The sequence below is a fragment of the Coptis chinensis genome, chromosome 9, assembly GCF_015680905.1.
Source record: "Coptis chinensis isolate HL-2020 chromosome 9, ASM1568090v1, whole genome shotgun sequence".
In the NCBI taxonomy this organism is placed as follows: Eukaryota; Viridiplantae; Streptophyta; class Magnoliopsida; order Ranunculales; family Ranunculaceae; genus Coptis; species Coptis chinensis.
In genome coordinates this window covers 75,433,216-75,505,304 of record NC_141464.1, presented here as the reverse complement: position 1 = coordinate 75,505,304, position 72,089 = coordinate 75,433,216, and the positions used below count along the sequence as shown (strand labels likewise).

Sequence of the window (72,089 nt, the reverse complement as noted above, 5' to 3'; positions counted from 1 at the left end):
CTGCAAGGGCGGTTGTCTTTGGAGGAAGTGGGTTGCAAGGTAAGGAATTGGCAGAAAAAGCACTTCGGCGCATTGGCGCTGCTGTTCTTACTACTGATGAAAGTCATCCAGTTCTTGGTAACCTCAAGCAGGCAATAAAGGCTCTTGTTCAACAAAGGTTAGAGTGGTTGAACCATGACAATCTTTGTGCAGTTTCTAAAATCTGATAAGAAAATGTGGAAGATGTTTCCATTGCATCCTTGGACTAAAAAGAAAAAGAATTGTGTAGATATTTGCAGAAGGACAAAGTTAATGGTCCAGAAGGAAATACATTTTTTTATGAGCTTGCTGAGAGAGCGCTGGATGAGTGCTTGAATAAGAGACTGAAAGAATACATATCACAGGTAAGCTTTGAGGCTATATGCTGCTTATTTATTGGCCATGTTCTGTGTTGGGCATCATGTCTTTATGGGAAATATGGTGCCTATTTTTTATCATTTACATAAATAGGACACATGTAGATGGAAGGTTAAAGCTAACAAACAGAAGCTTACAATTGAGACCCCCAAAACTTCAAATAACCAATGGAAATATTGTCACAATACGACTTCAAATTCGATTAAATTAGTAAACCTCAACATGCCATTGCTAATTCTTTTTGAGTTGTGCGATCTTATTTTCCCAGCTCTCACCTCTCTCCTCAGCCACCCTTTTCAGTGTATCTTGAATCCCAGGCATCATCCCCTTCAACCCACAAAAGTAAATGTGGGCACCTCCATCCAATAGCTTGAAGATCTCATCACTGTACTGTTGTATGCGGATAAAGAAAACAATAAAAGAGACAAGGACAGAATAAAAGGTAATAACCAAGGCGCGGATTAGGCTGTCCTTAAGGAAATATTTTGCCCCTTCCAATAGTGCAGAAAGGCAACAGTGGCGTCTTCCTCACAGGATTCAATGGTTAATAGTAGCCTGACTTTGCACTAGAACAGACTACCCTCTAGAACAGCAATATAACTCTCTCTGGCGGCTGATAGGAAGAAGAGAAGAAGAATAGGATGAGGTCGAGTTCTGGTTCTCTGATTTCGTGTGGGGTGAAGGTCTGTTTTTGATAATCACAAGTTCAGATGATGTGAAACATGTTTCTCTGCGTCTGGAAAGGATGCCTCTCTATGGACGCACAACAGTGTTTATATAGAGGAAGGCAGTCGGTTACCAGATAGGAGAAGGACTCTTAAAAATCGGTTTCACAAACTGATAAGGTAGCAGAAACCAACTTGAAATAGGACACCCACCGAAACTTGCTGCAAAAGCAAAACAAGTTTAGGCTTTTAGTTAGCCACTACCCACTAGACAATAAGCCCAAGCCCAATCCCGAACCTGACCCGACTCCGCTTGGTGCGGGTGTTGCTTTGGGTGAGTCCTCCCTCCTAACACAAAAGCATTTGTACCCTAAGGGCACGCCCTTATGGTAGAGGAATTTCTCATATACCTCACTTGTTAGTGGTGGTTAACCAATGCGGGACTAAACACAATGTACTAAAGTGGAGAGAACACACATAGTTCATCTCCTCTACTTTGCACACACTCACAAGTATTTCGAAATACACTTAGAGATTCCAACAATCGCCCACTATTTCAAAATACTAATAGTCCCCCACTATTTTGGAATAGGATATTACAAAAGAAATGGGTTAACGAAAAGCCAGAGAGAATCGAAAAAACAATGCATAAGATACTGGTGCTTTGCGGGCTTGAATCAGTCATAGGGTAACATGTCTTATAATACGTGAAAGTGGTGGATTAAAAAATCTTTGAACCAACATTCCCTTGTAGTAAAATAGATCACATGCACCCACATTGCTCTTTCATTATATGCCCGTTACAAGGGTGTTTATGCTTTTTTGGCCCTTTTGCTGTGTTCCATGAATGCTCTAGAGTACTTGCCTGAATACTCATAAGAACCAACCCACTTCTACATTCACGTAGGTGGATATCCATCAAGTGTACATTGCAGTTAAAATACACTATCTCATAAAAAAAATGAACTATGGATTCCAATAAGAGTAAAATAACTCATCCTTTTCTCATTGCAATTCAAGTTATACAAAGTATACAAAAAATGCTATCTAGTCATAGGGTGGGACGTCTCAAAGAAAGACAATAACATACCAGAGCGACGAGGTGACTTGTTTTTGCCTTTGAACCTACTTCATGGGATCTCCAATCATATAGGTGGGGTTGCCGTCAGTGTCTCCCTCTATCTAAGGCAAAAGTCCCATACCCCTCGACCTTTCAACCACTTGTCTCCTGTTAAGCGGTTTTGTTAGAGGATCGGCCAAATTTAACTCTGACCTCACATAATCTAGAGCCACAACTCTAGATTCCAAAGAATTGCTTTATAGATGTAGTCTCGGGGCGGATATGCCTTTTCCCATTATACAATTTGCTCTTTTTTTGCTTTGCTATCGCGGCCCGACAAATCCTGATGCATAGGTGCAAATTGAGGCAGTTTTGTACCAATAGGAAGATCGGCCAAGAGGTTTCTAAGCCACTCAGCCTCAGCACTTGCTTTATCTAAAGCAACAAGCTCGGACTCCATGGTTGAACGAGCTATCAAGGTCTGCTTAGAAGATTTCCAAGCGACTGCACCTCCACCAAGGGTGAAAATATAACTACTAGTGGACTTGATATCATGAGAATCAGATATCCAGTTTGCATCACAATAACCCTCTATCATAGGTGGAGTTCGTCTAAAACGTATGCCGTAATTCATTATTCCTCTCAAGTACTTGGCTAGTCTCTCTAACGCACTCCAATGTTCTTTGCTAGGACAATGAGTGTATCTGCTCAACCTGCTAACTGCATAAGCAATGTCAGGTCTAGTGCAATTCATCAAGTACATGAGACTACCAATAATTTGGACATATCTAGACTGAAGGACACTATGTTGATCATTTTTCTGAAGTTCACTAATTGCCTCATAAGGTGTCGACACAGGCTTACTATCATAAAAGTTAAACTTCTTCAAAAACTTCTCAACATAATGTTCTTGTGAAAGCGTATAGCCATCACTATTTCTGATAATTTTGATTCCAAGAATCACATCAGCTTCTCCCAAATCATTCATTTCAAATTGGGAGGATAAGAACATCTTGGTGTTTCTCACAACATCAAGGCTAGGACTCATGATTAACATGTCATCCACATATAGACAGATAATCACATATGTATTCACATCAAAAGATTTAAAGTAAATACATTTATCAGCATCATTTATGTGATATCCATTAGACATTATGACACTGTCAAACTTTTCATGCCATTGTTTTGGCGCTTGTTTCAACCCATATAAAGACTTAACCAATTTGCATACTTTTTACTCATTCCCTGGTACTATAGTACCCTCAAGCTGCATCATATATATTTCTTCATCAAGATCACCATTCAAAAATGCAGTTTTTATATCCATTTGATGAATAAATAAATTATGAATAGCAGCTAGAGCCATTAGAACTCTTATAGAAAAAATCCTAGTTACAGGAGCATAAGTATCAAAATAGTCAATACCTTTTTTCTGGGAGAATCCCTTGACTACTAGTCTAGCCTTGTATTTCTCAATGGAACCATCTAGCTTCAGTTTCCTTTTGAAGATCCACTTGTAACGTATTAGGTTTAGCCCCAGGAGGTAGATCAACTATCTCCCATGTGTGATTAGCTATAATCGAATCTAGTTCTGAGTTTATAGCATCCTTCCAGAAAGGTGCATCTCGAGAACTAATTGCCTCATTATACGTTACAGGATCATCATCAAGGAGAAACGTGTAAAAGTCATCACCAAAATTGGTGGATTTTCTATCTCTTTTACTCTTCTGAATTTCTTGTTCAGAAAATTCAGGATCTGTTGATTGTTGTTCACTAGGACCAACCAACCTCTCAATGCCAATTTTCAAAAGAAACAAATTCTCAAAAAAATAAGCATTTTTACTCTCTATAATAGTGTTAGCATCGTCAAGGTTATTATCAGATTTTACTACTAAAAATCTATATGCAGCACTATTATGAGCATAACCAATGAACATACAATCAACAGTTATAGGTCCCAATTTTCTCTTTTTAGGTTCGTTCACAAGAACCTTAGCAAGATACCCCCACATTTTGAATTATTTCAGGTTAGGTACATGACCTTTCCATAATTCATATGGTGTCTTATTCCCTGTTTTCTTGTTGGGTATCCTATTATGTATATGGCAAGCAGATAGGATTGCTTCTCCCCACAAGTTCAGGGAAGCTCTAGAACTTACAAGCATAGCATTCATCATCTCTTTTAATGTTCTGTTTTTCCGTTCGGCTACTCCATTTGACTCAGGAGAGTATGGTGGAGTAGTCTCATGAATAATGCCATTCTTGTCACAAAAGTCCTGGAAGGGGTTAGACTCATATTCTCCACCCCTATCAGACCAAAGTATTTTAATCTTCTGATTAAGCCGGGTTTTCAACTTCACTTTGTACTTGAAACATCTCACCTGCCTCATGCTTGTTTCTAAGTAAATATACCATGGTGTACCCTAGAGAAGTCATCTATGAATGTAATATAATAAAACTTCCCCCCTCTAGACATGGTACTTCCTAATTCATCCAAATCCATTATGAATAAGAGTTAGCAATCCAGTTTTATCTCTAGAAACAAGTTACGCAAGGTTTCTTTGTGGCTTTAGTCTCAGCCGCATATCTCACATTTATCATTAGAAAAATTAGAAATATCAGACAATAAACCACATGCTTTCATTTTTTTCATATACTGAATATTCACATATCCTAGTCTACCATGCCATATATTAAAAGAGTCAAGCAAGTAAGCAGAAGCAGATTCATCTTTATTAATAATAATGTTGTCAAGTACATTCAACATGAAAAGACCACTGTTATTACAATAACATTTCCCAACAAAACCCTCATTCTTCGTCAGAACGAACTTGTCACTCTCAAAAGTCACCTTGGCCTTGACTTTTCCCAATAAAGAACCACGAAATCAGATTCGGACGAATCTCAGGAACATGCAGTACATTACTAAGTGAAAGGGTTTTCCCTGAAGTTAACTTCAGAAGAATCTTGCATGTTCCCTCAACAGGAACAGACCTTGAGTCACCCATATAGACCTTTTCATCTTTCACTAGTATGTAGTCTGAGAAGGCTTCAACATCACCACGACGCGTGGTGGCACCACGAATCTAGTACCCAGTTCTTCCCCGGTGACCATGAACACTTGTGACACCACAGCAGCAATAATATCATCTCCCTCAACCATATTAGCATTGGGAGGATTATCAGTGTCTTTCTTGTGCCTGCACTGAAAAGCCCTATGTCCAGGTTTACCACAAACATAACAATTTCCATTGCCAGTACCACACCTTTTAAAAGAAGTTCCTTTGACCTTGAAATTCTTATTTTTGTTGTACTTCTGCTTTTTAGAGGTTTTGTTAGATTTGCTGGGATTACCTTCAATGATATTGGCTTTAGAATGGAATTCCTTAGACAACACATCATCCCGAGTCTTGTTATTTTCCTCTATGTGAATGTGAATGATCACATCCTCAAAAGTCATCTGCTTGCGCTTATGCTTCATACTATTTTTATAGTGTTTCCAAGACTCGAGGAGTTTCTCAATCAAACATCCAGCAACAAAAGTTTTGGGTAAATTAATACCCTCAGTTTTCAAATCATTAATCAGCACATGAAAATCATGGATTTGAGACGTAACATCTCTAGCCTCTCTCATCTGGAACTTTAGAAAAGTCCCAATAGCATATTTCTAAGTACCAGCATCCTCTATTATGTATTTTTTGTTCAAACTCTCCCATATATCATGTGCATTCTTATTTGAATAATAAATATCAAAAATTTCATTGGACAAGGTACTCAAAATAGCATGACGACATACCTTATTCCCATTGAGCCAAGCAGTTTGATTTCTTTTGAAATCATTGGAACCCTTCACGGGTGCTGTATCAGTGAGATACTTTGCATAGTTGAGTACATCTAGGGCTGTGAATACCCTTTCTCTCCATCGTTTGAAGTGTGAACCATTGAAGGATTCAATCTTTGACACATTGGGTAAGTTGCGAGCATTCAATAGAGGTGCAACATCTCTCATAGTCGAAGTAACTTCCATGACTCCAGAATTGGTTTCTTTGATCGGCGTGGTGTCAACAGGTGTAGACATCTTGATCTTTCCTTAAGATTGTTGTATGCGGATAAAGAAAACAATAAAAGAGACAAGGACAGAATAAAAGGTAATAACCAAGGCGCAGATTAGGCTGTCCTTAAGGAAAGATTTCGCCCCTTCCAATGGTGTAGAAAGGCAATAGTGGCGTCTTCCTCATATGGTTAACAACAGCCTGACTTTGCACTAGAACAGACTATCCTCTAGAACAACAATATAACTCTCTCTGGCGGCTAACAGGAAGAAGAGAAGAAGAATAGGACAAGGTCGAGTTTTGGTTCTCTGATTTCGTGTGGGGTGAAGGTCTGTTTCTGGTAATCATGAGTTCAGATGATGTGAAACGTGTTTCTCTGCGTCTGGAAAGGATGCCTCTCTATGGACGCACAACAGTGTTTATATAGAGGAAGGCAGTCGGTTACCAGATGGGAGAAGGACTCCTAAAAATCGGTTTCACAAACTAATAAGGTAGTAGAAACCAACTTGAAATAGGACACCCACCGAAACTTGCTGCAAAAGAAAAACAAGTTTAGGCTTTTAGTTAGCCACTACCCACTAGACAATAAGCCCAATCCCAAGCCCGAACCCGACCCGACTCCGCTTGGTGCGGGTGTGGCTTTAAGTGAGTCCTCCCTCCTAACACAAAAACATTTGTACCATAACGGCAAGGGCACACCCTTATGGTAGAGGAATTCCTCATATACCTCACTTGCTAGTGGTGGTTAACCAATGTGGGACTAAACACAATGCACTAAAGTGGAGAGAACACACATAGTTCATCTCCTCCACTTTGCACACACTCACAAATATTTCAAAATACACTTAGAGATTCCAACATGTACTCTTCAATCTTGACTTGAACATACATCTTGCCCCCATTCCTGTTCTGTTGTTCCCTGGTTAGAACTTGGTCGAACTGAAAGTTGTCTGGGTAGTCCTGGAGATACTTGCTGAACTCATCGTCATAGAGGATGCTATCAGAGTTTACCACCCTGAGGAACAGCCATGCAAGACCACCAAACTTGAAATTCGAGACAGAACATGTGGCGGAAATAACCTCTATAGGGCGCCACCACTGTCCCAGTAGCAATCATACAAATGAATGATTTTTGAATTGTTTTAATACGAATGAATATACGATGTAGTTATGGAATTAGTTAGATGATCGTCCTGAACCATAGTATGTTGATTGTTGGGAGGATGTGGATGTAGAATCCTGAACCTTAGTTTGTTGATAGGTAATTGTATAGATGATTAATGAATGGTCTCGTTACATACCTTGCATGCATGGAATAATGTTGTAATCAACCTTGTAGGTTGATTGAGGCCTATAACTGTGAAATGTCCAGTCCTCTGAGAGTCATCTCATTGTTGCTCAGACTTGATTAATATAAAATGAAGTTAGTCCATCACATTCTCTTTCCCCAAGTGTTCTCCAATAACCTTATATATAGCTGCGAATTATGACCTTCGCCCAGAATGTGAGCAAATATATCATGTCGATTGCTCATTCCAGGTCCTTCTAGTCCCAAAATTCCTTCTCTATTATCTTATATATATATATATTTTATTTACATGTATTTATTAGACTTGGTTGTCCCGGATCCCCTAACTATCGAGAGAAAATTTACGGCATGGACACTTGTAGGATGAATATGGTGGAGACAATCACACAACTTAAGTCCTCGGGGAAGTGGTAAAAAGGTAAAGGGTGCCTTAGAAGTTAGAACTCATAGTTGCTGCCAGAGTAGGAAATTAAATTTTCTAGTGTAAGACATGAAACAAGAAGAAAAGGCTACAAATTCCTAGTAGCTTTGTGTTTCGAGAAATCATCTTTGTGTTTGAGCCCAACCGAAGTTCAGAGTTTTCCCTTCAATTCTCTAGAACTGCATCAGAAGTCAAAACAAATAGAACATTAGGATTGCGAGTTAATTCACTTTAAGTTTCCTCTTATGTAGTTCCTAAAAAATAGGCAAGCTTACCATTAGTCTAAGTATGTCTTCAGTTGCCTTTCTAAGCTCAGAAAGCCGAGAAACGGGATTATTAATTGCAAGTTCAAGCACTTTCAGTTTCTCCTCAGAGTGAATCCAAAATGGGAGAAGAGACGAATCATAAGCCAAAAGTGACTTGAAATCAGAGAGCCTGATTTCAATTCTGATGGAATTAAAGGAAAAGAGATTCATCATTCATTTCCTATGACGTTTTTCCAAGTACATAGACAAAGTTTGCCCAATTTTTTTTGTCCACATATTATGTCTAATAGCAAATTGGAGAAAGTAAGGTTCTACCACGTGTTGTTAAAGTCCATTCAACTTCATTTTCCACTAGGCATTTAAAAGTAAAAACGTGGCTCTCCAAATGCAGCATCCAGGGCATAAAGTACCTTTTGGAGAATGTTACGTAAACGAATGCGGAAGCGTGGCAATTGGACAAAGAAGATTGAATGTGGTGATAGAAATCGACAAAAAACAAATCAATTAAAACACTTACCAATGCAAAGCGAATAACCAATAGAAGTGGAGACGAGATTTACGTGGTTTGGCGTTAGCCTAATCTACCAAGCAAAAGAGGAGAATCTTACTAATCAAGAAATAAACAAATAGAGTACAATCACTCACAAACGAATCCCGAAGAATTCACAAACTCTCTCTCACAAATTGAACCTTACAAATCCCACTAACTGGTCTCGTATTTATAGAGGTGGGTATCAAATTAGAATCCTATTTAGAATAGGAAACCAAAACCTTAACTGTGTAGTTTATCCAAATCTGAGTCGTATACCAACAATTCTCCACCTCGGTGAAGATTTATCCAAATCTGAGTCGTATACCAACAATTCTCCACCTCGGTGAAGATTTATCCAAATCTGAGCCGATAAACCGAATAGCAAATCCCCTCTTCAAAGCACAAATGTCCGAAGGACCAAACAATAAAAAATGTCCCGAAGGACCAAACACAACTGTACCACATAGTGGCTGCCTACATACCCTTATTAAAAGATCAAGCCGACCGTAGTTCACCAATGCCCTGAAGAGCCAAATCATCTCAAATGAAGGATATGAATCAAATTGAAACAATGTTGAAACTTGATTCCAGAAACCACTTTGGTTAACATATCAGCTGGGTTCTCCTTGGTGTCTATCTTAGTGAGTAAGATATCACCCTCCTCTAAAATTTCTCTGAGAAAGTGAAAACGCACATCAATGTGCTTTGTACGGGCATGATGAACTTGGTTCTTGGCCAAATATATAGCACTCATGCTATCACAGTGAATCTCGAGCTGACCCTGCACAATACCCAAGTCATCTAACAAACCCTGCAACCAAATAACCTCTTTCATAGCCTCAGTCACCGCCATATATTCTGCCTCTGTAAAATAGACAATGCAACCAGACGCAAAATAGACCTCCAACTTACCGGAGCACCAGCTAAAGTAAATACATACCCATTAGTGGACCGGCGCTTATCCAAATCACCTGCATAGTCAGAGTCCACATAACCTACACAAAGCTTACTAGTATCCCTCTCAAACATCAAACCAACATCTACAGCACCAAGAATGTATCGTAGAATCCATTTCACAGCTTGCCAGTGTTTCTTCCCAGGGTTATGCATATATCTACTAACAACACTAACAACTTGTGAAATGTCTTGCCTAGTACACACCATCACATACATCAAACTACCAACAACACTTGCATATGGAACATGAGTCATGTACTCACGCTCCTCATTGGAACTCGGAGACATAGTAGCACTAAGTTTAAAATAAGGGGCAAAAGGTGTACTCACGCACTTAGTGTTCCCATCAATACCAAACTTCAGTACCCTTCTTCAAATATGTCTTTTGAGACAAACAAACTATGCCTTTTGCTCTATCTCTCTGAATCTCCATGCCAAGAATCTTCTTAGCTTTACCCAAGTCCTTCATCTCAAATTCTGAGGACAAAAGCTGTTTAAGCTTATCAATCTCAAATTGGTATCGGAGCCAAGGTTCTACCTAGGGCTTCTTTTGTTGGTTTATTGATTGTTTTGTGGTATATGAAAGTTTGAGAAAGTATGGCTTACGGATCCTCCATCGGTACTACTTCTATGACGTCTAAGGAGAAATCACCTCCTACGACTTTGAATATTAACCATGCAAGGATTGATGTGGAGAAATTCGATGGATCTAACAATTTTAGTATGTGGCGTTGTGAAGTTATAGATGCACTATGCCAACAAGACTTGGATGATGTGTTAGACGAAAAACCATCGGATATAGAGGAGAGTGTTTGGGTTAAGAAAAATAGGCGAGCTTGTGGTATCATAAGATCGTGTTTGGCTAGGGATGTGAAGTACCTTGTTCTCAATGAGACTTCAGCCAAAGAAATCTGGAGAATCCTTGAAGAGAAGTACTTAGATAAAGCAATAGAAGGTCGTGTCTTTATTAAATCAAAGTTGTATGATATGAGAAAGAAAGAAGGTATTTCATTGTCCCAGCATATGAACGAGTTTAACAAGTTACTTACCGACTTGTTGAACATTGAAGAAGAAACGAAGGATGAAGACAAAGCTTTCCATTTGTTGAGATCTCTTCCCAAGGAGGAGTATGGGCATATAAAACCACCATTATGTTCGAAGAAAGCTTTGAACTATTCCCGAGGTGCGCCTGCATTGACAAGTTGGGATATGATGAACAACAATGAAAAGGAGTCAAGAGAGTCGACGAGCACTGCTTTTGTGGTAAGAGGGAGGTCTAATGACCGTCCAAACTCTGGTGGTGGAAGAAGTAAATCTCATTCCAAGTCGAGAAGGCGAAATCTAGCCCGTGATGAGTGTGCTTTTTGTCATGAGGTTGGACATTAGAAGAAGGATTGCAAGAAGTTGAAACACAAGCAGAAAGATACTGAGCAGAAACAGTCTAATGTCAACATTGCTCAAGGAGGTAATGATTCTGATAGTTCACATTTCTCTTTTCCTGTTACATCGAGTATTTGTTTCATTGATTCCAGTCATTGGATTTTGGATACGGGTGCTACCTATCATGTTTGTCCCATAAGGGAGTGGTTTACAAGTTTCAAGGAACTTGAAAGTGGTGATGTGTTGATGGGGAATGATCAACCCTGTCGCATTATGGGGATGGCTAATATTCATCTCAAGATGTATGATGAAACAGTTAAGGAAATAAAAGATGTTCGATATGTTCCCTCTTTGAAGAAGAATCTTATCTCTGTTGGTACTTTAGAAGCTAAGGGCTACAAGGTAGTCATTGACAGTGGTGTTCTAAAGATAGTTTCTAGAGCAATGGTTATCATGAAAGGCATATCGTCGAATAATTGTACTATTTGAAGGGTAGTACGCTTAGTGGAGAAGTAGTCTTCGAGTATTCGTGAGGCAGCTAAGGAGGCCACCGAGACATGGCATATCGTCTTGCACATGCAGTGAGAAGTCCATCTGGGGCGTTAATAAAGCAAGGATTGTTGAAAGGTGCTAAGACACGTAAGTTGGATTTTTGTGAGCATTGTGTTCGGGCAAGCGACAAGGGTAAAGTTTGGTAATTGCTATCCACCGCTGCGTGGAACCCGATTATGTTCATTCGGATGTTTGGGGTCCTTCTAGGAATGCATCTCTTGGAGGGAACAAACATTATTATGTGACCTTTGTTGATGATTACTCTAGGCGTTTGTGGGTATATACCATGAGAAACAAGGATGAAGTCCTAGATATTTTTGTGAAGTGGAAGAAGTTGATTGAAACTCGGTGATCGAGAAAAGATCAAAAGACTCGAACCGATAATGGTGGTGAATATACGAGTGATCCGTTCTTGCAAGTATGTTAGAATGAGGGAATAGAGAGGCACTTCATAGTAAAAGGTACGCCACAACAGAATGGGGTAGCTGAGCGTATGAACCGTACTCTTGGGTGTATGTTGTCCAATGCTGGATTGGGCAAAGTGTTTTGTGCTGAGGCTGTGAGTTATGCATGCTACCTTGTTAACAGGTTGCCTTCTACGCTGCAATTGGAGGTAAAACTCCTATGGAGGTTTGGTCCGTAAACCCCGCTTTCGAGGGATTATGATTCCCTTCGTGTGTTTGGGTGTCCTGCTTATTTTCATGTCAAAATGGTAAGTTGGATCCTAGAGCAAAGAAAGCTATCTTTGTGGGTCTGAAAAGTGGAGTTAAAGGTTATAAGCTATAGGATTCGAAAGATAAGAAATTCATTTTGAGCAGAGATGTGACATTTGATGAGGCTTCTATGTTGAAGTCTGCTGACTCTCAGTAGGTAGAGAGTATGGCCAAAGAGGTATTGCAGCAGGTGGAGATTGATGCGTCTTCACCTAGTCCAGATGGTTCTGTATCTAGTAGATTGGCAACCATGGATAGTCAGTTAGTTAATGTTCTAGTTGAAGACACAGAAATAGTGATTACAGGTGATGGTACAAATGATGATGCAGAGGATATGTCTCCATTAGAGGAGCAGATGAATGTTGGTCCTTTGGCTCCGGTTCATGAGCCTATTGCAACTGGTAAATCTAAGAGAAATGTTCCCCCATTGTATTGGCTAAACGATTACGTTACCTATGCACTTCCTGTTATTGAAAGTCTTGATGAAGATGTTCCTTCCTCATATTATGGAGCAATCCAGTGCTCCAAGTCAGAAAGGTGGAAGACAGCTATGGATGATGAGATGCAATCTCTTCATAAGAATGATACCTGGGTGCTTGTAAAGTTACCTACGGGTAAGAAGCCAATTGGCGGGAAATGGGTGTTTGCATTGAAAGAAGGATCTCTAAGTAATGAGTTACGTTACAAGGCAAGATGGGTAGCTAAAGGCTACGCTCAGAGGGAGGGGATTGACTATAATGAGGTGTTTTCTCCGGTTGTGAAGCACTCCTCCATACGCATCCTTTTGGCCTTGGTAGCTCAGTATGATTTGGAGCTAGCCCAGCTCGATGTAAAAACTGCTTTTTTACATGGTGATTTAGAAGAGGAGATCTATATGACTCAGCCAAGTGGCTTTAAAGTTGCAAGCAAAGAGGATTTGGTGTGTAAACTGAAAAAATCGCTATATGGTTTGAAACAGTCTCCCAGGCAGTGGTACAAACGGTTTGATCGGTTTATGCTAGGGCTCAAGTACACAAGAAGTCACTACGATCATTGTGTCTATTTTCGCAAACTACATGATGGTTCTTTCATCTACTTGCTCTTGTATGTTGATGATATGCTTATAGCCTCAAGAAGCAAGACTGAGATTTACGTGGTTTGGCGTTAGCCTAATCCACCAAGCAAAAGAGGAGAATCTTACTAATCAAGAAATAAACAAATAGAGTACAATCACTCACAAACGAATCCCAAATAATTCACAAACTCTCTCTCACAAATTGAACCTTACAAATCCCACCAACTGGTCTCATATTTATAGAGGTGGGTATCAAATTAGAATCCTATTTAGAATAGGAAACCAAAACCTTAACTGTGTAGTTTATCCAAATCTGAGTCATATACCAACAGAGAACTCATGCAACCTGGAAACACATATCGTTGAAATAACTAAGGTAATTAAGAAATTTGCATTGTGCACTTAAGTTTTGTTTGTGTGAGTTGTGAGTCAGTTTTGAAATTCAATTAGGTCTACGTGATTCTATTATTATTAGCAATTAGTCTTGTTTATTTACGAACTAAGGTGGTAAAGAAATATGCATATTACTGTACTTTGTAACTTCGTTAGTCGTGGTTGAATAGTTCTATTAAATTGCCATTTCTGAAATCCCATTAAGTATTATCCATAATCATTGCTCAGAACATTCAAATAGGATCAACAACATCCACTTAATTTTTCATTTATTGCAACTGCTTCTCTTTCTTTTCATACATTTTACCTTATTACCGTGCTGAAATCACTGGCCACTCTGCTTGTGCTCTTGCAAATGGGCTGTCAAAAAAAGATGAGAAAAAGAATGTTGTTGTTTATAACCGTTATTACCATGTCTTCATGGAGGGAGAGCTTGAAAGGTAAATAACTAAATACATCTTGGGTGATGCATCATTTTCTCTATGGATTATAATTAGAATAAGAAGAAATGAAAGTACCTAGATATATTAACTACTTACCGACGCCTTGTGGGCATGTTCAACATAGCTTAGAGTTGGTTGAATTTGTTGAGCTACTCACACTTATCCAATGTGTCCGGAAAATACCTACGTCCATATTGCACAAATTAGTGCAATTGGAGTTTCTCGTTTAAGCCTAGCTTATCAAACAAAAGTGAGATAGAGTAAAATCCCAGCAGACTTTTATTAAGTTATTAAGTTATTAAGTAGTTAGTATCCTTTGTAATCATTCCCTGGTATTCTGGTATTCTTGCTATAGTAAGTGAGTCAAACTTGAAGGAAATGGTCATAGACTTAGATAGTCTCAAACGATGCAAGTTAATTGATATTCCTCTTAACAGGGGTTTATTTCGTTAACCATGCTAAAGAATGCAGTTGTTTTGGAAAGTTGACCGTACTCACCTCTAGAAAGCATTCATCTGACAGCTAAGATACTACTATTTTCCAATCCCTTCAGTCCAAATCAGCTAGTAGAAAAGGATACTATAGTAGAAGCATGATTGTATAAACTGTGATTACAACCTATAATATTACTAGTCACAAGTTCTTGCTCTCTTCTCTCTCTCTTTTTTCCTCCCTTTCTCCTCTCTCTCTCTCTCTCTTTTATATCTCCTCTCACTCCTTCCACGTACCGCAGCGGTTATCTTACGGTTCTGGTTCCTCTCTCCACGTCTCGCAGCAGTTCCAGAGCGGTTGGGATACCGCGGATCTGATCCTGTGCAACCTGTCTTCCCACACTATACCGCATCCGGTCCCGTTGTCACCACTAACCTCCTAAGTCATGTGTACGTCCTATACAGATGCCCTCTCTCGGCCCTATTGATGGTCCGCGACTGGCAATGGTGCCGAGAACTACCCCTTCTCTTTCCATACACACTCTGCTGAATACTTCTTGTCTGACCCTCCCACTCTGTCCCCCTATCTCTTTCTCCGGCCGTGTTCCGCGGCTTCCTCTCAGATCGCCCACGGAAATACTAGTGAAATCACCGGCGACGCGCCTCATTATCTTGCAAAAATCGAGATTACACGCGTCCCTATTTCTTTGGTTCTCTGTTGGTCAGTTACCATTTTGTCCCTGCCCTCTCAAATCCCGCTCAAATCTCTCTCTTCTCTCACAACCCTCAAAACCCTCAAAACAGTAAACCCTCACCATTTTTCTTTTCAACTTCCCCTTCTTCAACCTCTTCCCCCGTTTTCCTTTCGTCAATTTCTTCGCGCAACCTCCGGCACGTTTTGGTTCTACGCCCTCCATTGCTTTGGCCCTCTCTTGCTACAGGTTTGTCTTAAATTGTTTTCCTTTCCTCTCGTTATTTGTGCATTCATTGTTTATTTTGGGGGTTGCTTCCTCATTATCTTCTTTTCTTAGATTGCACATCTATCTTTTTCTGAACTTCCCTCTTTGCACTGTTTCCATTATGCCTTCATCGGAATGTGAGGTCATCTCCTCCACCCAATCCTCCGCCACCACATCAGGTAAATCTGGATCCTCTACCCCTAGATCTAGTCAGCAATCCGCGGACAGATCTGAATCCCCGGCTTCAAACTCTACCGATCCCACCGCTGTTCCATCTACTTCGGGTAGGAAACCTTCTCTGCCATCACCGCCGTCCTACTACCGCAGACCCAATCTAGATGCCGTTAAAGCCGCTTACGGCATTCCTAGTGACATTATTCTCAAACATGTGTCTGGCGTCACCCACTTTCCTCACTTAGTATCACCGCGCCCTGGTTATCTCGTAGCTACTGTAGGACAGATAGCGACCGGTTTACGTTTCCCTTTGACTCCCCTTGACGTCGAGGTCTGTAACCATTTCAACATTCCTCCGTGCCAGGGCATAGGTAACTTCTGGCGTGTTATGTATGCCGCCAACCACTACAATGAGACCCACTCCCCCAAAATACAACTCCGTGATATCCTTGCCCACTTCTATATAAAAAAAAGCACTAAACTGGGGAGTGTGGGATATCAATCCTTCTGCACTCGTCCTCAAAAGAAGTCTTTCCTTCTTCACATCACCACTTCTGACAAGGTGTGGCATCAGTACCCGTTGTATGTGTCCGGTAATTTTTTATCCGCGGACCTCCCTCCGGAAGTTTCTCTGAGGCATCTCCATTTCCTAACAAGTGGTAAGTAAGCCGTTTTGAGTCGCGGTATTTATCTCTCACCTGTCTTTAATTTGTCTTTGTTCTTGGTGATGTAGGTTGGAGACCCGATTCGCGATCCCAGATATACAACGGTGTTTACTTAGAAATTTTCCAATCCCTCCGCGAACTCGGGAGTTCACAGTGTGAAGTCCTTGGCATTGATCCGGAAAAAGCCACTCCTCTGTTACTTGACCCTTCTCTAAAAGACATTGGCAAATACCAAGGCCCCCTCTATCGTCTGCCCCCCAAAGAAAGAAAGCCCAAACCATCCCCACCTCAAAAAAGAAAACGCCCGTCTTACAAGTCTTTCAACTATACCACCAAAATCTCCCATTCACGAGTTGTTGCTCAACGTGCCGCTGCTGCTAAAAATAAGACTACTACCGCGGACACCCTTCCTCATTCCTACTCTCGTGTGGCTGAGTGGGAAGACGATTTTGCTCCTACTACCGCTCCCCCTTCTGCCACCGCAATGGATGTGAACAAGTACAAGCTTTGGGACAGCGACTCTGATGGGGATGCTCTTGTTGACGTGTCAAACAAAAGCCCTCCCACCAAAAGGGCTAAAACTTCTTCCGCTGTTCCTCCACCAACTGGCATGAATGAACCTCGATGGTGCGTGATATCTTCACGCCACCCTAGACAGGATTCTTCTTCAGCTGGTCCTTTAACCTCTGGGCCTGTCGAGGTGTGGCAACCCAAGTTCAAGGCTAGGAACCGCGAAGTGACTACACGAGACTCAGCTTTGGAAAATCCAACCATTGCCGCCTCCTTATTTTTCAGCTCTCACCTCCCTCGGGATCAAGCTTATGGAGATGCTGGTACCGTTGCTTCCCACAGGGCCTCCATTTACACTGGATGGGAAAAGGTATGCGTTATTGACTATAATATCTCTCCATCCTTTGTGCTACTCTTATACCCAATATGTCTCTGCAGCTGAGTCTAGACATCGGCTATGTGCTATGGCGTGGCAACCGACCGTGGAGAACTGGGACTTGGCCAAGGAGATACGACCGATGGGCTGGAAAGCAAAGGTACGCCAAGCTGGAGAAGGATAGGGGCGAGGTGCGGATCAAAGGCGATCCAAGCTCCATAAGGAGCTCGGTAGATGAGGGCGGAACCGCAGCGACTACGTAGCGGGTGTCAATTCAAAATGGAAAGCCTCGAGAGAGGCGGAGGCTTGCCACTCAAAAGCCGCCGTGGATAAAGGTTTGTCAAGAGGCCGCGGATCGATTCGGGGCCTTGCTACGAAAAAAGATCGCGACTTGAACTCGCAACAACAACTTGATCAGCTTAAGCGGCTGGCCGACTGCTTCCACCGCCTCCTCTTGTTGTAGAGACATCGTCCCTGGTAGAACCAATTGTGCAGTCGGAAGCTGTTGAGACGCCTACCACTGGTGTTACGACTCCCATCACCCAGTAGCGGTCCCTTCTCCAGTGGAAGCGAATGAAGATGCCAAAGATCCCACTCGGTGAAGATGAAAATACTTCTCTGCAGAACCGACTACTGATCCTCAGTAGTAACACATGTCGGCTTACTTTCTTTGCAGATGGCCTTGGATTTGTAATAGTTGAACAATTATCGTTGTGTTTATGAGGAACAACGTCTTTTGTAGCTAGTACTTTTATATTCTTTGTGCTCTTTTTGCATTGTAATTTACTATCCGTCGTGTTTCGACATTTAATGTATTTTAACTTTCGTTATGCGTGGAGCCATTGATCTATATGTTACTTTGACTTAATCCCTTTTCATTTGCATCTCCAAACTCCGTTAAATTTGGACAACGGCTATGATTGTCCCTTGTTATTTGGGACTTTGTTGGCGAAGGGCTCTCTTCCCCTGCATTTACTATTTGTATAGTTTTAAACAAGTTAGGGTTGCCCCGATTCGATTTTTGACAAACAGTCCGAGAATGGCTCTTTCCCCCAGCTCTCTCTTTGGTAGCTGTGAAGCTAGTTAGGGTTGCCCCGATGTGATTCGGACACCACAGTCCACGAAGGGCTCTTCCCCCTGGTTTTGTATAGGCATAAAGCTAGCTAGGGTTGCCCCCGGTTTGATTCGGACTTCACGGTCCGCGAAGGGTTTCGTCCCCCAAGGCTCGCTTTGTATAGTTTGTGAAGCTAGTCGGGGGTTGCCCCGGTTTGATTCGGACTTTACAATCCGCGAAGGGGCTCGTCCCCAGCGCTCTCTTTGTATAGCTGTGAAGCTAGTCGGGGTTGCCCTCTCAGTTTGATTCGGACTTACAGTCCGCTGAAGGGCTCGTCCCAGCTCGCTTTGTATAGGCTGGAAGCTAGTCGGGGTTGCCCCGGTTTGATTCGGACTTTACGGTCCGCGAAGGGCTTCGTCCCCTTCGCTTTGTATAGCTGTGTGAAGCTAGTCGGGGTTGCCCCCGGTTTGATTCGGACTTACGGTCCAGCGAAGGGCTTCGTCTTCCCGCTTGCTTTGCAATTTTGTGAAGCTAGTCGGTTGTTACCCCATCTTGACTCGGATAACATACTCGCCCCTCGTTTGGTTTCTATTATGCGTTGCTAATCTTGTTGGAAGGAATGCATGTTTATTTCATAGTCATAATAATAAACCATACAAAGAGTCGCGTTATCAAATATGAAAAGATCGAACAAAGATCTTAGACATAGAACTTTTTCAACATTACGATGTTCCACGGCTTATCTATTTTATCTCCGATGTAGTAGTCTCTAATGCATAAGTTCGAGGTACCCTTCTTCCGATGACATATGGGCCTTCGGTTTGGCCCCTGACTTCCGTCGTTATCTTTCTTGGTGGCCGGAGTAACTTCGTCGCAAAGACATAGTTCCCCACCTGAAAACTCCGTTGGCTTCACTTTCGTTTATCATATTGTCTGCCGCAGAGTTTGATGGTATTCTCCAACCGAATTCGGGCTATCTCTCTTCTCTCCTCAACAAGATTCAAGTCCGCGGCCAATATTTTCTCATTCAGTCCATGTTCCACGGCTTGCGCGTTCGGTCGTGGATTCTATCATTTCCCTTTGGGATGACGGCCTACTGCCGTGCGCCATTCGCGAGCGGCGATTCATTAGTGGAAGTTCTTGGTGGTGTGATCGATCGCCCATAGCACATGACTTAATTCGATGCGCCCATGCACCCTTTCTCTCTTCCAACTTTCGCTTTAGATTGTCCATTATTATTTTGTTAGATGCCTCTTTCGTCCATTTCAGCCGAGGGGTTGTATGGGGCAGAAAACCCTTGTTTGACTCTAAATGCTTGAAGAAATTCTCGCACTTTTTTCCCTGTAAATTGAGTTCCGTTGTCTGCGATGACAGTATGCGGCAGCCCAAACCTGCATATTATATTCTCCCACAAAAACTTTTTCACATTCTCTTCTTTAACTTGTTGCAAAGCTACTCCTTCCACCCATTTGGTAAAATAGTCAGTAGCGGCTAACATAAATCTCCTTTTTCCACTTGCCAGTGGTAGAGGTCCTACAATATCCAGTCCCCACATAGCGAAGGGCCATGGGCTGAACACATTGTGCAGTGGCTTAGCTGGTGAATGTATGAATGAAGCAAATCGTTGGCATTTCCCACATTTCTTGGCGTACTCGGTGGCGTCTCTTTTCATATGGGGCCAAAAATACCCTTGCCCTATCAATCTATGAGTTGTAGTTCGCCCCACGGAATGACTGCCGCGAACCTATACATTTTAGCAACGGCCCATTGAAGTTTCTCCGGTACAGGTCATCATCCAGTAATGTGTATCGCTGACTCAACTGTTCCATTCTTCGCCTGTCTTGTTTACTCTCCACCTCTACCCCTCTAAAAAAAACCTTGATTGGTTCCATCCAACTCTGATCCCCTTCGGTAGCGAGGCAAATATCATTTTCATCTGATGTACTCGGCTTGCTTAACACCCTTACATCAATAGACCGACCCTCTGATCCAGGTAAAATTGCAGCCACATAAGCCAAAGCATCAGCGTGTCTATTCTCTCCGTGGCCCAGATGTGCAAACTGTATTTTGTCAAACTTACTTGCCCTTCGCTGTAGGACCTCAAGGTATCTTGCCATCCGGGGACAGCGAGCTGCAAACCCTCCATTCACTTGACTCACTACCAAGTTGGAATCTGAGAAAACAGACAACTCCTTCACCCTTAGATCTCTCGCTAAGTCTAACCCAGCTATCACGACTTCATATTCAGACTCATTATTTGAGGCTGCGAACCCCAATTTCATGGATAACTCAAGGCGATTGTTCTCAGGAGTAACTAACACGACCCCTATGCCATTTCCCGTGTCCGTAGCAGAGCCATCCGTGAAAACTCTCCACCCGTTAAGCACATCCCACGGATCTAACAGATCGCAGCTGACCTCCGCTTCAAATTCCATTACCATTTCATCTCCCCAAGTGGGATCCTCTGCCGGAAATTCGGCCAGAAACTCCGCCACGGCTTGTGCTTTTTCTGCTGTTCGACTTGGTAAGTAATCTCATAAGAACGGTAGTAAAGACCACTTAAGCATCCTACCGACTTCTCGGCCTTCAACGCTTGTCGGAGGCAAATTTGTTACCACAACCACGTAATGAGATTCGGCACGGTTTCAATTTAAGTCTTTGAAAATATCAACGCCAAAGCATACTTCTCAATCCTGCTATATCGGGTCTCTGCCTGCAGTAAGGTTTTGCTTTGAAAGTACACTGGCTTTTCTATCCTGTTGACCACCCTCACAAGAACTGAACTTATTGCGTACTCACTAACCCCCAGATACAAATGCAATTTCTCTCCCTGTTCAGGCCGCGACAGCAAGGGTGCCTGCCCAAGGTATCTTTTCAACTCTTGAAAGGCTGTTTCGCACTCCGCAGTCCAATGGAAATCAGGCGATTTTCGCAGCAATCGGTATAATGGCCGGCACTTGTCCGACGATTTGGAGATGAATCTGTTAAGTGTGGCGACTCTCCCAGCCAGTCTTTGTACTTCCTTCACATTCTCATGAGGAGATGGCATCTCAATCGATGACGGATCTCGATGCGGATTTGCTTCAATTCCGCGATGAGTGACTATGTAGCCCAGAAACTTTCTTGAAGTTACCCCGAATGAGCATTTCTTGGGATTTAGTTTTAGCTTATGCTTCCGAAGTATGTCAAAAGTTTCCTGGAGGCCTTCCAAGTGCTCTCTTTCCGACATGCTCTCTTCCACCATATCGTCGATGTATATTTCTATCCCCTTTCGAATCTTGCCTTCGAACATCTTTTCTCCCAACCGCTAAAAAGTAGCACCCGCTTTTTAAATAAAAGGCATTCGGTGTAACAATAAGTACCACCTTCCACCACAAAGGTGGTTTTCACCTAATCGGCTCGAACATCGGCGACTGATTGTATCCCATCATCAATAGCGTCCATGAAGGGAAAACACTTTGTAACCTTGCCGTTCTATCAACTAGCTCATCCACCGGCATCGGGTAGCAAATCCTTCCGGGCATTCTTTATTAACGCCCGTGCGGAAGTCGACACACATTCGAACTTTGCCGTTCTTTTTTGCATACCGCGACTACATTAGATAACCATTCCAGAACTCCACTTCCCTTATTATTCTGCCCCCTTTTAACCGTGTGTAACCTCTTCGCGGATCCTTCTTAGCGTATTTTTGCCTTATACTTCTCATCTTTTGTCACACTGGCTTAGCACCTTCATTCATATGCAAGTGATGACAAGCATACTCCGGATCCAAACCTATGATATCCTCAATTACCCATGCAAATATATCGGTGTTGTCTGCAAGAAAATGTACCAACTTACATTTCCATTCATCCGGCAAGTCCGCTCCCACCGATGTAAACTTTTCCTCCTCTCCCACCCCGAGGTTCACTACCTCCAACTCATCCAGCGTTTTCGGTCCCAGTGGAGGCCCACACCCCTCTATTCCCGCTTCCTTCTATAATTGCTATGCAGGTCCAGGATCGTGCGATGCCTCCTCGCCCTTGGTACCGCGGACCATACTTTTACTGATCCTTGATGGATACTCATACCGCTACTTGGTCACCCTTTATTTCATATGTTCCCCCATTAGTGGGGAAGCGGATCACCTGGTATAATGTCGATGGGACGGCTTTCATTTTGTGGATCCATTTCCTCCCGAGGATGGCATTATACTGGGAACTTGCATCCACCACCATAAATCTGGTGAATACCGTGGTCGGGCCGGTTGTAACCGGTAGCATCAATTCACCCAAGGGCTCTGTCATGCTGCCGTTGAACCCATAAAGATTAGTTTGGGGGGCTTGTAACTGGTCTTTTCCAATATTCATCTCCTCCCGCCGCCCCTTAACAAGTCAACCGAACCGCCCGCATCTATTAGCACCCTCTTTACCAGATAATTGCCCATCGCTATAGTAATCACCAGAGCATCCTCATGCGGGGAAATTACTGACTCTAAGTCTTTCGGGGTGAACCTTATGCTTTCATCGCCCATTACGACTCCTCGAACTAGTCGCGGTATGCTCACCACTTCATTCACTTGTTGTAAACTGGCTATCTTTCTCATCTTTTCTCGGTGTGCATTTCTTCCCAGGGTTTCCCCGCTGAAGATGACATTGATGGTACCTAAAATCCTTGCCGGAACTGGCCCTCTATCGGCTTGGCGAACCTCTGCGACAAACTCCCTGAGCATCCCTTTTTCAATCATTCTCTCCACCAACCACTTCAAGGCGTAGCATTCATTGGTAGCGTGATTCCTAATTTTATGGTAGGTACGCGAATGGCTTCCCCATCTATCTCCACCGGGCGTACTCGTGGACCCTCAAATCTTGTAATCCCTTAATCGGCGGCAAGATTTCCTCAAGCGGCCGATTGAAGCGGGTCTCCGCTTTCGATTTCCCATGCGGCTTCCTCTCTCGGATATCCTTCGGCCGCGATCTCCGGCCCTATCCGGACCCACGGCTTTCTCCAAATGCGTTCCTTTCCCTCTTTCCTCTTCTCTTCCTTTTCCCTTGCAAATCATCAGCGGTCAACGGCTGCAGACCGCCTTCCTGCTCTCTTATGTTCCTTTGCATTTCTCTGCATTATGTCCTCGATCGTGATATATTTTTCTACCTTGGGATCTGAGCGTGCAAAGAAGTGATTTGATTTTGGAAACCGACTCATGAACTCTAGTTCAGCCCTCAAGCGTCTTTGAAGGCTATGACCGCTGCATGTTCCTCAAATTTTCCACCCTCAATGTCTCCTCTTGAATCTATCTACAGAAACTCTCTCAAGGACTCCGCTGACCTTTGTTTTATGTTGAATAGTGCCGCGATGTCAACCACCCTTCTTTTCTGGTGTATGAAGTGATCAACAAACGCGCGCTCCAATTCTTCAAACCTTTGGATACTCCGCGAAGCCAACCTGTAATACCAATCCGAGGCTCCCCCTTTCAGACTAGCGGGGAACATCATACACCGAAGCCCATCATATTTACTCTCCTGCCATAACGGCATCTGTTGCCTGAAATGGTGCAAATGATCCGTCGGGTCCCCCCTTCCATCATACCTCTCAAATCTTGGCTGGGAGAATCGTTTCGGCACTTCTGAATTCCATACCGAATCTGCCAGTGGATTTTTGTTGAGGCTTGCAACCTCCTTCTGCGCAGCGCTCTGGTTCGCTTTTTCTGCAGTGCGATTCATCTCTCTCTCCTTCTCAATCATTGCCTTCACTACCTCCAAGGTGATACCCACCGTTTGCTCAATGTCCTGTGGCGGATACTCCTCGTTCTCCCCCTCTACTTCGCTGCTCCGATGATCATCCCGACCCGTTGCGCCCTGCGTAACCTCTCTTCCCTTCCTTAACTCATCATTTTCCATTCGTAGCCTAACAATCTCCTCCTGAAGAAGTCTGGTAGCATCCGCTGCCGCGTTTGATACCTCTTCTTCTCCTATTCCCTCTTCCTCTCCTACCCTTTCTTCTCCAGTGATCTCTCTTTCTTCGATATTTTCTCTCACCGTTGCTTTCTTAGGTCTCCCTACTCCTCTTTTCACTACCGTAGCCATTTTCTCTCGGTCCCCACAGACGGCGCCAAATGTATAAACTGTGATTACAACCTATAATATTACTAGTCACAAGTTCTTGCTCTCTTCTCTCTCTCTTTTTTCCTCCCTTTCTCCTCTCTCTCTCTCTCTCTCTCTCTCTCTCTCTCTCTCTCTCTCTCTCTCTCTCTCTCTCTCTCTCTCTCTCTCTCTCTCTCTCTTTTATATCTCCTCTCACTCCTTCCGCGTATAGCTTGGCGGTTATCTTCACGGTTGGTTCCTCTCCCCGCCTCAAGCAGCTAGTTCAGGCGGTTGGGATGCCGCTGGATCTGATCTTAATGCAACCCTGTCTTCCCACGCTATACCGCATCCGGTCCCGTTGTCACCACTAACCTCCTAGGTCATGTGTACGTCCTATACAATGATGTTATTCTGCAAATCTTGTAATTATTCTAAAGTTTACTCTAGTGCTATACTATTTGAATTAATCTTCGTGGTTTTTTTTTTAATCTTTGTGCTTTCGTTCAGATTTTCAGGATTTGGCGCATAGAGCTCCTTCAGGTTGATCTATCAGCTGGTGACGCCTTGTTGAAAAAACTATGGCGCCATTCTAATGCAATCATGTGATGTTCCCTGCAGACAAATGTAATTAGCTCTCTCTTCCAACTTTTATGCTCTCTTGGTCCTCAGTTTATTGTGATTTTTAGTTGTAGAACCTGATTACTTGAGTTTCATTTTGTTTAATGAATATACATCAAAAAGAATTTGTAACTATTTAAGGCAGGAGTTCTATTTATTCTTTTGGTTTAGGTTGGTAATCGACCGTCTACCTTAGCATCTAGGTTTGGTTTATATGATTATATAGGATGTTGGTGTTGCGATTGTTAAAGCGACGAATCATGTGGAGTGTCCACCAAAAGATAGACATTTCAGAAGTAAATATTTTTTGTCAGTTTTTATTTCATTTGATTTACTCTGCAGTTGTTTTTTACTGAAGAAAATGTATTGAAATGAATTGTAGAAATTTTTGCTTCAACTTTGGCGATGCGGCCCAGAGCGGATGTGGTGTATTGTATACATGCACTATCTAGGAGATTGATCAAGACACATAATTGGACGGTCTGTGTTTTTTGTACTTTAATTAATTGAGTTATATTCTATTTGATTTGGATCTTTTTTATGACCCGTGTTGTTGTAATGTTCGTAGTGCAATTGAGAATCTGGGTTGATTGTGCTTACATTTTAGTGCATTTGGGATTTTGGGTTTTGATTATAGTGAGAATGCAGTTTACGATGTGATGTTAGAAAATTTTGATCTGCATAATTACTGAAAGTGCATTTTGTGGGAATCAATATTATGCTATAGCCAGAGTTAAGAAACAATTAGAAGTTGCTAGTGTTTATTACTACATAATTGATGAGGCTTTGGAGTTATAGAGTCGATGCTATCTTAATTCAAAATCGAGTTGGGAAGTGTTTGTTGGGGATTATACCAATACCAATCGATTCCCCACTACACAGATAACTTGTATTTGAACACAATTCAACTCCGGACAAAATCTAAATATCAACTAACATGCCCAACAAAAGGCCCAACTCACTAAACAACTATTAACAACAGATAATAATGTAAAGTAGTAAAAGCAAACCACAACACAAAGATTTACCGTGGTTCGGCCAATGATGCCTACTTCCACAAGAGCTAGTCCTTTATAAAGTGGGAAGGAAGATTACAATCTCTCCTTTCAGTCTCTCACCTTACTAGATCACTCTTATCTCTTTACAGGGTTGTATCTCTGTAAAGGTTATCTCTCAATCTTGATAGCTTTCAAGATTGGGTTTCTCTCTCTTTTGTTTTAGTCTGGATTCCAATCCTTCTGACTTGGTTAGGTTAGCTTTTTCAAAACCTTGATTTTGGTTTTTATCTCCAAAAACCAAATTTCGCGAATCTTGTGAAATGGAGGCCCACGAAATTAGACACGGGCGCTGGTCAGCGCCTTTGGCTGGCTGGTCGCTTCAACGTCTTGGAGTCCGAGCGCTGGTCGCGCTAACATCTTGGAACTGGCGGCGCTGGTGCGCTATATCCGAGCAGGCGTGCTCTGAACTCTGGGTTGATCCAAAGGCATGAGCGCAGGTGCCCCTCCTCAGAGCGCAGCTGCGCTCGACATTTCCAACGCCGAATCAGCTCCGTTTCTCTCCTCATGTGAGGGATAACTCCAACAATCTCCCCCTCCCGATCAGTGAGGGGGGATACCTCCATGTAATTGCCAAATCAACAGGAGGAGTCTGCTACCATTCTCGCGGTAGCACAGCAAATATCAAACTTACCTTTCGGTAAGACTTTGGTCATCATATCCGACCCGTTCTTGTCGGTATGGATCTTCTCGATACACAAATGCTTGTCTTCGAGTACTTCTCTAATCCAATGATAACGCACGTGTATGTGCTTGGATCTAGAATGAAAACTTCGGATTCTTGCTCAAGTGGATGGCGCCCGGTATCACATAGAACTACAAACTATTTCGCTTTAGCCCTAGTTAGATCAAAGAACCTCTTCATCCATGGCATCTCTTTTCAACACTTTCGGTGGTTGCAATATACTCGGCCACGTAGTGGAGAGGGCAACACACTTTTGCAACTTAGATTGCCAAGAAACCGCTCCCCGCAAAAGTAACCGGATAACCGGAGGTGGACTTCATCGAGTCAACATCACCGCCATATGCGCATCGGTGTAGCCTTCAAGTAAGGGCTTACTTCCACCAAAGCACAAACATGATTTGGAAGTGCCCGCTGAGATATCTCTCAATATCCACTCAACACCTTCCCAATGTTCTTTACCGGATTTGTGAAATCGCTTTTACAACCCCAACGGGCAAAGCAATATCCGGTCTAGTACACACCATGGCATACATCAAAGCGCCCGCTGCGGATGCATAAGGAATCTTTTCCATCGACTCTGCTCATGCTCACCCTTAGGACACATCTCTTTGGTCATGCGGAACCGCCACCAAGCCGGACAACCGATCGGCTTCGCATTTTGATCCATGTTGAATCTCTTCAACACCTTCTCAATGTAGCTTTTTGAGAAAGCCACAACTTCCCACTCTTTACATCACGAAGTGATCCGCGATCCCAAGTATCTGCTTTGCTTGACCCAAATCCTTCATCTCAAAGGACTTACTCAAGTCTTTCTTCGATTTTGGATATCTTGTTGATGTTTGGGCTAACTATCAACATATCATCCACATCAGCAATAATAGCACTATGAAATCCCCTATCCGGAAATCTCGAACAAAGCGACAATGATCGGAAGCAGACTTCTTGTATCCTTGCTTCGCCATAAAGGAGTCAAACTTTATCGATCAAAAGGCATGAGCGCAGGTGCGCCTCCTCAGAGCGCAGGCGCGCTCTGACATTTCCAATGCCGAATCAGCTCCGTTTCTCTCCTCATGTGAGGGATAACTCCAACAGTGTTTACACAGTTGTATTTAGAAAGATGGGTTAGCACTCAAATCAGTCAAAAGTGATATTGCCAATAGTTTTTGTTATTTTTTTACCATGCGATATGTTTTAATACGAATGAATATACGATGTAGTTATGGAATTAGTTAGATGATCGTCCTGAACCATAGTATGTTGATTGTTGGGAGGATGTGGATGTAGAATCCTGAACCGTAGTTTGTTGATAGGTAATTGTATAGATGAGACTGGATAAGAGTTACATTGTCAAAGCAGCAGTTGTTCAATAATCGAACTGTTTTTCTAAAAAAGATTAATGGGGGAAATGAAATAAACTGTTAGAAAATGGTGATCTGGCTTTCATGTATTTGTGTCATTGTGTGTGTGTTTGACTATTTTTTCTCTTTTTTTTATCATTTATTAATTATCCTCATAGTTTTAATTTTAATTTTATATCTCCGTTTTCACACAGGTGGCTTTGAAAGTACTCATAGTTATCCATAGAAACCTGAGAGAGGGTGATCCAACCTTCCGGGAAGAACCTATCACTTTTTCACAAAGAGGGCGCCCGCATTCTTCAACTGTCTAATTTCAAGGATGATTCAAGCCCTATTGGGCTATTGGTAATTTTTTGGCTAACCATTTTCCTTTAATAATATCTCCTTTACTTATGCATGGGTTTTGTGTGTGTTGCCTGTGCACGCATGTAACCAAAAAAATGAACATTATTGAGTGTGTACTTATACACGCAACAAAAAAAATGAAAATATTTTAGAACCACTATTTTATCCATGTGACACAAATCTCTATAAGTTTGTTAATATTGTTTGGCATGTGGGTTATGCTAAATTTTTAATGGTGCGCCACTTTCTTGCATAAAGGAGTGTTCTTGTGATGTGGTCTTGCATGAACTGATATTATAGGCTATTTTTCTATGACACAGGGACAGTGTGCTCTTATTTTTTTTCTTCTTCTTAAAGCAACTAAGTGTTTTTTTTTTAATTCAGCTTGGGATTGCTCGTACCTATGCACTATTTTTGGTAGAGAGACTGGAGTGTTTGGACTCATTCCAGAAGAAAGAAATGAGAAGAAAGAGATTGTGACTCATTCCAAAATCAAAGAGAAGCTCCATCACTGGTACGTACACTTAACTACTCAAAATCTATATATATATATATAAAATCAACGAACTACATTACGACAAAGTTAACAACAGATCTATTTCTATATCTAATTTTTCTATTATTAGTCTAGCATATATAGTGTAGAAATTCTCCAATCTCTTAAATTGAATTCATATAAAAAATAAAAAATATGCTCATTATATTGTATATAAAATTGTTCTTATTGAAAATGCTCCAATAGGTCCGTATTGTTTTCCTCACCTGCAAATATGAGAAAATTAAACAAAATAATTTTTTATAAGTAATAATATTATAAGAATAGTACAATGTAGTTTGAAAAGACCTTTTCAAATATCTGTATTATGTGAAACCGTATTCGCTTCATCAATAGATCTATTGTTCCCACTGTTTCTTGATGTACCTGTTTGAATCATTGTAGGAATTACAGAGAGTTGATTTGATTTTGAATACTAAATAATATGCTTGTACTTTCTAAAGGTCGCAAGTAAATTGTATTACCTGTAAGCAAGTTGTTGAAAACTTCCTAAAAGACGATGTTCTGTGTGTAGCCATAGGGTTCACCGTCTTTACGCGTTACCAATATTTTCAGTCCTTCCCGTGAGTTTGTGTAATGAGTAAAGAACGCATACAATTGTCCATGGCTAAAAACAGGTTTTGGAAGGTAGAGTCCGACATGTTTCAAGGTCTGGCCTTGGCTTTTGTTAATAGTCATTGCAAAGCAAATTTTTATCAGGAATTGTCGTCGTTTTAAAACGAATGGCCATTTCGTTTGATTGGACGACGTGACAATACGGTGTATTGAGACTTCTTGTCCTATGTTTCTCCCAGTTAAAATCTCTGCCCTGATAATTCTGTCGCCAAATTCTGTCACTATTAGTCTTGTCCCATTGCAAAGACCCAATCCAGGATTGATGTTTCGTAGGAGCATAATCGGAACGCCTTTTTTTAACTCGAGGGCATGGTTTGGCATCCCAGACAATTGCAGTGTGTTAAGGTATTCCGTGGGGAACAAAATGTCTTGGTTTCTTATTTTCCCATTGACTGGGCAAATTGAGTCCGCACTTAGATATTTCTTTGACTCTCCTGGTAGAGTTGAAAGAATGAACACATTCACTTCTTCTACGCAATCATTTGTTGGTGCCAAAATACACACTGCTTTTTAGGTACTTTTGTTCATTTGTAGTTTTGCAAGATATCGGGATAAGTGCTTGTCACAATTTGCTTTATTGGATCATCCCTTCGGTATTAGGAACTCATATGGAATTTTTATCCGGTTTGCCTCTTCCCATTCATTGATTGCTATGACCCGGCAATTTGCCTTCTCCCACATCTAGAACCCATTGGCTGAACTGTGATATCGACTTCGGCCTTTGTTGGATCAAAGTCTTTCTTTTGAGGCGATATTTGTTGTCGACACAAATACCGGACAATAATCCCACGGATAAGATTTGTTTAGTGAAGCTGACCACCACTGTCCCCTTGTTGATCTCTCAATGATGGGGAATGTTTGTCTAAAATCCCCTCCTAAGAGCATGGTCTTCCCACCAAATAATTTCTCCTTTGGAATTCTGAATAGTGAATTGCATCGAGATCTCTTAATGTCTTATCTTTTGCGAAAATGTTTTATTATTCATTGGTGCCTCGTCCACACAACCAAATCTGTTTCTTTCATTAGCTTGGCCAAATGTGTTCCTTGGCCGATGTCGCAGCATGAGTTCTCATCTGTGTTAATTGGAATTTTGAACCGTGAATGCGTAGTTCTCCCTCCAGGCAACAAAAGAGATGCTATTCCAGAAGATGCAACACCTAAGACAATTTTCTCTTGAGATCTCAACCTTGCTAGAATTTTTTTCCAAAGAAATGTTTTTCCGGTTCCTCCATAGCCGTATACAAAAAATAGCTCCCCATACTTGTTTTCTACCGCCTCAATGACTGCATCAAAAATGAGTTTCTGCCATCTGTTTAGGTCCTTGTGAAGTTCAAAGAATTCCTTCTCAAGTGCGACCCTATTGTAGCTCAACTCCTCATGTATCAACCTGTTTTCAACGCCTTTGTTTAGTGAGATGTCAGGATATGGGAAGCCTGAGTTTTGGAACTCCTTGAGTGATCTGTTGTTCCTATTCATTATCTTTTCTATGTCGCAGAGAGCATCGTTTTGTAGTTCACCATCAGTGAACGTTAGTTCATTGTTGTTCATCCTTTGTCTTTTGTAGAATAGAATGCCTTCAGATAGCAACTTCTAGTGTATGGCCCATAACTCTAATGGATTGGTGACTTCACAGAACAGTAGAATTGTGACGAATGTTTCTCTTAGTGAGGGAGGTAATGCCCAGCGTGATGCCTCTACAATTGCATCGTGCCACTCTCCATCGTCCTGAAGTAATCCTAGCGCCATGCAAGCTGATTTGAAGCTTGGATGTACAATATGCCATCTACGGTCTTTATTTCATCGTAGTTTCGTGGTCCCTTTACAATGTTCAAAAGCAAACGTAGATAGAACCGTTCCCCTGTTGTTGGGTGGCAATAGTAAATTCTTCCGATTGTCCTCCCTGATTGTCTCCTTGTCCATGTTTTAAACTTCTTGTTCCAGACCCATTTTGTTAAAAAGTCAACATATGTGAGTTGTCTTGCATCTTTGTTCTCTGCATTAATTCTCATCCATTCAGTGAATTTTGTCTTTTGCACGCCATCTGCATTGACTACCACAATAGGATTGTCTTTGTCATTGTATATTATGGGCTGCTCATTTTCAAGATGAAAAGAAGAGCGTTCTACTGCTGGGAATCTATATTGAATTGGAAATTCATAATTCTCCAACATGCTTCGGGAGCTGAAATGTATCGACAATCCAAGTATCTTTTTATCTCATCGACTTCGGGAGCAGCTTGTTCTCCATTTGACTCTCCATTCTGATTTTTCTCCTCAATAACAAATGTTCCCCTGCTCTCCCTTTGTTTATGTACTTGAACAAATACTTCACGGACCTCATTTTGTTTGCAGTACTTTCGGCGTTGATGTGAGCTTGGTATTTTACAAACCAAATTCGACATTATGAGGAACTACCCATTTGTTATCAACTTTAAACTGTTTTTGACGCTTTTATCTTTATGGCCACCCTTTTGTCATCTCTTCTTCTATACACGACATATCCGTTGATGTCAAATGTGGTTTGGCTACAAAGTTTCTTCGGATAGAAGCTTTTGCACTTGTTGTTTACCATGCAAGGACATTTCTTATCTAGATGTCCACACGGACCATGTATCATAAATTGTAAAACTGCTTCGTAAGCAATTGGGTCGCTTTTATCGGGCAACTCTGCTGATATGATTTTATTAATATATGCTGCAGTCTTCGGTTTGTTTTCAAGGAACAACAAAATGTGAGCATGTGGTAGTCCCCTTTTTTGAAACTCAATCGTGTAGACAGCTGCAAATTAACAAGAAATGAAATGAGGTTTTAGTATTTGACAAAACACTTGGACTGTAGTAGAGTTACATGAATAGGAATATGAATTCAAATAGTGTACATACATAGAGTGTTATGCTTTGTTAATTTGTACTTTTTTGGTCTTTGCTTATCATCTCTTTATCGTTGCTCAATTTTTTTTTTACATGTAGGTCTGTGGAGGCGTGATGAAGCTGCTTTGCTATTAACAGGGGGATTTTATGATAATGCACAATTTCTCTTCCTTATAATATTTTAGACGATGGTACGGTATGGTAAGTGTTCCATTGTTATGTGAACTTCAACTAAACGTTTGAAGGTAAGTGTTATATTGTTGTATCTCAATTTGATATTGTCTAAGTGTTATGTGAACTTCAACTAAACGTTTGAAGCTAAGTGCTATATTATTGTATCTCAATTTAATATTGTCTAAGTATGTTTTCTTGTGTCATCTAAGGTAATGAAACAACTCTATTTACCTCCTGAAATTTCACTTCAAGATGGAAAAGGGAATTGACCGAGGGGCAAGAAAGATCTTTGGGATACTCTACCTAAGGGCCACAAAATAGGGACACCATAGCCTTTGTTCAAGTAACTGGTACATCCATTTTCTGCTCTTGATTATTTATGTTGCCTAATTATAGAACATTATTTTGTCTGTGTTGTTCTTGTTATCCTTGCAGTCACTATATAGTTTACTGTTACGTATTCTTTTGATGCTAACAGAATTTATAAATCGATTTTTATGTAGCGAAAAGAAAAACACAAAATCATGTTATCAGTAGTCCTAAATCAGCTAAATTAGATTTAGTAAAACATAAATTTAAACGTAATATTACATGGCCAGACTTTTTCAAAGTGTTTTCTTTTGCACAAATCATCCATTAGTTCATCCAATTTGATTTTGAAAGCCCGAGCTACTATTTCGTCTCTATTTTTTGCTGTTTGCCTAGTTTTCTTTGTGAACTCTTCAATTTCTGGCCATTTCTGGTTGCATATAAAAGTGATGAAGAGGTCAAGAGATCCTGTAAATCTACAGATGGTGAGCGCATCTTGATAATTTTGTACCATATATTGTGGTCCTCCTGTGAATGTTGACGGTAAAACTACCCTCTTTCCTACAGATGTTGGTGTTGTGTCTCTGGCAATAGCGACATCTTTTAGGTTTTGGTACAACTCGGATCTTATTTTGTTTTGGTTTGATCTTATATAGGAAAACATGTCCTCTTCTGTGCATGCGTATAAGTTAACCAAATATTGTTTGAAGAGACGGTCACTTAGAATCACAGTATGGCCTTCATTTTCTCTTTGTTAAATTTTGAATGCATAGAATTCTCGCATGCTGATTCTCTTTCTTTTTGACGTCTTTGTTCCTAGCACTTGATTGCGTTCAATGGCCACTGAGTATCCGTCTTCGCCGTGTGGAAAGAGTAATGGATATTGCAAAGCCATGAAACTTGGTTGTAGCTGATGTATTCTCCGTAATCCTTGTCCGACTCTATCCACAATGACATCTCTTCCTCGATTATGCTCAAATCCGTCGTCTACAATTAGGGCAGCTACTTCAGATCCCGTTGGTAGATTATATTGTCTTGTATCTCTATTACGCGTTCCGATCAATATTATACGCACAGGAACAAATTCAGATTCCTTAAATCTATCTCTTGCCATTCTAAAAACTTTTGTCAGATCATTCTCTTTGATCAGTCCCTCAATTACTTCTCTATCTAAAGTTTTCCTTTTCTCGGCTTCGCTCAAGGCATTTATTCTGTTATCCACTTCATTTTGTGTATCATAGATGTACAACTGTGCAAATTTCGGTTTGGTTCCAGGTATTGGTAACAAAGATCCAATTTTATGGTGATTTTGGCCACCGAGTTTGAAAACGTAAGGTCCACCACCATTATTGATTTTTCTATCAGTTTTGCCACCCATTGATGTAAACGCAAACATCATATTATATGCCCTGATATTTTCTCTAAACTTTGCTAACCTAGGTCCTCCATTGTAGTCTAACAACTGTTTTAAAAATCTTGGAGTTTCTTTCAGCAATGACAATTTAACTTTCCCATCCTGACAACACAGAGAAAATTTTGGATTAAGCGGTCGGTTACCTCTTATGGTTCTTTCTTCGTACCACATTATAGCTCCACAGTGTCTGCACACGCAAGTTGGTCCACCAAAATTCCAAGGTTCAAAAAACTTTCCTGAAAAAAGATATATTATGTTAGACAAAATGCTTCATTGTAATTAATCAGTGTTATTTGTGAATGTGTTATATAGAAATCCCTACTTACTTGTGATAGTATCTTCACCATTATCTCCATCGCCATTCATTTCTTCGCCTTGTGAACCTACATTTTCCTCATCTGTTACATAATAATTTTAATTAATATGTATATAACGACAGTAAAAAAAAATTATAATAAATTGATAATTTTATTTACACCACTTGAAATTTGATCATCGTAGTCTGCGTACTCATTTTCGATGTCCATAGCATCAACGACAATTTCATGTTGATTTGTTTTTGTGGTAGTTTGCAAAGGCATTGTAAAAGATTGGTATGGGAATTGATTTGCCGGATAATTTCCATAAGTAGTCCAATTCATCCATTGTGTATGTGTCCCACCTGTAGAAAATATAATATATAAACCACGATATATAGAAATTCACCTTTTATATAGTTTTTTTCATTATACATGTTTTTATTTCTCTAATAACAGATTTGAAGCCAAGAACAACACACATAAGTAAGATACATTTGCATGTCCATTCGACTGAAGACTTCATCCCAATACTTGGAATACCTCTCCTACTAAGGGTTATCTTCAGTCCAAATTTCATGTCCAGGCCAATGATAACTTGGGTGCTACAGGATGATCCTTTACAACCCTCACTCGATAACAATAATAGATTTTGGAAGATGATAAAGTGAATTAGAAACTATTTTAGTGTTCATACTTTTTCCTTTCTTGGATTATTTGTATAAGATGATATGTTTAGAACAAGTGTGCTTGCTGATTTGAGTGTGATTTAGAAAGTAAAATTGTCAAAGAAGTAGCCATGAAGTACTGAGTGCTGCTGTCGAGGTAATGTAGTGTATATTTGGGTACTGACGTACTGTAGTACCTGGCTATTGAGATCGTAACTGTTTGTCATAGATGTTAAGTTGGTCAAGCAATTTTGTCACTTGGTAGTCTGCTACCATATTAAGTGTCCCAGGGTGTATAATGTTTTTGTTTATTAGGGACAAATATAGTCTTTGTTTTTCTTTTGATTGCTGACTAATTATTGATATACCGCTTGTATATATATATATATATGGGGATGGTTATATGAACTCCATTTAAAATGACTCCAAAGTTACTCCACTCATAATAGTGGACTTACAAGATGAATTGAGATCTAATTTTTTGTGAGGATATACATCACATGATGGAGAACACTCCCACAAAAAATCAGCTCAATCGAATACGTTTAACATTGTCAAAAGTTGTACCAAAATTAAAATAATATGGGCCGTTGGATAACTTCATAACATTATAAACGATTTTTGACGAGATTGTACATCTTCAAATGAATTGATTTTTTGTGAGGATGATCTATATTGTGTGGAGAACATCTACACAAAAAATTAGCTTCTAATTCAATATATTTAGTGGTGGAGTTTTTTTGGAGTCATTTTAAATGGAGTTCATATAACCATCTCCTATATATATATATATATTATAGTTTTCTCTTATAAATAATTTTTTTGCTTTATACTTGCAGATTAAAAGATGTGGAGAGATGGCACGGAAACTACGTTATTTCAAGGACCAAATGACAAAGGCTGGTTTTTCACCTTCAGCAAGGTCAATGATAGAAGTTGACATTGATCTTGATGACTTGGAGGTACAGATTGTTTATTGTATTGTAAGAAAAGTTAAAGTCACAATGTCACACTTCCAGTAAGTTTTTCATTTTAATAGGACCATATAACCTAAAGATTTGTAGTCATTTACTTGTTATACCATCAACTTTATATTCAACAAGAAAAATAGTTGCCTAGCTGCAAAATAATTGCCTAGCTTCAAGAGTCTCTTTCCTTATGGTATAATTGTCTTATACTCTGTTATTATCTAACAAAGAACTTAATTGAAAAAAAAAATCTGTTTTTTGTCCTTCAATTTGGTGATTTTTTATGCAGTCTTAAGTTAATGAAACATAGTAAGATGAGGAGGCAATCTACGAAATCACAGCTAATTAGTTGTGCCTTATTGCCATATTATAAGAAATACTTATGATGCTGATCATTATTCATGAAGTATTTAGAAACTTAGTCTTCTCACAACTTCTTATTATACTTTTTATTTTTTCTTTAGTTCGATCTACCTGGATTTTTAGGTCAAGTAGTGTCGAGGTAAGCTTAACTTTTCTCATTAGATCAACTAGTGTCGAGATAAACTAAAATTAGGAATATTGTTTTATATGGTAAACTTATCAAATGGTTGTGTGACAATATTTTGACATATGGAGTGAGAAGGCGTTGCAAAACATTGGTTTGGAAATTGAAACGCAGGGTAATGTCCATGCTTATTCCAATCCAACAACTGAGTATGTGTTCCGCCTGTAGATGCATGAGAAGGTGTTGCAAATTGATACGTAGGATTATGTCCATAGGGAGTCCAATTCAGCAATTGAGTATCTGTAGAAAATATATATATTGACATATATATGATTCCAATTCTTTTATCTACTATCTATATAAATAACATAAAACTTGATATGTAGAACTTACCAATTTTTTGTGTTATTGTGTTTCCTCGTATCATTGTAGAAAAGATTCTTTTGTTTTGTAGACACTGAATTCTCTTTCTTCGTGATTCTTTTGAACTTTGCTTACTTGGAGAAAGAGTTGGAGCTACATTAGAATTTTTTCGTCGTCGTTTTCGTCTTGTGGAGATTTCTTTATCGGAGTTGTCCATATTACCAGAGTTGTCCATATTGTTGAGTCTAAAATAGAAATATGTTTCTTCATTAGATTGGATTGTTATTAGTTAATAATGTAGTCTAATTGAATTATCATAGTCTAATTGAATTGTCTTACCTTTTACAGGATTTAAATTATCACAGTCTAATTGAATTGTCTTGCCTTTTCCAGGATCAATGAGAAGAAGAGAAGAACAAAATAACTTGATCGTTGTTGAGAATTGGGAGAAGCAAGATCTGAAACTATATATAGGAATTTTTTTAGCAAAAGTTGATTTTAGACTCACTATTGTATTAAGATTTGATTCGCAATTTGGACTGTTAAAATACACTAAGACTTGTACCGTAATTGGTATGCTAGCATTCATAGTAGGTTCCAAATTCAAATTGGATTTGTAGAGGTAATTGTCTATCATGATTTGCTCGGTTTTGGGATCATCACAATGCTCCAACTCTCTGGCATTGAAGGAATATTTTATTATAATGCAAGAATCATTAACTGCTTATAAGTAAAGCTAGATAGCAACATTCCGAAAGTCTGAAACAAATTATATCTAAACCTGTATCACGTGATGACCGTATAGATGGGGAGATAATGTCACAACTTGATCATAAAACGATGAGACAATAAACTCAATAGCATCTTGTGGAATGCACTCGATGCACTTCTGGATGACATGGTTCCCGTTCTGATCACATACACTACACATGATATTACCAAGTGGGCTCATCAGACTTTACGAACTACGAAGCTTCAGACTTTATTTTTGTTTTTATAAGTAGATTTTATTAAAAAGGAAGTGCAATGCACTGTTGATAGGGAAGTGTTTCAATTATAGTAGGAATGGTTTCAATTAGAGATCCACGTGGAGTGCCACCTAGTTTAAAGGAGGATTTTCTCTCTCCTATGTGGCACTCTAATATGAGAGTTAGCCTTTTCTCTATCCTATGTGGCAATCTAATATAAAATATAGTATTTTCTAATAGCCTACAATCCCACATACATGGAAACTCTTTGAAGAGTTTGATTGTATTTCTAATTCTTATATTTGGAGAGTTTAAGTGTATTTCTAATTCTTATATATTTGATCAAATAAAAAAAAATGCTAAAAAATAGATGATTTGTAGAAGGTAATTTCCTATTACGAATCAAACACTTTTAGTGTTCCAATTCTTATTTATTTGATCAAATAAAAAAATTTATTAAAAAATAGGTGATTTGTAAAAACTAATTCTCTATTATAAATCATACAATTTTAGTGTCTATAATAAAGCACAAACTTATTTCAAATATATCCTTAACATGGCTTCAAAACATAGTTAAAAACAATTATACAAAAAATAGCATCACAAAATATATAATAGAAAATGAAAAAAATAAAATAACGGCAAAGCAATAATGACAAATATTTTAATATATGTATAATATTGAATGAAACTAATATAAAAAAACAGTTAATGGGGAACCGAAAACTGGATGTAAATGTATCGAACTAACCTCAAATAATATTTAACGGAAAATCGGAAACTGGATGCAAATGCAAGCCTTAAACTAATCTTAAAAAGTAATTAATAGAAAATCAGAATATGGATACAACTGCATTAAACTAACCTCAAAGAGTAATTAACGGAAAATCAAAACATATATGCAAATACATCAAACTAACATCAAAAAATAATTGTCGGAAAATCGGAAACTGGATACAACTACATTGTACTAACATCAAATAAAAATTAATTATAAATTAGAAACATAATGCAAATGCGTGGAACTACTCTTAAAAAATAATTAGCGGGAAATCGGACACCGGATGCAACTACACTGAACTAATCTCAAAAAATAAACTAGATACAAAACCTCAACAAATAATTAACGGGAAATCGGAAACTAGATGCAAATACAACTTTATCAAATAATAAACAATAAATCGGAAACTAGATGCAAATGCATTAAACTAATATCACATAATAATTAACGGGAAATCAGAAACTAGATGCAAATGCATTGAAGTCACCTCAAAGAACAATTAATAGGAAATTGGAAATTGAATCCAAATGTATTGAACTAACCGAAAAAAATAATTAATGAGAAATCAGAAACTAGATGCAACTGTATTGAACTGATCTCAAAAAATAAATAACGAGAATTGGGAATTGGATGCAACTGCATTGAATTAACCTCAAAATATCAAAAACGGAAAATCAGAAACTGGATGCAAATGCATTGAACTAACCTCAAAATATAGTTGGGTTATATGTTGTGGGAATGTCTCGATAAGTATAGTTTTGCATTTAAAATGGTGTTTATCTTATCTCTTTCCGTATGATTGAGAACTCCTTGCTGTTCAAGTAGCTTCAATATATATGAACTTCGCCTTATTAGGCAATCTCACAAAACTTCAATCAAACTTCTATTATTAAACAACAAAATGAAGTTGAAGGGTTTTATCAAAGGTGAGTTAATTTTTTTTAATGGAAAGTGAGGTTTATAAGAAATTTGGTTAAGTGATCAATATAATATTAATATATAATAGTTCTGCATATTTGTAAATATTTTTCAGAATAATTAATATAACAACACCCGTTTGTAGATAATCTTTGAATATTCCACATAGTGAGTCATGCATAATTTAAAGAATAATTAACGGGAAATTGGGAACTGGATAATCTTCGATGATCCCACATAGTAAATTAAGCATAATTTACTTTTTATGTCATGTTTGCAAGGATACTACAGATGGATCAGTAGAAATTGATATTACACATCACATTAGATAATTATAAAGAAATCAAAAACTAGATTCAAATATATAACTGAGCTCAAAGAGAAATTAACAGGAAATCAGAAACTTTATGCAAATTGCATTAAACTAACGACAGAGAATAACTAACGAAATATTAGAAATTGGATGCAAATCTTTGAAAAATATTTAACGGAAAATCGGAAACGGCATGCAAATACATCAAACAAACCTCAAATAATAATTAATAGGAAATCGAAAACTGGATGCAAATGTATTGAACTTAACTCAAAAAATAATTAACAAAAAATAAAAAACCGAATGCAACTGCATTGAACTAAACTCATAGAATAATTGGTGGGAAATCGGATACTAAATACAAATGCATTGAAATAACCTCAAAGAATAGTTATCGGGAAATTAGAAATTGAATATAATTGTATCGAACTAATCTCAAAGCATAAATAATCAAAAAACTAGATGCATATGTATTGAACTAACCTTAAAGAGTTATTAACGGGAAATCAAAAATTGGATCCAAATGCAATAAACTAATCTCAAAGACTAATTAACAAAATATTGAAAAATGGATGAAACTGCACTAAACTAACATAAATGAATAATTAACGGGAAATTATAAATTTGATGTAACTGCATTGAACTAACTTCAAAAAATAATTAACGGGAAATCAGAAACTTAATGCAAATGCATTGAACTAACCTCAAAGAACAATTAACATAAAATCAGAAATTGGATGCAACTGCACTGAACTAACCTCAAAGAATAATTAACGAAAAACCAAAAACTGGATGCAACTGTATTCAACTAAAATCAGATATTAACTAACGGGAAATCAGAAATTGGATGCAAATGCATTAAAATAACCCTAAAAAATAATTAACTAGAAATCGAAAGTCAGATGTAACTGCATCGCACTGACCTCAAAGCATAAATGTCCACTTTTTTAGCCTTCTCACATGAGCAATTACGAGTAATTAGGAACCCAAAACGAAAATGAATTTATAAAACCAGACTCTTACATGTATGCAAACTGTATAGAAATTGTAAACTATCGAACTAACCTAGAAAAACAATTAACGGGATACCAGAAACTGGATGCACGGTGATGTATTGAACTAACCTCAAAGAGTAATTATCGGGAGATTGGAACCTGGATGCAAATGCAATGAACTAATCTCAAAGACTAATTAATGAAACATTGAAAACTGGATGCAACTGTACTGAATTAACCTTAATGAATAACTAACGGGAAATCATAAAGTGGATGTAATTGCACTGAACTAACCTCAAAAAATAATTAACAGGAAATCGGAAACTTGATGCATGCATTGAACTAACCTCAAAGAATAATTAATGGAAAATCAAAAATTTGATGCAATTGCATTGAACTGATAACCCTAAAACATATTTGTATTATATGTAGGGGGAATAAATGTCTCGACAAATATAGTTTTGCATTTTAAATAGTGTTTATTATAATTCTTTTATTGTGATTAGGAATGCTTTGCTATTTAAGTGGCTTCAATATTATCTTCGCCACATTGGGCATTCTCACAAAACTTCAATCAAATTTCTATTATTAAACCTAACAATAAAAAGAAGTCGATGAGTTTTATCAAGGTTTGGTGCTTCCTTTTTATAGAGAGTGGTGTAAGAAATTTAAATGAATAATTAATATAATTTTCATATCTCATAGCTAGCTATGCATAGTTGATAATATTTTTTAGAATAATTTAATATAATAGCACCCGTTCGATGGACACGTTCATGTAATAAATCTTTTCAAGTGGGAGTAGTGTATTCTTTGAGGATATGGAAACAATCAATCTGTTTTAGTGATTTGTACACATTAGTACTTAAGCGAATGGTGATGATTTACAGTTAAATCACCATAAATCTAATAAAATTATTATACAAGCTAGATCAAGTTTAAGATAATTCTATTTGAAAATATTCTAAACCACAAAGTGAGTAGGCTATTTCAATTTGATCCCTTAGTTTCCAAGTACTTATGCACCATAATCGCTGCTCATTAACGTATTTCGGTTTATTTTCATTAAAAATATATTTGTAGTGGCATGATACCGTCCTGGGATATCATAGGGAGTGGGGCCGGACGTAACATAACCCATGAGGCCGTATTTGCACTGCAGCGTGATGCCAAGACGTGGTGCGATGCACGAAACCCTACACATGGATGGGAGTGGACCGCAAGATAAAGGGACAGGTGGAGGGTTGAGATGAGAAGGGGGGGATATAAAAGTGAAGAGAGGGGAAAAAGAAGGGAGAGGAGCATCATCACAGCGAAGAGGGAAAGCAAGAAGAGGATCGTAACTAGTGTGTGAGTTGTAACACCAGGAAATCTACACTTGTGTTATAAGAGTTTGCTATTGATCTTTGTGTCATAACATTTGGCGCCGTCTGTGGGGACAACAGGGTAGAAATGGCACCAAAGAAGGCGTGGGTGGGTAGGCCCGAAAGAAGAGAGTCTCGGAACAAATGCCGGGCGTGGTGGAAGAAGGAGAGGGACGAGAGGAGGAAAAGAAGAGGGAGGAAGCGGCTCATGCGAGAAGAAATGGGAGGTTGAGAGAGGAAAATGAGGAGCCGAGGAGAGAAAAAGAGAAGGGAGGAAGAATCCGGGGATTAGGAAGAGGAAGCGGAGAGAGAAAAGGCGGAGGATGAGGAGCAAGGACCGACCTTGGTGGACAATCCGGTGACCGGGTTAACAATGGAGCAGGTCCAGCAAATGATTAACAGCGACAGAGAGGCGAATCTTCAACAGACAAGGGCTCAAACGGGCGCGGCCAGTCAAGTGGTGGCGGGGTTGAATCGCAATCCCCTGGCGGACGCGATATGGACGTCCGAGGTACCAAAACGCTTCAACCAGCCGAGATTCGAGAGGTATGACGGCACGGGGGACCCGGCAGATCACATCCATCATTTCAGACAGCAGATGCCTCTCTGGCAAGAGGCGAGGTATGATGGTCTGCGGTGCATGATGTTCCCGCTAGCTTTAAGGGTGGGGCTTCCGAATCGGGTACTATCGATTACCCTCAAAGAGCATAACGAATTTCAAGAGCTAGAAACGGGGGCATTTGTTGACCATTTCATACATCGAGAAAAGGAGGGTGGTAGACATCGCGACCTTATTCAATGTTAGACAAAGATCCGCGGAGTCTGTCAGAGAGTATTCGTGCCGCCAAGGCCGAGACCTTAAAGGTGGAAAAATGGACGGACGAGAACGGCGGTAATAGCGTTCGAAAGGGGGCTGCGACCCGGGACGGCGGTCCATCAGTCCGTGGCTAAGAACGAGATTGCGACCTTGCACGAATTATACCCGCGGGTGGAGAAGTACATCAGGTACGAAGATACCATGCAGAAGGAATCGAAGAGGGAGGCAAAGACAAGATGCTCAGCGGAGAAAGAGAGGGAGCTTGGTAAGATCGGGGAAATGACCCGAGGCAAAGAGAGATACCGCATGGGCCGATCATCGAGGGCGGAAAGGAGGAGGAAGTAGTTCGAGAGAGAGAGGGAGAGGAAGCCATACGAATTGGGAGACCGTCCCTTTGGTAAGACCGTTGAGTGAGATATTACCATTGATAAAAATGTGCAAGGATACGAAGGTCCGCGAACCATTCCGGGCGGAAATGCCTAACAAGCCATATCTGCGACTATCACGTGTGCACAATCACGAGACCAACGATTGTTATGCCTTAAAATGGTTAGTCCGAGATTGGTAGAGAAGGGATCGAGGGAATTTGTGGGGAACCACCAAATAGGGGAGCAGCGGTGCCGCTTAATAGGCGATCTTTGGGAACTATAAATGTTATTTTCAGCGGGGAAGATCGAGCCATAATGCCCACCGACAAGGTCGACGGACGGCCGAGTATCCAAAGAAGTCAATGAGTAGCCCGAGGACGAGATCTGAGAGAAGAGACAATGGAAGAGGCAATTACATTCTCAAAGGCAGACACCGAAGCCGTAGATACACCGCATGAGGATCGTTGGTCATTACTGATAGCGATGGGTAATTATGTGGTCAAAAGGGTCCCGATAGACTCGCGGTAGCGCCGTGGATTTCTTTGTTCGAGAGGGGCTATAGAGGAGATGGGGATCGACCGGGGCAGGTGAGACCTCCGCGGACAAGTTTGTGCGGATTCAATGGGGCGTCCACGAGCCTATGGGGAGCTCTTGCTACCGAAGAATCGCGGGGCGGTGGCGGTGTTCTCAAGGTTTATGGTGGTCGATTCCGGCTCCCCGGTGATAACGCGATCCAGGGGAGGAGATGGATACATGAGATGAGGGCGGTGTCGTCGACGTACTATCAAGTTATTCGATTCCCTACCCCAACGGGAACATATGAGGTCCGCGGAGATCAGGTGGCATCTAAAAATAGTCACCAAAATACAATCAAGAGGATGTCTCGGACCGAGGAGAAGCCGACGAGCTCCGGGGAAGAGGTCAGCGTATGATTACGATTAATGGGGCCGCGGAAGGGGGTGAGCAAGTCGCGGTGAACCCAAAAACTTTGGATGAGATAGAGATGGTAAACCTGGGACAGGGAGAGGAAGAGAAGTTCACGTCGATAGGGTCGAGTCTTGCGGTGGAATGGGAGGAGAAACCGATACAATGCTTGGTGAGAAACAAAGACGCGTCTTTCGCGTGGGGAAATAGAGGATATCAGCGGGTTTAGATCCGGAATTCGCATGTCATCGCCTGCATATGAGGGAGGACGCGAAGCCAGCGAGACAGAAGATGAGGGGTATGAGGTCCAAATACGCGGAAGGAATCCGAGAAGAAGTTGCCAGATTAAAGAATGCGGGAATTATAAGGGACGTGGAATTCACGGACTGGTTGTCCAACATAGTCGCGGTCCCGAAGAAGAATGGGAAGGTCAGGATGTGTGTTGACTTCACAGATGTAAATTTAGAGTGCCCGAAAGACAGTTATCCAATGCCGCGAGTTGACGAGTTGGTAGACAGGACGGCGGGGTTCAGCATGTTCTCATTTATGGACGCATCGATGGGGTACAACCAGGTGGCGATGTATGGTCCGGATCAGGAGAAGACCTTCAGTAGTGGAAGGAGGCAATACAACGCTACACGAGAATGCCGTTTGGGTTGAAAAATGCAGGGGCAACATTTCAGCGCCTGGCGGAGAAGATGTTCGAGGGCAAAATTCGCAAGGGCATTGAGATATACATCGATGATATGGTGGAAAAGAGCATGTCGGAGCAGGAACATTTGGAGGGGTTGGAGGAGACATTCCGGATACTCCGGACCCACAATTTGAAGCTCAATCCCGAGAAATGTACATTTGGGGTGACCACAGGGAAATTTCTAGGGTATATTGTGACACAGCGAGGGATAGAAGCAAATCCAGAGTAGATTAGGTCATTGATAGAGATGCCCCCGCCCGCAGATAAAAAGGAGGTGATTGGTTGGTTTTGGAAGGGTTCGCGGCTCTCAATAGGTTCATATCGAAGTCGTCTGACAAATGCAGGCCGCTGTACCGACTGTTGAGGAACTGCTCGGATTTCTCATGGACGGCAGAGTGTGAACAGGCGTTCCAGGGGCTCAAAAGGTATCTGGGGGAGATCCCTTTGTTGTCGCTGACGGAAGAGGGAGAGAAATTGTATCTGTATCTAGGGGTCACGGATTACGCAATCAGCTCAGTCCTCGTTCGAGTAGTGGATAAGATAGAGAGACCAGTGTACTTTCAGAGCAAGACAATGTTGAATGCAGAAACCAGGTACAGTCGCGTGGAGAAGTACGCCGTCGCCTTGATATTTTCGGCCCTGAAACTAAAGCCCTACTGGCACACTCGGTGATCGGTGGTCACTTAACCCGAACCCTTAAGCTGAGCTCGAGGGCGAGAAATCAGGGAGAATGTTGAAATGGGCCGTGATGCTGAGTGCGTATGAGATCCAATATCAAGTTAGGACAGCGGAGAAGGCTCAGGCCTTGGCTAAGTTCTTGGCGGAGTTCCCCGCAGAGGACCCTACTTGGGGGGAGGAGATGGTTTTGGAAAATGAGGGAGAAAAAGAACAGGGAAGCGCGGATCCGTGGGACGAAGGTAACGGTTGGAGAGTGTTTGCCGACGGGTCAGCCACGGATGCCGGCAGCGGAATCGGCGTAGTATTGGTCACGCCAGACAATAATAGGCTAGAGCTGACGATGAAATTAGGGTTCGCGGCATCTAATAACGAGGCAGAGTATGAGGCGGTAATTGCGGGCATGAGAATGGCAGAAGGCTTGGGGGTGAAGGAACTTACTGTGTACTCCGACTCCAATTTGGTGGTGTGCCAGGCGAATGGTGGATTCGCGGCACGGTGTCCCAGGATGGCGAGATACTTGGGGTCCTCCCGGTCGGGCGGGCCGGGTTCACGGCGGTCGGTTTGTACATTTGAACCGGTGGGGAGAACCGTCACGCGGATGCCCTGGCCTATGTGGCCGCAGCCATGCCGGGGTCTGAAGGAAGGACTATAGAGGTAAGAAGACTCGACAGACCGAGCACAGAGGAGCCAGCCGGAATAATGAATACCGCAGAGAGCGAGGAAGGATGGATGTCGCCCATCAAGCAGTTTTTGACAGGAGGAGAGAATATTGGTCCCAGAGAGAGACGAAGGTTGGAAATCGCATTACCGGAGATACACATTAGTCGGGGAGAAGTTATCGGAGGAATTTCAAGGGACCTTTGTTGAAATGCTTGGGGCGGGGCCTGGCTCGAGAGGAGGTGCTGATGAGCTACATGGAGGGATGCGGGGAGCCACTTACGGGCGACGACAAAGATAACCGGTTCTTGACTTCGGGGGTTACTTTTGGCCTCACATGAAGAGAGACGCTGTGGAATTCTCTAAAAAATGCGAGAAGTGTCAGAGATTTTCTCGGTTGATATGGGCCCAGCCGAGCCACGCTGATAGTGTGTTTAGCCCATGGCCATTCTTGATGTGGGCCCTTGACATTAATGGGACCACGCCCATGGCCCGCGGTAAAGAGGAGGTTCTTATTGGTCGCATGAACCGACTATTTTACAAAGTGGATAGAAGCCGCAGCGTTACAGCAGGTGAAAGAGGTGCATGTGATCAAGTTCTTGTGGGAAAATATCATTTGCCGTTTCGGGTTGCCCTATGCTATAATTGCAGATAATGGAACCCGTTTCACGGGTTCAAAGGTTAGGGTTTCCTACAAACGTATCACATCAAGCGAGGGATTCTCAGCCCCATACAACCCCGGCTGAAATGGGCATGCGGCGGAATCTAACAAAACCATACTCAACAATCTCAAGAGGAAACCGAGGGGGTGAAGGAGAGCGGGCCGCGAACTAAGTCGGGTGCTTTGGGCCCTATCGGACCCCGAACATCCACCGATGAAACCCCTTTGCATTGGCATATGGAGTAGAAGCCGTGATACCAACGAGATGGTGGTTTGTGACCACTAGGACCCTTGACCGGCTGTCGAGGATAAGTCAAAGCTGGGGCATTTTGGCCGGGGACATGAACCTAGCAGAGGAAAGGAGAACCACAAAAGCGATCAGATGGAGGACTATCACCGCCGCAGAGGAGACGCGACAAAAAGCCGAGAGTGAGGAGATTTCGCGGTGGGAGACAAGGTGCTTTGGGAGAGTGACTCCAAAGACCAAAAACTAGCGAGGGAAGTTGGGCCCGGCGTGGGAGGGCCTTACGTGGTGGTCGAGGTAGGGGAAGGGGCACCTACAAAGTTTGCGAACCTTGGAGGAACAGTGGTGGACAAGCCGTGGAATGTAAGGTTGTTGAAAATATTTCATGAGTGAATGTAATGAGAGAAACTGAAAAACTGCATGAGCTATTTGTACATATATAAAACCGTAGCACTTTTGAGGTGGAATATTATTGTTTGAGTTTTCATTACCCCTCAGAGTGAAGGGAAGGGGGGGGATGAGCCCCCCGAGGACGAGAGGTCCAAACCTTAGAGGGGCAAAAAGGAGTTGCCACACTAAGGTGAGGTCTCTCAGGGCCGGGGTGAGAGGAGTCACCCCGGACCCCTGGGAGATAGGGGCAACGGAAGCGAAGAGGCTTCCGCGTGCCGCGGGCAGAGTGCCTGCCAGAGGTAGAGAGAGTAGCGGGGCCCCAATCTGGACATGGGGCAGGCAAGTCAAACATCCCCAACCGACGGGAGCGCCAGGGGGGCGTTAGTATGAGAGTCAAACATACAAACAGGAGGGTTGACAGAAACAATCAAATAAAAAGGAGATACAAAGGGGCAGAGCATAATGTGAACATCCCAACTGGGGGGAGTGAAAATACAGCAAAAAGTAGCATAAAGAGTATGACAACATAGCCTAGCCAGGGCACAAACAAGCTATTTTCAAGACATATCACTTTCTAGGATCACCGAAGCGGCGGCTTCTTCTATGACTATGTCGCAGAGCCATGTCTAAAGCCTCGCCTACGGTCGGCGGCATCTCTCCCCGCCGGGAAGAGAGTCTGTATGGGGGCCGCCGACCTCCAGAGGGCGGAGCTGGAGGGAGCTTCCGGGAAGGAGAGGCCTTCTTTAGCGAGCCGGTTCATCTCCTCCTTAACCTTCTTGGCCACCCTCTACCGGCTTGGGCCCGGTAAATGCCTCTGAGCTCATCCATGTCGGCCTCATCTTTGCGCGATGGGAGTACTGCAAGACTTCTTGGTGCTTTTTGAGAAAGGGAGTCCAGAGCGGCAAACATGTTTCTCTTGAAGAGTCTCGCTATTTGGGAGGAGGCGTTTCATATACGCCCGGTGGGGCCTCTGCCGGATCCGAGCTCGTCCTGGGCCCTTAGCTTGTCTAGGTCCGCGGCCGAGTTCTTCTCTTCTAGATGGGCCACCTCCTTATCAAGTTCATCGATCCGCCACCGGCACCAAACAAAGCCGCGGATCATAAAGGAGATATCCAAACTCATCCCAAGAAGAAGGGAGCAAAAGTCAGAATACTTAAAGAGAGGGAAGAAAGATATTGAATGCAAAGAGAGGAGTACCTTCTCCCAGCCTATGTAGAAGGAAGTCCGGTGGGACTCAAAGGAACCACCTTTGGCGTATGCATATATATCGCGGGGAGGTGAGACCCATAGAGCGGGGAAGAGGCCACCGCGGGTTCTTGAGCGCAGTCCTTGACAAAGGGGTCGCGATTCGGAGCTTGAAGGAGGGGCAAAATGGAGGAATGGGTTCGTCGGCCTCCTTATCAGTTTGGGACACCACCTCCTTCCCGGTATTTGTTCCACTTTGAGGGGCGCTGTAGGTGGTGGCCGCTGCCTTAGATGGGGGCCTTCTCGAGGGGACGGAAGGCAGCCGGACGTTTGGAATTTCGGGGAGGAGATGGAGGAACAGCGGGGGATTGGGGGGCAGCGGCGACAACGTCTTCATCCGAGTCGCTATCAAAGAGTTTGCATTTGTTAGCGCCCATGCTTGAAGGGGGAGAAGTGGTGGAAGAGGAATGAGAGGGGGAGTATTGGTCTTCCCAAGTCTCCAGGGAGCGGTAGGGAGTAGGGGTTGCGGAGCGATGAGTGGTAGGACGAACAGGTTGGGGGCGGAGTGATGGGTCGGCGGTGCGGCGTTTTTTCTTGGGAGGGGAAGTGACACGGGGCTTTCTTTCTTTAGGGGGAGGAGGACGAAAAAATGGGGCGCTGTATTTTCCTATGGATGCTAACTCAGGATCAGACAATAAGGGAGTAGCGGTGGCAGGGTCAATCCCAAGTAGCACGGATCGAAGCCGCACCTGTGTCACTTAATCTTACGGAAGGTCGTGGAAAAGATGCCATCGTACGGTCGCGATCTCGAGTCGGGCCGCCAACCTGAAATAGATAAACGACAAGTTGGATTACCAAAAGACATACTCCCATGGGGTTAGATAAAGAGCAGGACTCACCACTGGGGAGGAAGGCCAGGTGATGGAGATTCAACTCAGGTGGAAGGTCCGCGGAGAGGAAATTCCCGGAGATATAAAGAGGGTAGTGATGCCACAATTTGTCGGAGGAAGTGAAGCGAAGGATGAAGTGCTTTTTTCTAGGACGGAGGCAAAACGAGTGATAGCCCACACTGACTTCCTTGGTACTCTTTTTGAGGTAGAAGTGGGCGGTCATGTCGCGAACCGTTATTCGGGGTACTTCTGAGCGGTTGTAGTGGTTCGCGGCATACATGACCCTCCAGAAATTGCCAATACCTTGGCACGGGGGGATGTTGAAGTGATTGCACACCTCGACATCAAGACGGGTGAGGGGCAATCGAAGGCCGGCGACGATCTGTCCTACCGTGGCCACGAGACACCCTGGCTTGTGGGGGACCAAATGGGGGTAATAAGTTAAGTCAGGCACGTGTTCTAAGGTGACATCGGCGGGTATCCCGTACAGCGCTTTAACAGCCTCAAGATTAGGTCTACGGCTACGTGGTGGTGGCGGCGGAAGGGCAAAAGCTTGCCCGGAGGTAGAGGGGCCTCGGTCCGGTCGAGGGCAAAGGGCGCGGTGTAGGGAGGAGGAGGAGGTGGCGGATCTAGAGACGGACAGATCGGGGGACAGGGTGGAAGACGACGCCACCCAAGGCAGAAAGGAAGTGGAGATGAACAGTTCCCAAACACAAAGGAGCAATGAGCACTATAGCAATTAAAGGAAGCCGTGAGAGAAAAGGAGACCAACCCGAGGAGAAGCGGAGAGCAACCGGAGCAAGAATGTCACCACAAACCCAAGAAAACGACCGAAGCGAAAGCAACCGAAACTGGAAAAATAGAAGAAAGATGGAGGAAGAGGGGAAGAGGAACCGAAGGCGAAAGATAGGCCGATTTGAGAGAGAAAAGAAATCGAGCGGGCTTTTTATAAGAGGTGGGGGCAAAAGGGTAATTGCAGGGTGCTGGAAATCGAGGGGGGACACCAAAAGGCCAGCCCAGTGAAAAGACGATGGAGGCACAAGAAACGAGGGGGCAGAAGGGGAAACCGCGACGCCAGCATCAACCCGTGAGGTGTGGGGAGAGGGAAGACCCGCGGTCGGAAGGAGGGAGGTGACGAACTCTCGACTCCCCGTCGAGATACCATCGCGGACTCGAGAGGGGGCATCTGAGTGGCATGATACCGTCCTGGGATATCATAGGGAGTGGGGCCGGACGTAACATAACCCATGAGGCCGCGCTGCACCAGAGCGTGATGCCAGCACGTGGTCGTGGTACGGAAACCCTACACATGGATGGGAGTGGACCGCAAGATAAAGGGACAGGTGGAGGGTTGAGATGAGAAGGGGGGGGATATAAAAGTGAAGAGAGGGGAAAAAGAAGGGAGAGGAGCATCATCACAGCGAAGAGGGAAAGCAAGAAGAGGATCGTAACTAGTGTGTGAGTTGTAACACCAGGAAATCTACACTTGTGTTATAAGAGTTTGCTATTGATCTTTGTGTCATAACAATATTCTTATTCAAAAAGTTTCCGCTAAATCACCATAAATCTAAGAAAACTATTATATAAGCTAGATCGAGTTTAAGATAATTATATTTAAAAATTATGGATTAATATCCTAAACCACAAAGTGAATAGGCTATCTCACTTTGATCCCTTAGTTTCCAAGTATTTATGCACCATAGTCGCTGGTCATTAACGTATTTCGGTTTATTTTCAATAAAAATATATTTTATTTCAAAAATTTGTGTGAGACATTTTGTAAGGCCTTTTCAACACAAAAAATATTTAATAGATCCCGGGCGTATGCCTGAATCCAAAATCTAGTCTATATCTATATCTTAATATTAAAGCTCCCACAAGGGGTATTTTTCGAGCTCTATTAAAATTCCATATCATCTCCTATTAAAACGGGAATTTCTCTCCTACTAAAACGGGATTTTCTCTCCTATTTGAAAAACGGGAATTCCTCCTCTATTATAACGGGAATTCTTCTTCTATTAAAACAAATTCTAACACTTTTAATTAAAGCTGAAATACTTCTCCTATTAAAATGAGAATTCCTCCCCTATTGAAAATTAAGCGAATATCTAGAGTATCTAATTAAAACGGGAATCATTCTCCTATTAAAACAGAATCTCTCTCCCAATTGAAAAAACGGGTTTTTAAAACTTAATTTAAAACAATTTGTTAGAAAATTAAAACGGGTAGTCCCAATTTTCTAAAAAAAATATAAATGTTTTCAAAAAAGTCGGTGCGTATGCACGGGCATACAACCTAGTCTTAATATTAAAGCTCTCACAAAGGTATTTTTCGAGCTCTATTAAAATTCCACATCATCTTTTATTAAAACGGAAATTTCTCTCATATTAAAACAAATTCTAGCAGTTCTAATTAAAGCAGGAATCATTCTCCAATTAAAATGGGAATTCCTCCTTTAACATATCTAATTAAAACGGAAATTATTCTCCTATGAAAACAGGAACTTTCTCGAATTCAATATTGTTGTCGTCAATGATATTTTTAAGTTGAGACTTAAGAGTAGTAGTCCGATACACATGCAAACACCACTATGCATGTGTATACCAACATGCACACATCATTATGCATGTGTATAACACGCATGCAAACACTACTATGCATGTGTATATCACGCATGCAAACTATATTATGCATGCGTATTAAACATGCATACACCTCTTTGCATGTAAATTCGTTGTTAAAATTTGAATCGCCCATTCTCTGTAATTAAATCTTATTCCCAAAAATTGGTGGAGGGAGATGAATAAAGAAAAAAATACTATAAAAGTGGTCAAACAAAATGGAGACATGTTTTTGCCCAAAATCATCAAGTGGAGGGCAAAAATGTCGTTGCACAAAAATTGTCATTAAGCCATAATTATATGCTGACCCTAACTAAAACCAAAATTAAAACTCAATATAGTCCTATGGCCCGTTCTCTAATTTATAAAAAGACTAGCCATTTGGCCCGGCCCATGGCCGGACTTGCTACATAGATAGCTAAAGACTCAAAAGCCCAAAGTCCACTTAAACGCATATTGATAGCTAATCATTTAAAAGCTTCGCAGACCCGAGCCAAACTTCTCTCAGTGCTCGGACAAATTACACAATAGAATAGCATCCAAGAGAGGAAAATAAAATCCAAACACATTGGCTTCAATCCAGATTGTGATGGACTAATTCTATATAGTGTTACAGAATCATCTAGTCAACTCAATTAATCTAATTTAACGTTACCGAATTAAACCCATCTTTAATGCTCATTAAAATCTGTTAATCAGTGCACTTTCTCAATATTGAGATCCAAATATAATCGATTCATTAGCACAAAACCTATACTTCAATTATCCAATATACCCAATTTAAATCGAAAACAACAACACCCAAAATGCATTATAGTAAAAACTTCAATACCCAATAAATAAAAATAAGCATATGAATATAATAATTAAAAGGGTGTATATCTCGTTAATTATTCTTTGAGGTTATTTAAATGCATTTTCATCTAGTTTCTAATTTCCCGTTAAATATTCTCTGAGATTAGTTCGATGCAATTGCATCCGGTTTCTGATTTCTCGTTAATCATTCTTTGCTATTAGTTCCATTCAATTGCATCCGGTTTCCGATTTTCTGTTACTTATAATTTTTTTTAGGTTAGTTCAATGCATTTAGATGCAGTTTCCAATTTCTAGGTTGTAGTGGTAGGATTAGTGACCATGGACATCAGCGGGTGGATGCGCCCGAGGCAGTTTAGGACACTTAGTTGCGGCGTACAGGATCAAAGCTAAGGTACATGGTCGCGGTACGAAAACCCTACACGTGGAGAGAAGGAGACCGCGAGATGGAGGAACAGGTGGAGGGCCTTGATGGAGGAAGAAACAGATATAAAGAGAAAGAGGAAGAGAGAAAAGAAGAGGCGGATTCATTAAGATACCAAGGAAGACCTAAGAAAAGAAAAAAGAGCAACCAATAGAGAGGGATAGGGGGAATAGTGCTTAAGAGCTAGTGAATAGTGGCTGTAACAGGGATTAGGTTGTAACATTTGGCGCCGTCTATGGGGAAAGATACGAGCAACATAGAAATGGCACCAAAGAGAGCAGCGGGTAGACCAAAAAAGGTGAGAGTCCAAGACGCGATGCCGGAAGCAGAGATCGAGGAAGGGGAAGAACAGGAGGAGGGTCGAGCGGCGAAAGAAACACGGCTGATACGAGAAGAGATCGAAAGGTTGAGAGAGGAGAATGAGGAGTTGAGAAGAGACAGAGAGAGGGTGGAGAAAGAGGTCGGGGAAGAGCTAAGTGAGGGGTCAGAGAATGAGAGAGCTGAGGAAGAGGAAAAGCACGGGCTGAATCTGGTGGAGAACTCGATCATGGAACTAACAATGGAGCAAGTCCAAGAGATGATAAACAACGATCAAGAGGCAAATCTTTAACAGATAAAGAATCAAACAGGCGCGGCCAGTCAGGTAGTAGCTGGATTGAACCACAACCCACTAGCGGATGCGATATAGACGTCAGAGGTGCCAAAGAGGTTCAATCAACCAAGGTTCGAAAGGTACGATGGAACGGGAGACCCAGCAGATCACATTCATCATTTTAGACAACAGATGCCACTCTGGCAAGAGTCGCAGTACGATGGGTTGCAGTGCATAATGTTCCCGGCCAGCTTGAAAAGGGGAGCCTCGGACTGGTATTATCGGTTGCCTTCTAAGAGTATAACTAATTTCCAGGAGTTGGAGCAAGCGTTCATAGATCATTTTATACATAAAAAAAAGCAAGTTGTGGACATCGCGGCCTTATTTAACGTGAGACAATGGTCGGCGGAATCAGTCAGAGAATATCTGTGCCACTTCAAGGCCAAGACCTTGAAAGTGGAGAATTTAGATGAGAGGACGGCAGTGATAGCGTTTGAGAGAGGTCTGCGGCCTGGAACAACGGTCTATCAGTCCGTTGCCAAGAATGAGATCGCGACGCTGCACAAGTTATATCCATGGGTAGAGAAGTATATTCGATACGAGGATGCAATGCAGAAGGACTCTAAGAGGGGGAAGATTGTCATTGATAGAGAAAGAGGGGGATCCTGAAGGACCGAAGTCCGGACAAAGGTAATGAACGATATCGCGGCCATACATCATGGCCGGAAAGGAATAGGGAGATAGCTCGAAGGGAACAGAGGGAGAGGAAGCCACACTGCAAGTTAGAATATACGCCTTTAAATAGGCTGTTGAGTGAGATATTACCATTGATCAAGAACATGCAAGGGCACGAGGGACCGCGAACCGTACCTGCTGAAATGCCAAGCAAGCCTTATTGTACGTACCACCAGGTTCGCAATCATGAGACTAATGATTGTTATGCGTTAAAGTGGTTGGTTCAGAGGTTGATAGAGAAGGGAGTGATGAGGGAATTTATAGCAGCGGCCCCGAATGTGGAGTCGGTGCTAGCTCCAGGTAAAATATTGGGAACCATCAATGTTATTTTTAGTGGATAAGTTCTGAGCCACAACGCCCACATAAACAAGATAAGAAGGGCGGCAAGTATTCAGCAGTTCAATGAATCAAACATAGGACTGCAGTATAGCGCAGGGGCATTGAATGGGGAAGATAAGATTATATTTTCCAGTGCAGATCTCCGAGCTGTCGACACTCCACATGAAGATGCATTGGTTATTACGATGGCAATGGCCAATTACATGGTCAAAAGGGTACTGATTGATTGTGGCAGTGCGGTGGACTTGTTGTTTAAGGGAGCATTAGATGAGATGAGGATTGATCCGGGGAAACTGAGGCCACCGCAGTCCAGTTTGTATGGGTTTAATGGGAGTGTCACGGAGCCTATGGGAGAGCTTTTGTTGCCAGTGACGACAGGGCCTGTGACTATGTTCTCAAGATTTATGGTGGTCGACTCCAACTCCCAGTACAATGCGATCCTAGGAAGGAGGTGGATCCACGAGATGAAAGTTGTGCCTTTAACCTATTACCAAGTTATCCGATTCCCCACCTCAATGGGAATGTATGAAGTCCGCGGCGATCAGGTGGCATCGAAGAACAGTCATCAGGATATCGTTAAAAGGATGGTCCGCGGACCTGAAGGGGAATCATTGAACCCCAGGAAAAGACAGGCATAGCAATTATAGTGCGGGGCTGTGGAGGGGGAGGAAGAGGTTGCAACGGGTCCGAAGACGTTAGACAAAGTGGAGGTAGTGAATTTGGGGGCAGGGGAAGAAGAGAGATTTACATCAATAGGGGAAAATTTATCAGAAGAGTGGAAAAGTAAACTGGTACAGTGTTTGTCAGAGAACAAGGATGTGTTTGCGTGGGGGATAGAGGACATCATCGGTTTGGACCCAGATTTTGCATGTCATCGACTGCATATGAGGGAGGATGCAAAGCTAGTAAGACAGAAGATAATGAGCATGAGACCTAAGTACACAGAAGGAATCCGAGAGGAGGTTGCCAGGTTAAAAGGAGCAGGAATCATAAGGAAGGTGGAGTTCACGAACTTGTTATCTAATATAGTCGCGGTCCCAAAGAAAAATGGCAAGGTGTGGATGTGTGTAGACTTTACTGACGTAAACTCGGAGTGCCCCAAGGATAGTTATCCTATGCCGCGAGTAGATGAGTTGGTGGACAGAACTACGGGGTTCAAAATGTTTTCATTTATGGGTGCATCCATGGGATACAACCAGGTTGCAATGTATGGACCGGACCAGGAAAAGACATCCTTCATAGTAGAAGGGGGAATGTATTGCTATACTAGAATGCCATTTGGGTTGAAAAACGCAGGAGCCACTTTTCAGCGGTTGGAGGAGAAAATGTTCGAGAGCAAGATTCAAAAGAGGTTCGAGATATACATAGATGATATGGTGGAAAAAAGCATATCAGAGGAAGAACACTTGGAGGGTTTGAGGGAGATCTTCAGTATACTGCGAAGTCACAATTTGAAACTCAACCCAGAGAAATGCACGTTTGGAGTCACCACGGGAAAATTTCTAGGGTATATCGTGATGCAGCGGGGAATAGAGGCTAACCCCTAATAGATAAGGTCATTGGTGGAAATGCCTTCACCTCAAACGGTGAAAGAGGTACAGCGATTAGCGGGGAGAGTCGTGGCCCTAAACAGATTTATTTCAAAATCATCCGACAAATGTAGGCCGATGTATAGATTGTTGAGAAACTCCACAGATTTTACATGGACAGCAAAGTGTGAGCAAACATTTCAAGAGTTAAAGAGATATCTAGGGGAGGCACCCCTATTGTCGCGGCCTGAAATGGGAGAGAAGTTGTATTTGTACCTGGGGGTCACAGAGTATGCAATCAGCTAAGTTCTCATTCGTGTGGTGAATAAAATGGAGAAGCTGTTGTATTTCCAGAGTAAGACTTTGTTAGACGCGGAGACTAGGTACAGCCGAGTGGAGAAGTACACTCTTGCCTTAATATTCTCAGCCCTAAAGTTGAAATCGTATTTTGAAGCTCACGTAGTGATCGTAGTGACGAACTTGCCCCTCAAGCAAGCTTTGAGGGCTGAGAAATCAGGAAGGATGCTGAAATGGGCCGTGATGCTGAGTTCATATGAGATCCAATATCAGACCAGGACGGCGGAGAAAGCTCAGGTAGTGGCGGAGTTTTTGGCAGAGTTTCCTGCAGAGGATCCCACGTGGGGGGAAGAGATGGTCCTAGAGCCCGAGCGAGAAGAGGAATATGATCCCCCATGGGATGAGAGGAATGGTTGGAAGGTATTCGTGGATGGATCGGCCACAGATGCAGGCAGCGAAATAAGTGTAGTACTGGTTACGCCGGAAAACAATAGGCTAGAACAAACAATGAACTTGGGATTCGCAGCTTCAAACAAATAATCAGAATATGAAGTCGTGATCATGGGCTTGAGGATGGCGGAGGGTTTAGGGGTGAAAGAACTTACCATATACTCATACTCAAATCTAGTGGTATGTCAAGCGAATGGCGGATTCGCGGCAAGATGCCCTCGGATGGCGAGATATTTGCAAGTCGTACAGAGGTGGGCGGCGAAGTTCACACAAATCCGATTCGTACATCTAAACCACGGGGAGAACTGCCATGCAGATGCCCTGGCCTATGTAGCTGCAGCCATGCCAGGGTTAAAGGAAAGGATTATCAAAGTAAGAAAATTGGACATACCAAGTACCGAGGAATCTCCAGAGATATTGAGTGCCGCAGAAGAAAATGAAGGATGGATGGAGCCTATCAAACAATTCTTATCGGGACATGAGGTGATTGATAAGAGAGAGAAGAGGAGGCTGGAACAGGCGTCCCAGAGGTACACGCTAATGGGATGGGAGTTATACCGCAAGAACTTCAATGGGCCATTACTAAAATGCTTGGGACCGAGACTGACACAAGAAGTGCTCGCGGAGTTACACGGGGGAGATTGTGGGAGCCATTCAGCAGGCAAGACAACGACCCACCGGTTGCTGACACAAGGATACTTTTGGCCTCACATGAAAAGGGATGTGGTGGAATTTGCCAAAAGATGTGAGAAATGTCAGAGGTTTTCTCAGTCTATATTTCCCCCAGCTAAGCCGCTGCACAATGTGTCTAGTCCATGGCCATTTGTGATGTGGGCCCTCGATATAGTGGGGTCGTTGCCCATGGCCAGAGGCAAGAGGAGATTTATGTTGGCCGCTACAGATTACTTTACCAAATGGATTGAGGCGTATTGCGGCTGCAATGAGTAAAAAAAGAGGTGCAAGTGGTCAAATTCCTGTGGGAGAACATAATATGCCGGTTCGGGCTGCCCTACGCTATTATCGCGGACAATGGAACCCAGTTCACTGGTGCTAAGGTGAAGAGATTTTTGGCGGCCCATCAAGTGAAACAGGGATTCTCTGCCCCCTACAATCTAGAGGGCAATGGACAGGCGGAGTCTTCCAACAAAACCATACTCAACAATCTCAAGAGAAAATTGGAGGATAAAAAAGGGGCTTGGGCCGACGAATTAAACCATTTGTTGTGGGCATATCGAACGACACCGTGGACAACCACTCAGGAGACTCCTTTCTCACTGGCATATGGCATAGAGGCCGTGATACCGTCGGAAATGGTAGCGGCTACCACCCGAACACGGGCTGTTGAGAGTGGGGCAAACTGGGGCATACTATACAGGGACATGAATTTGGCTGAAGAAAGAAGAGACACCGCGCACATAAGACTGGAAGAGTATCACTGCCGCCTCCAGAGGTAGTACAACAAGAGGGTGAGATTCAGGAGATTCAAAGTGGGAGACCTGGTGCTTCGCAGAGTGACCCCCAGCACAAAGAAAGCGAATAAGGGGAAATTGGGGCCCAATTGGGAGGGGCCCTATACCATGGTTAACATTGGAGGGACGGGTACTTACAAGTTGCAAACCATGGAAGGGAGAATGATGGATAAACCTTGGAATGTGAGGTTGTTGAAAAAGTTTCATAAGTAAATGTAATAGGAGAGGTCCTTAATTGCATGAGCTATTTGTAAATATATAAAACCATAGCACTTTTGGGATGGACAATGTCGCATTAAATATCTTTTGCCCTTCAGAGTGAAGGCGGTGGAGGGGATGAGCCCATCGCGGACGAGAGGTCCGAACAAAAATGGGACAAAAATTAGCTGCCCCATCAGGGACATGAGGTCCCAACCAAACCGGGGCAAAGTGAGTTAACCCGGTTGGCGGACATGAGATCCAAGGCAAGGGAGTTGTCACATGCCGTGGAGAAGGGAGGTGCCCCCAGCACCTCAGAGGCAATCTAGAGACTGGGCCAAAAGAGAGAAGGCAAATCGAGTAGCCTTCAATAATATAGGAACACAAGCTTCATTACACAAAGGGCCTTACATCGTATTGGGCCCACAAAGAGATGAAGAGTAGACAAAACAGATTTTGCGAGACAAATAATACAACTATCAAAATCAAAAAGAGGCAATCAACCCTCAGTAGTGATCTTTAGAGAGAAGGAAAGAGAATAAAAGTATAGAGTAACAAGTGTAGCAAAAGACAACATTAGTTACAACAAGACAAAGCACTTAGAAACTAGGGTCAGAACATAAAAAGCATCTACACATCTTCGCAGACCACAGCATCAGCAGCCTCCTCAATAGCGGCATCCGCGTTTGATCATCGGCCCCGACCACCATCTCCGCTACCTCAGGAGCGGTGACCGCCGTAGAGGAAGCAGGATCCGTGGGTACCACAGCAACTTTGGCTCCGGGGACCGGTGCGGGGGCTTCTGGAAGGAGCCGGACTTCCTTAATAAATCGGTCATACTCCTCCTTGATCTTCTTGGCCACCCTCTTATCGGCCAGCACTCGGAAATGGTCCTGAAGTTCATCCATATCAGTTTCATGCTGTTTGAGAAGGGTCGTCGTGTCCTCTTGGTGCTTCTTGGAGAGAGCTGCAGTGGCTGCGTTATGCTGTGAGAGTAAGGTTTCACGCTGGTGGCTCAGGCGGTCATTAACCTTATTCATGTAGGCCAAGTGTGAGGCCTCAGCTGACTTGAGCTCGTCCTGTGCTCTGAGCTTGTCTAGTTCCGCGGCCCCATTCAACTGTTCAAGACGAGTGACTTCCTTCTCCAGCACTTCAACTTTGGACCTCGCACCAAAGAGGCCGCGGATCATGTAGGAGATGTCCAAACTCATCTAAAAGAGATAGTAGGGGTCAGGCTAATCAGAAAAGATGAACAAAGCTACCTAGGGAGAGAAAGAGGATACCTTCTCCCAGCCGGTGTAAAACGAGGTTCTGTGATGACCAAATGATCCCCCTTCGGCATAAGCGAGGTATTTGGGAAGGTGAGACCCATAAAAAAGGGTGGAAGCCACTGTAGGGTTCTCCAAGGCCGAATCATTGGCATTTACGATGCGATTGCGGACCTTGAAGGTAGGCGGCGAGGGGCGGGTCAGCTGGCCCCTTTGCCAGATCGGGGAAGCCGCCTCCTTACTTACCAGTATTTTGGTCGGGACCGGATGGTGGCAGCAGAAATTGAAGTATGCAGATTGGCGGGGGGCTCTTCAGAGGCAGAGGGTCGCGGACGCTTTGAAGCCGGTCCAGGAGATGAGCGGGCGACAGTGGAGGGAGCAACCTCAGTAACGGCATCCTCATCTGAGTCGCTGTCAAATAGTTTCCTCTTGTTAGCACCCATATCGGAGTGGGGAGATGTAGCAGAGGGAAAATGAGGGGACAAATATTGATCTTCCCAAGTGGTCAGGGATTGGTAAGAGTGACGAGCTGCGGACTGGGAAGGGGAGTTGGAGAAAAGAGTCAGGGGTTGGTGGGTAGTGACTGTGCGATGTTGGGATTTCTTAGAGGGTCGTCTTTTTTTGGTAGGCGGGGAGTTCCGAGGTTTTCGCTCCTTGGGTGGAGGGGGGCAGAAAAAGGGGGCATTATACCCTCCTATGACCTTCAGTTGGGGGTCTGACAGTAGCGGAATGGCGGTGGTGGGATCAATTCCAAGCACTGCGGATTGATAGGGTCTAAGGTCGCGGAGCTTCTGGAAAATGGTGGAGGAGATATGGTCGTAGGGTCGCGACTTCGAGTCTGGGCGCCAACCTGTAGAAAAGAGTTGCAAGATCAGATGAGGAACCAAGGTATATACACATTGAATGATAAATAAAAGGGGGACTCACCACTGGGAAGGAAAGCCAGGTGATTAAGGTTCAGTTCAGGAGGAAGATCCACGGACAGGAAGTTTCTTGAGATGTACAGCGGATAATGGTGCCACACCTTGTCAGAAGAGGTGACACGGAGGACGAAATATTGTTTTCTAGGGCGAACGCAGAAGGAATGATATCCCACACTGACATCCTTGGTGCTCTTTTTATGTAAAAGTGAAGCGGTCATGTCGCTGAACCGTTATCTTGGGTATCCCGATTCCTTGGCAAGGGGGGATGTTAAAATGGTTGCATATCTCGACATCAAGGCGGGTGAGGGGTAAGTGGAGTCCAGCAACGATTTGCCCTACCGTGGCTACGAGACACCCCGGTTTGTAAGAGACTACATGGGGAAAGTAAGTTAGGTCAGGCACGTGTTCTAAGGTGACATCAGCAGGTATGCCATAGGCAGCCTTGACCGCCTCTAGATTAGGTCTACGGCTACATGGTGGAGGCACCGGAAGCGCAAAGGGTTGCCCGGAGGTAGATGGAGCCTCGGTGGGATCAAAAGGAGGGGGAGAGGCAACACAGCGAGAAAGGGAGGAGGAGGAGGCGTCGGATCTGGAGTCCAACATTGGCGAAAGATTTCACAGAAGGAAGAAAGAGAGAATCGTACTTTAAAAGAGTAATGCATAGTATAAAAGATAAAGAAAGTAGAGAGGGAAGAAGACCAACCTGTAGAAAGGAGAGTGTGGCAGTTACAGAAGTTGGAGTAGAAGGAAAACCCAGGTGAGGAACGTGCGCTGAATCGGAGTAACTAAAAAGGGAAGATGAGGGAGTGGTGGAGAAAATAAATCCAGAATAAAGTAGAAGGCAAAATGAGAGAGAAGGAAGAATCGAACGGGCTTTTATAAGAGGGAAGGGCAAAACCGTAATTTGAGGAGAGCTGAAATCGAGGAGACACCAAAAGGGACCAGCCAGGGGGTGACGCGTGGACACACAGAAATTGAAGGGACGCAGGCAGTGAGCGCGTGGGGTGCACGTGAATCCAGCGATGCGAGGGAGGTGGAAGGTCATGGCAGAGAGATAGAATGAGCTGGACTCGAGAGGGGGCATCTGTAGTGGTAGGATTAGTGACCATGGACATCAGCGGGTGGATACTCCCAAGGCAGTTTAGGACACTTAGCCACGGCGTACAGGATTAGAGCTAAGGCACACGGTGATGCGGAAACCCTACACGGAGCAGGAAGGAGAGGAGATGAGATGGAGGGACAGGTAGAGGGACTTGATGGAGGAAGAAACATATATAAAGAGAAAGAGGAAGAGAGAAAAGAATAGGCAGATTCATTAAGATACCAAGGAAGACCTAAGAAAAGAAAAGAGAGCGACCAATAGAGAGGGAGAGGGGGAATAGTGCTTAAGAGCTAGTGAATAGTGACTATAATAGGGATTGGGTTGTAACATAGGTAATTATTCTTTGAGGTTAGTTCGATACATTTGTATCCTGTTTCTAATTTCTTGGTTATTATTCTTTAATGTTAGTTCCATTCATTTGCATCCACTTTTTGATCTCCCGTTAATTATTCTTTAAAATTTATTCAATATAGTTGCACCCAGTTTCTGATTTCCCGCTAATTATTCTTTGAGTTGAGTTCAATGCATTTGCATCCAGTTGCTGATTTCCCGTGAATAATTCTTTAATGTTAGTTCAATGTATTTGCTTCCAATTCCTGATTTCCCGTCAATTATTCTTTGAGGTTAGTTCAACGGTAGGTGCAACCAGTTTCCGATTTCCCGCTAATTATTATTTTTTAACTTTAGTTCAATGCATTTGTATCCAGTTTTCGATTTCCTGTTAATTATCAAATACCAACTTTTATTAATTCTTCTGTTGTGTCTATGCAAACATGACCTAAAAAATAATTATACATGATTCACTATGTGGGATCATTAAAGATTATCTGATTTTCGGTTAATTATTTTATTCTTTGATGTTAGTTCAAAGCATTTGCATCCAATTGCCAATTCCCTATAATTACTCTTTAAGGTTAGTTCGATGCATTTGCATCCAGTTTCCAATGTCCTGTTAATTATTTTTTGAGGTTAGTTTGATGCAGTTACATCCAATTTCTGATTTCCCGTTAATTATTCTTTGTGGCTAGCTCAATGCATTTGCATCCGATTCCTGAATTTACATTAATTATTTTTTGATGTTAGTTTGATGCATTTGCATCCAGTTTTCAATTTCTCGTTAAATATTCTTTGAAATTAGTTTCATGCATTATTTGCATCTAGATTATGATTTCTCGTTAATTATTCTTTGAGGTTAGTTCCATGCATTTGGATCCAGTTTCCGATTTCCCATTAAATATTCTTTGAGGTTAGTTCAATACAGTTGCATCTAGTTAGGGTTTCCGATTTCTCGTTAATTTCTTTATGAGGTTAGTTCCATGCATTTTGTATCCAGTTTTTTATGTCCCATTAATTATTTTTTAAAATAGTTCATTGCATTTGCATTTAGTTTCCAATTTCTCGTTAATTATTATTTGAGGTTAGTTTAACACATTTGCTTTCAGTTTTCGATTTCTTGTTAATTATTATTTGATGTTAGTTCCATGCATTTGCAGTTTCCAATTTCACGTTAATTATTCTTTGGGATTAGTTCAATGCATTTGCATCATTCTTTGAGGTTAGTTCAATACATTTGCATCCAGTTTTTAGTTTCCTGTTAATTATCAAAAGTGGTGTGTAATATCAGCTTCTATTGACCCTTTTATAGTGTCATTGCAAACTTGTCTTAAAAAAATATACATGATTTACTATATGGGATCATAAAAAATTATCCAATTTCTAATTTCTCGTTAATTATTATTTGAGGTTAGTTCAATATAGTTGCTTCCAATTTCCAATTTTCCATTAACTATTCTTTGAGGTTAGTCCAATGAATTTGTACAAAACAACAATTGGCATGTACACAATTGCAATAGTTCTATAAATAGTAGCAACATATAACCAATTGTACTATGGAAAGACCTGAAAGCAATTGAAGCTCCAAACCCCAACATTATCTCGTTATAAATGGCTCAATTTCACAAACTTTTTTCCCATTACCAAAGGATCCTAAACCAACAGGTTCTTTCCACACTTTGGAATTTTTTATTCTCAAAGTGACTTGTATATACATATATTTCAAAATAGAATGGCTTGCATTCTTAATTCACCTCATTAATTGACATCTGAAAATCAATTTCTAACTATAGAATACCTAAATCCACATAGCTTCTGAAACAATTTGATCTAAGAATCTAAGAATCAAAATATAAACAATACCCACCATGATTCTGAAATGGGAGACGACCTGAGTAGCTAAAAGAATGGCATGCGCTGCACCTGTATTAATTGTTGTTTACATACAGACTTATAGCGATAATTAATAGACAGGGAAAAACTTTCTGAACTGAAATGAAAATCTATGAATTGACAAAACTTTTTCTTCTTATTCATCATAAAGAAATATCAAAACACTATTACGTACTCGTATAGTCAAAGTAGAATATGAGTTGGAGCTTAGAAGCCTAAATCCATATCACATAATATTAGTATAGTTAATAAAAGTAGTGTCGGCTTAGATCTTGTCGCTGACTCGACTTTTGACAAACTGTATTGCGTATACACTCCCGTGAGCTTCCCCGTATTTGCCTTCTAATGAGAAGTGACTAATGTAGAAACTTAGCATAAAATACTTAATGGTGTTGCCAAGATGGTCGAGACCATGCACTTCCAAGAAATGGATCCATCTAGACTTCTAGTAGCATTGGATCCAAGGAACAAATCAGTAGCAATAGCAGTTGATGTACACTGCGTCGAAGATCGACAATTGTGATACTGAAGAAAATAAATAAAAGAAAAAACAATAGTAGGTGAATATATATAGGTATTTGTATGCAAACACTATAGAAGTCTGAAACCGCACTACATAATAGCGTAAAAAAAGTAACCAACAGTAGATAAGCAAGCTAGTAAATAATGTATTAGGCATGCATAAAATATGTGTGTGTGTGTGTGTGTGTGTGTGTGTGTGTGATGGTATACTATATTCATTAACGATCTTGAACGGTCTGGCGACGAAAATATTAAGGAAGCCGTGATAATCAGCACCAACAGCAACTCAAAAGGGAGACATTAAATAAAATAGAAGTAGGAAATTAATGGAGGATTGTAGTAGTGATTGTTAAAAAGGAAAACAACATTTATAAAATTGATTGCAATATAACTAAGATAGGGTGGTAGTGGTGTTTATGTCATTTAACTGAGACAGGACTATAGGTTTGCTATTGTATCTTTCATACCTAGAGCCACTAATAACATCTTTTAGCTAAATGAAAAAACAACTTTCTGATCTTGTTGTAAAAGCAAGTGTTGGGAAAACAATGTTATATCATAGGGTCTATGTAGCAACAACATAATAATTGCAATAAAACATATATATCCATACTTGTTTCCCCAAGCCCTAAAGAAACACTAAATAGTACCTTTCTTATATAGTTAGGAGTGTTGCAGCATTCACACTTATATGCCAAATGAAGTGTATCTCCTTGCAGCACTTTGTCTACGTGAATATTAATAACTCTATTCCAAACACTACTAATGAAGACACTGTTCCAAAACCTTTAACTATAGACACACACTCAGAGGCATGGCTGAGTTTAAGAGTTTTTTAAAAATATGATGTTTCTCCCCTAAGATTCAAACAGCTTTTCTGCCTTCACCATGTTTGCATTTTTTTTTTTTTTGTAAATTTGTCCATTGCAACCTATCATATAATCGTAAAACCGCATATAAGTTAGCCAAATTAAAGAGGGGAAAAAGCAGTATATAGAGAGGGAAAGGAGCTTAAAGTCTTAAACACCTAACCTTGAAAGGCTCATTGTCTTGAAACTGATACCATGAATGAATTTGAGCCAAACTGGAAGTCCACTGCATTTAAGAGAATAAGTATCTCACAATTTAAGCCAAGGACCTAAGATAAATAAACCTAAGACAAATAAACCTGTAAATAACTCATATATCACAATCTCACAGTGGAAGCTTCCTTTTCTAGTTTGTTCTCACATGAGAACACAATGTTGTAACCCAAGTTTCTAACCTATATCAAACACTATTAAATACTTACATGATACTCACATATTTCCTTTAAGCATTGACTAATCTACATGATCCATTTAAATCAAGAAGTCAAAAATGAAAAACAGACTAGACTTACTAAACTAACCCATTTCTCTTTGCTTTCTACATCCATCAAGGCAAAAAATAATCTAACTTTTCAATGAAATATCCAAAATAAACTAAATCGAACCAAAAACCAAATTACCTTTCTTTCTTCACACAATTTCTGCCTCACTACTTACCCCAACGTCAGCTATAAAAAAAAGCCAACAAACAAAAAACAATCATCAAATAAATCCAGTTATAAAAATAAACCATTCAAAACTACGTTAATGGGATGAAGAAGAAACAGCAAGCCAACTGTTATCTTATGAGAAATAGGAACATTAAAACTCGGTTGCTTGCATCCAGTTTTTAGTTTGTGCGTCTCCTGATTTGAGCATAACCTGAGATGATAAAATAGTTAAAAGAAATCTTCAAAAAAGCAATAGAAACATTGTACAACTGAATAAGACACAAAAATGAGAGAAAACATTGTTTGGAGAGGAGTGTAAAACACAAAAAGTTGTCTCAAGTAAGGTGTTACAAACAAAAAGCCATATAAAGTCAAGCATTACAATGGGGCTCAAGATACATCTCTGCCACACCATAGGTTATTAGTCAATGTTCAAATCTCCTGATCCAAATATGAGGCATAGATAAGGGTCCCAAATTTTTTTTAAGTGATTGATAACCTATTGCATGTCACTACACAATACAGACATAAGTATTAGCCCAATTGCCCAACATTTGTGGGATCTGCACACTTGAAAATCAACAAAGACTTGACTCAAGCAAATAAAATACACTACAACCATAGGCAGAATAGTACAGGACCATGCATCAGCTCTTAAAAGTAACTGAAATAAACAATCTCAAAAAGTAGTTAAACTAATCAACTAATGTGTGGGCAAGTCCAATTGAGGGTCAAATATTCACAGATCATAAAGTCCAAAGGTGAGTAGTGACCGCAATTTAAAGGTGAAGAACATGGAGTAACTCAAGGATAAAAATAACTACAAAATGAGCAAATAATAGGTATGTACTTGACCTTCTAGAATGGAGTGACAACATTTTTTTTGAGTGACAAAAATAAGATTAGTAAAGGGACAAAATAAGCGAGTAATGTAAACTTTGAAGGACTTGTTTTTAAAAAAATATAAAAATGACAGGGAAAAAGTGGATTAATATTAATAATTAATAAAAGAAAAAAAAATGGTGTCGTGCATGTGAAAAAAATGGTTGCAATACCTTAAGGATGAAAGGCAAGTAAATATGCATACACGCAGGGCCGACTCAGCCCAAGGCGAGGCCTTAGGCGGAAGCTCTAACTTGAGGCTTTTTTCAAATAAATATTTTAATAGAGGTCACGTAAATGTAGAAAAACAATACTACCTGAACTAAATCAAATTATGTAATTAGAGCATGTCGAATGATGTATGCAACAGTATGATTGTCTAGAGTAGTTATGAGGTAAGTCGGATATGAGCTAGAGGACTTCCATTTCTTTTATTCCAGTGGATACAAAACTGAATCAACACAATGGATAGTTTTAGAAGGCCACCAAGTAGTAATGCATATGCGAGTTATAAGAAGGTCATTCCTTTCATTTCCAATTCAATATATATTGGCATCAAATGAGACATAGATTTTTACCTCCTTTGTGAGTGTTATTGTTGTCTCCATGTTGAATCCATTATTCATTCACAGCAGCTGCTAGACAAAACTATAAGCTTAGTAAATAGTGGTCACTACAAGAATGCTGAGCATTTGCCACGGTCATTGACCGTGGCTAAAGATCTTTTGCCACGGTTATAAGCCGTTGCACGACCGTTGCCAATGCACCTGTGGCTAATCTTTGGCCACGGCTAAAGACCGTGGGTAAAGCTTCATTTTATGCCATGGTTATGAACCGTTACATGGGCCGTGGTGAATTTTCCTTTTTGCCACAGCATTAAACCATGGCTAATGCTCACACGACCTACCTTTTGTAGAATGGATCTATAATTTGGCCACAGGTCTAGGCCGTGGCAAATGTCTTTTATTGGACTGTACCTAATGGTTAGCCACAGTTTATGGCCGTGGCAAATGTATTGAATTGGATAAAAAATTGATTTCGACGCCATACTAAATTCATTCAATTCGCATCACACCTGCAGGTCATACAAAATTCTATCATTTCACCAAGGGTCGAGTCGGACTACTTTTAACAATTTTATTGACATCATACTTTATACAAGTGAAAGCACATACTAGCGCAATCAACACGCTTTTGCAGGATCTGTATTCACAGGTTTCCCAAGAAGCCCTTCCTTGACAAGGCCCCATATGACAAGAAGTGTCCCAAACATGCTCATCATACTAGGTTTCAGTAGACCCACAAGAGCTCCTGCCACCGAGAAGTAGCTACCAACAAGAACCTGGTAAGAGAGGCAAACAAAGTAACAATGAGATCAAAAGAGAATCCTGGCGATGCATATCTCATTAGTGTACTAAGGCAGCTTCATGCCATAACATAAATATTAGGATGTCACGTGAATTAAGAGTGAAGTCCCCGATGCGAAACTAACTTATGTAATTCCAAGTGCATTGGACAAAAAATGGTAAAAGAGCATCAAGTGCTTATATTGGATGAACTTGAGGTCAAACATATCTGTGCTGAGCAGACGCCTAAGTGAAAACCAGTGAAGGGTGCCCCGAAGCGACAATAGTCGCCAATATCGGAAGAGCTATAAATCTCAATAAGTTGGACCCAACAAAGTTAAATTTCAACCTGAGAAAATGAAAACTTACCCCTTTAAGATCCCCTGAGGTAGAAGGGAGCAACCGACAGACCTCTCTCTACATTCCATGTTAATGAACACAATGTTTTGTGCTTAACAAAAAAGAAAACAAAGCCTACAAAGGAAAGTATTCTCAGTGAACAAATGTACATATTATGCAAGCAACAAAATTGGCTCAACAATGCTACAAGCCTATTTAAGCCCTGTTCGTAATGTGCTTAAACCCAAACCCACTTTGTTTCCCACACCTTGTTCCTTGGGAAGACATAGTCTATCCCCACTCCACCCACTTAATGCCTAATGACAAAACCCTTCTAAACAACTTCTATTAATTGGGATGTTATACTTGTATAAGAGTTCCATATCATTAGCCCTTCCTATCGCCTAGGGTAGGGTCCTGCCTTGTTTCCATCAAAAGTTTTGAATCTTCTATAGTTTATAATCTGCGGCTTTTGTCATGGCTTTGATTGGTTTTGGTAAAACTTGCAGGAATTAAATGGCTAAAATGTAAAGTTTTTTCATATGGGAAAATGGCCTTGAATGTAAGCTCTTAATATTAACATTTTTAAATTCAAGAAAGAAAAATAGAAAAATTAGAGCATACAGTTTTTTTCTTTTTTTAATCATTAAAAAAATACAAGAATCTAACAAACGAATAGGAATTGATGCACATAGCACATAGGCGAAGCTTAATCTTAGGCCCGAGATCATCTTAGGCTAGGATTATGCCACATTATCTCCATTCCGCCCATGTAGCATTGGTTGGTTTATGACAAAAATGCACAATTAATAAACTAGGGGGTTTAAGGAGTTAATAAAGCCAGCACATAAACTAAGTAAAATTGAAAAATGTATGGGAAAAGAAATTCTTATTCTAGGACTATTAGTTAACATATAAATGTTTTAGTTGAGAAGGAAAAACAAAATAAAATCAAATGTAAGATTATTAATTCATGTGTAAATGTTCAAATTTATATATAAGTGTCCAAAGCATTTCACCGCTGCTCAAGGCCCCGTAGTTGTACCAGGAGGTCTTGGGTTTTATTCCCACTTACATTGCGGTTGAGGAGGTTTTCAACACCTAGTTGCTTGGGTAGAAATCATCAGCCTCTATTGTAAAGAGGTTGGAAAAAAAATGTTTAAATTAATAAGGTCTTGTTCAATGATCCTAAACATTAAACATATACAGATAGATAATACAGAAGAAGCACATTCAGCATATATATTATATAAGAGTATGGAAGAATGACGGCTTACGACAAAACTTGGAAGACGAGAAGCATCACGTGCACGGGGTTGAGCTATCAAATGGTGAAAAACCGGGTCCCAAGAATTGGTGGCATTAATCCGATGTTGTAGTTTCGCACACAAGATGAATCGAGCACGGAGGACCTCCAACAAAGCCGCATGAAGGGCGGTCCTTGATGCGGTTGTGGTGGCAATACCGGAGGCCCCTGGCGGTGACCATGGGTGGCGGAGCGTTGAATGCTCACTACTGCCTGAATTCTGCAGCTTCGGTTTCAGGTCTCTTTGTAAACCCACATTTGTCCACCAACATGAGAAAGCCGTGGACTGACATTTCAAAACAAAATCCGTGGGGGTACGACCAAAAAGAAAAGATTTAGCATTTTGCAATAGAATTTTTTACTTGCTTGTGAGATCTTAAGCGCCATGTTACTTGTTAGGACCATCAATGATTTGCATAGTTGCTCGTCATGATTTCCGTCATCTTCGTGCAACGAGAACTAGTCCAGTTCATGGGAAACGCTTGCCCACTTTGTCCCATAATTCCACGATTCTCAGAGTCCACCCTAGGGTGTATAAGTTCATGAGTGCCACTCTCATATCTATTTATAAAGGGATGCTATGATTTTGAACGTTGGCATAGTTAGTGAATGCAAAACCCAATTACATGCAAGTACAATGAATTTGGATCGAGTTTTGCTATTTCTATGGCAGCATTGTAATGGAAGCTGAAATGTTGTATATCTAAGTGATCATGAGCCCGAAAGAATAAATCGGACTCACCGTGATCTTGTCCGTCTCCGAAAAAATTTAGCCCTATGATAAAATATTTCAAAATGGCTCCATAGGGGCTCATAATAGCTGCAATCTCAATAGAGGATTGAATAAAACAGAACTTCGATTTAAATGAAGGTTTTGGGGAAAAACAAAAAGGATAATAAAGAAGTAATAACCAATTTATCTATATAGGTAAAACCTACTTAATAAGGCATGACGCTAGGAGTTGTGGAAAACCAAAGAAGTTTCACTCTCGTCAATTTCTCAGCTAGAGCATGTCGAACTAGTGTATGTCCGTCAGTACTCAATTATCTGTTTAAATATACAAAATGCAATTACTTGTAACATCAATGTATTATACGTCAAAATAACCTTAGCAAGAATATCTTGTTAAACCAT

At 41.5% G+C, this 72,089-nt stretch overlaps 5 protein-coding genes and 1 long non-coding RNA gene across 6 annotated transcripts; 4 read left to right on the top strand and 2 right to left on the bottom strand.

The window, feature by feature from the left end:
- Positions 1–20,068: 20,068 nt before the first annotated feature.
- Positions 20,069–20,806, bottom strand: LOC147478088 (uncharacterized). Its single transcript, XM_086586160.1, has one exon. It carries the CDS (start codon positions 20,804–20,806, stop codon positions 20,069–20,071), a length of 738 nt encoding a protein of 245 aa, XP_086442286.1.
- A 33,890-nt stretch (positions 20,807–54,696) lies between these two features.
- LOC147478087 (uncharacterized) lies at positions 54,697–55,173 on the top strand. Its single transcript, XM_086586159.1, has one exon. The coding sequence runs from the start codon at positions 54,697–54,699 to the stop codon at positions 55,171–55,173; it is 477 nt and encodes a 158-aa protein (XP_086442285.1).
- Positions 55,174–55,763: 590 nt separating this feature from the next.
- LOC147478086 (uncharacterized) lies at positions 55,764–56,216 on the top strand. Its single transcript, XM_086586158.1, has one exon. The coding sequence runs from the start codon at positions 55,764–55,766 to the stop codon at positions 56,214–56,216; it is 453 nt and encodes a 150-aa protein (XP_086442284.1).
- A 1,221-nt stretch (positions 56,217–57,437) lies between these two features.
- Positions 57,438–57,944, top strand: LOC147478085 (uncharacterized). The gene has a single exon (XM_086586156.1). It carries the CDS (start codon positions 57,438–57,440, stop codon positions 57,942–57,944), a length of 507 nt encoding a protein of 168 aa, XP_086442282.1.
- Positions 57,945–58,076: 132 nt separating this feature from the next.
- Positions 58,077–58,802, top strand: LOC147478084 (uncharacterized). The gene has a single exon (XM_086586155.1). The coding sequence runs from the start codon at positions 58,077–58,079 to the stop codon at positions 58,800–58,802; it is 726 nt and encodes a 241-aa protein (XP_086442281.1).
- A 7,440-nt stretch (positions 58,803–66,242) lies between these two features.
- On the bottom strand, positions 66,243–67,499 carry LOC147478083 (uncharacterized). The gene is made up of 3 exons (XR_015209614.1): positions 67,052–67,499; positions 66,595–66,657; positions 66,243–66,493 (listed from the first exon to the last, which is right to left on the bottom strand). It is a non-coding gene; the product is annotated as an uncharacterized LOC147478083 (long non-coding RNA).
- Between the last annotated feature and the right edge of the window lie 4,590 nt (positions 67,500–72,089).

Excerpts from the sequence above, each read along its gene's own strand:
- LOC147478088 (XM_086586160.1), bottom strand. The coding sequence starts at position 20,806 with ATGGTAATGGAATTTGAAGCGGAGGTCAGCTGCGATCTGTTAGATCCG.
- LOC147478087 (XM_086586159.1), top strand. The coding sequence starts at position 54,697 with ATGCCACTCTGGCAAGAGTCGCAGTACGATGGGTTGCAGTGCATAATG.
- LOC147478086 (XM_086586158.1), top strand. The coding sequence starts at position 55,764 with ATGGCAATGGCCAATTACATGGTCAAAAGGGTACTGATTGATTGTGGC.
- LOC147478085 (XM_086586156.1), top strand. The coding sequence starts at position 57,438 with ATGGAGAAGCTGTTGTATTTCCAGAGTAAGACTTTGTTAGACGCGGAG.
- LOC147478084 (XM_086586155.1), top strand. The coding sequence starts at position 58,077 with ATGGCGAGATATTTGCAAGTCGTACAGAGGTGGGCGGCGAAGTTCACA.